Raw genomic sequence first — 56884 nt, forward strand, 5'->3', positions numbered from 1 at the left:
GGAGGCCACCTAGCAAAAGACAGCCCAGCCCTACCCAATTCAAAGATCCGCGCTGCCGGCTTCAAGGCAGGATGCAGACTACAACTCCCAGCAGACACCCCGCGCGGACTGCTGACCCTCCGCTGCCACTGTGTCCTGCCGGCTGTGGCCACCACTGCCCGCCAAGGGCTAAGTCCAGGTTTTTTTCAGGTCCCGAGGTCCATCTTGTTATCACGTTTCCGAAGAGGGACTGCTAGGGGCTCTGGAGGAGAAACGGACTTTTTCGAGCAAAAATGCGGATGCAGACTATCGAATAGACGTCACTCCGAAACTGCCGATTTTCGCGCGCTTTGGCGCGGGGGGTTGTGGGTAGTGCACTCAGGCGGGACAGAAAAGCCGGGGGTCTGTGATCGCGCCACCCGCAGGGCCTGCGGGGATGTTCGAGGACGAACCCCACGCCGACGGAGCGGCGGTGGTCGCGGCGGCAGGGGAGGTGCTGCAGGCCCTGTGCCAGGAGCTGAACCTGGACGAGGGGAGTGCGGCGGAAGCCTTGGACGACTTCACCGCCATCAGGGGTACCTACAGTCTAGAGGTGAGCGGCCGCAGGTGGGGCGACCGGACCCGACCCTCCCCAGGCCCCACCCCCGCCCCGCCCCCACCCTACCTATGGGTAGGTGGGAGTTTTCCCAGCGAGAAGGGTCGCCGCCCAGCTGGGCGCCGCAGAGTGCGAAACTGAGCGGGCGAAAGTTGATCATTCTTTTTTTTCTTTTTTTTTTTTTGGCGGGAAACTGAAGTATGGAAAAGGAGTGGCTTGTGCGAGGTCACGCGCCACTCAGGGGTCCCCTAGACTCTAGATCAGACTTTTCCCCGCCAAGCGCCACAGATGTCATGACACTGTCCTGAAATCTATTAAAAAACCCAAATACTATAGTGACAAAAGCTATAATGAATTGCGTGCGTGCCGAGATATCACCGCCCAGCCCTTTAAATATGTCATCTCAGTTCTAGTTACAAGTTCTTGAATACGTTCTGTGATCCCCATTTCACAGATGAGAAGCTGAGCCCCAGAGAGGTTGTTACTGGCCCAAGGTCACAGGGTTATTGGTGGAGCCAGACTAAAGCCGTTTATTAACCTCTCCACCCGTGCGCCTCCGTAGGGCGGAGGTGTGCGTAGCTCTTTACGGCACAGCACTGCACAGCAGTTCAATCAAAGCCAATATTCGTTCAGTGCTCTCTGCTCCAAGTTCCTCCTGTCTCAGTGGGGGATACTTATATTATCCTGATGCTTTAGCACGGGGTCAGGCTATCATTATATGAAACGAAATAAAATGTAGGCTGTCATTAAATTTTTTCCAGCCATTCTTGCATTTAGTCCTTGCAACAACTCTGAACATGGCAGAGCAGTGGGTATTATACTTGCTTTCCAGGGAATAATATGAAGGCGCAGAGGATTTTCTTACTCTGGGTCATTTTTCTAATTATTATAGAAACCCAGACAAGCAAAGAATTGTGATAAAATGTATTTCCGCAATTACTCCAGTAGCCTTATACTCAGAGGCTTTCCTGATCCAAGGGGGCTGGACTAATAGAATGTTCCACTGACCTTACCCAGTGAAATAATTGCAGGATTTAAAGGTATAGAGTTGGGAATTTGGAGGTGAGTATATGTGTGTCTATATATAAGAGAAAAGGATCCAAGAGAGACTCTTCTATGTCTCCAGAGTGGGACTGGATAGACTGGGTAAAGGACAGTTGATTTGTATCCATGGGTGGCATGACAGGAGAGCTGAGGAAAGACTAAGAAATAAATAAGGGAGATTATGAATTATGGCCTCTCAGAGAAAACAAACGGATTTTTTAAAGTCTGCCACCCCAGGTCCTCATTAGTCTCTTAGTGAATAAACATTTACTGAGTGCCAACTGTAGTCAAGGTGTTAAACTAGGCACCTCTTTCAGATTCTTGAATATGCCAAGCTTGTTCCCACTTGTGTACTTTCTCCATGCCATTCCCTCTACTTGGAAACTTTTCCTTCACTGACAACTCCAGGGAAAATTGAAGAGCTAGATCTCCAGTTAGGAAGAGATGATCAGGACCTCTTAAATGTTAGATTTAGAAAGCACAGATGTATGAATTAAGATTTTGTGATTTATTCTCTCCAGTTTTTTCTTTGTTTTTGGCGAAAGGCTCTTGAAGTAGGCATTTTCATAAATCTACTGCTTCCTAAGAAACGCTCTCTCCTGTCCCTACCCCTCTCTACCTGACAAGCTCCTGCTTCATTTTCCCCTTGCCCTTTCCTGCTCCCCTTGCATTTTGATGATTTACTACTTACCAATTTTAAGTCTCTCTCTGTGAATCCTCCCCAGACCGCTAGTTCAAAATCATATTACACTATATTCTCCCACAACATGTTATTTTCATTCCTTATAGCATATATCTTGCTAATTATAGATAATATCTGTTCTTAGCTCTAGACTTGGAGTTCATGAAGTCAAAAACCATCTTTGTATTACTAAGACCTAGCATTAAGGAATTAGAATGAATAATACAGGGGGGAAAAATCAAAGCAGTAATTTTGGTACTTAAATTTGTTTTTTTTTAATGTCATTTTCATCTAGTAGCCTGTATCTACTAGCCTCTATTATTCTTGGATACTATTTCCAAATAATTCATTACTCAAGCCTTCTAAAAATACTCAATCATAAGCTTACCTGCCTCATTTAATACCGTAAGAAAATAAGACTTCCACTACTTTAAGATAGGAACACAGGGCTTTAGTTTTATTGACCACGCATATCTGCCCATCCCTTTAGGATTATCGTGAGAAATCTATCATTCTTTTTCTTCTTCTAGAGTCTGTTCTTAAAGAGGATTGGCAGAACAGTGAATAGGAACAGTAATATGTTGTGCTGTGAGATTTGCGTCTGACTCTTAAATTTCACATATAGTTCAGCAATGAAGTCACAAAGTGCTTCTAGCTTGAAGATTTCTCCAGTCTATCTCAGGAGACTTGAGTGCTGAATTCTCAGATGTCAGCTTTTTTTGTAGCATTGTAAATTAAGTTGTCTGCTAAGATAGAGAGCTATACTTACTATTTTAATGACTGGGGTAATTCCCCAAATTTTTACCTCATAAAAATGACAGTCTCCTCTATATTGTGCAAGATAGGTATTAATTTTTTATGGGTAATTCCTTTGTCATCTTTCTACTCAGTTCTTATCCTTTCTCTGCCAAACTAGTTAAAAAGGAAACAAAACTAAAATGGTAGAAAGGAACTTCAGCATCATCAAGGCCATGACTGGTGTTTTAAAATTGAAAAAGCTGAGCATTTTAAGAGAACTCTTTCAATAATATTAGATTTAGGGTATAGGTGAGAGATCTATTATTGAACTAATACTGATTTAGCATGTTACACAGGACTGAGACTAGGAAGTTTTATGCCCATTACTGCAACTAACTAAGCTTTGTAACTTTGAGCAGATATCTTCAACTCTCTGACCTGTTATATACAGAATGAAAATTAGACCCGATAATTCTAAGATCTCTTCTAGTTCTAGAATTCAAGCATTTTAACATAAAATATTTATTTTGCTGTTTCTTTTGCCTGCCAGGGAGAAGTTATACACTGGTTGGCATGTTCATTATATGTTGCGTGCCGCAAAAGTATTATTCCTACAGTTGGAAAGGGTATCATGGAAGGAAATTGTGTTTCACTTACCAGAATACTACGTTCAGCTAAATTAAGGTAAAGCACTTTAATTTTTCAAACATTTTATGTCATAAATTTAATTTTAGAATTTAATTTTTCTTTATTTTAAATCATTTAACTTCATTCTAAGTTTTTTATGTAGATATTCTTTCCCAATTCTCAACTGCCTTTCTTCTTCAAATTCTGACTTCAGCCTGAGGCCTCTATAATAAATCTTTTGTATCTATAATTTTTTTATTAATTTTTTAAAATTTGAAAAATTTGAAAATTCAACTTCATGAAAGCTTGAAAAAAATAAAAGCACAAAGAATAGCCATTTATCCTTAACCCAGATTCAGCTTTTATTAAAATTTACCCCATTTGCTTTATCATTTGATCTTTCTTTCTTAAATAATATTTTTTCTGAAACCATTTCAAAGTGGCGTACATTATAGCCCTTTACCTCTAAATACTTAAGTGTTTATTTCCTTAAATAACTACAGTACAGTTATCAACTCCAGCAATGTTAACATTGATATAATAATTTTATCTAATCTACAATAATTTCACCTATCATCTCATTCTAGTTTTGCTAGTTGATCCAGTAATGTATTTAATATCATTTTTTTTCTTTAGGAAAATGTACAATCCCCAATCTAAAATCAAATATTACATTCATTTATCACGTCTCTTTAGTTTTCTTTAATCAGGAGTATTTCCACAACCTTTGTCTTTTATGACATTGACATTTCGAAAACTATAGTCCACATAGTTTGTTAATAGATTGTTCCTCATTTTGGATTTGTCTTTTGTTTCCTTATGATTAGATGTAGGTTATACATTGCTAAATCCAAAACTACAGAAGTGATTTTGTATCCTCAGCACATCACTATCTGGAGGCACATGATATCCATCTGCCTCTCATTAGTGATATTAATTTTGATCACCTGTTCAAGGTGTTTTCCTGTTTCTCTACAGTATGGTTAATATTTTTTTCCTGGCAACTGCTAAGCAATTAGTGGGGCTTGGCTATAGCTTTTACTTGCTCTAGTATCAACCATATGGAACTAATTGCCTGGATACAAACAAAAGAAATGGAGTGATTCATATTTGGATAGGTGCTAATGTGCTTTGTTTCTTGGTTTTTTACCTGTGACAGAACTATTTGAGGTTGTTGCCTGTTTGCTATCCTGGGTTTACAGGGGAGAAGGAAATACACTTTAAAGCCCTTTCCAGAGAGGGCAATTAGGTTTCAGTTCATAGTAAATTAAAAAAATTCTCAGAATACTTTTGGTTTCTGTAAGTGGAAAAATGACAAAGTCAAGACAATTTTTAAAACTTCTATATCAATTTTTGTCATTGATGATAAAAAAGAGTGTAATTAAGATTGATAGAGTTCAGTTAATTTTTTACTTGAATAAAACTTTATCCATTGTAGTATATTAAAAAATCTGATTTATAGCTATCAATGTTTCTCATCACTGACCATATAAAATTTTTTAAATCTTTGTAATAAATGTTAGGGAAACTGAACAGAAAATAACTTAAAATTTAGAGCAGTACAAGCTCATGATAAAAATTTTAAAAAATGAGAAGAGTCCTGGAGATGATGGTGATGGTTCCACAGTGCAAATGTACTTAATGCCACCAAACTATATACTCTTAAAAATGGTTAAAATTGTAAATTTTGTTACATAGTATACTTTACCACAATGAAAAGGAGGTTTAAAATTTTTCATATAGTACAGAAAGGCTGAAGGTGGATGTGTTTCTTCTTTTTTTCACTCTCCAGAATTAACCACTATTAACAATTTACTGTTAAAAAATTGCTACTCAGAAAAAAATTTGTTTTCCATTTTCTTGGTTATTTAAAAAACATAAATGAGATCATACTACATGTATTGGTCTGCAATTGCTTTTCTTTATATTCTAGAAATCCATATCACTATATGTGGCTCTACCTCATTAATTTTTTTAATGACCGTAGAATATTTTCAGATATAAGGATTTTCATATATTTAACCATCTCCTTATTGATGGACATTTTGGTTGTATCCAGTCCTTTATGATTACAGATAAGAAAACATCATTGAAAATAAGCATTTTATATAAATTCCTGAAAGTTTAGTTGTGGATCAAAAGATACATGTTTTTTAAATGTAGATTAATAAAAAAAGAAAATTACGTGTCAACATTTTTAATTGCTAAAGGAACAGTAGGCCAGTATCATCATGTTCATTCAGACAAATAAAGAATTGCAAGTAATGTTGTTATTTGTAATTTAGGCAGTTTTCAAATTTTCAGCTTTAAATGTAATTTTAAATGATTATGTAGACCTTTGTAGACATAGTAAAATACCTATCAAATATTATTAATAAACCATACTGCAAAATACTATATAAGTATAGATTATAGGTACACATGTAAAGGAAGCAGATTTTTATTAAGTACTTACTTACCTGTGTGCCAGGCACTTTCTGTGTGCTAAGGGTTTGCATGTCTATTCATTTAATCGTAGCAGTTAATCCCATGAAATAAATCTAATTTATAGATAAGGAAACCAAGTGACCAAGAGGTTAAATTACTTCCAAGAAGCTATATTCCTAGTAAGTGGAAGAGCCTCCCAACCAAGTCTGTGCTATATTACACATTTTGACACACAAATATGTATGAGTATGTCTCCGTTTTGAATTTTACTTATATTCAACTTCAGTTTGTAAAAATAACCAAAGCAACTTCCAACTTAAAAGTTTCATGTAAAAATTTATTTTGCTATTAAGCATAGTATTAAAAAGTAGTATCTGTTTAATTTGAATTAATTCATTTTAATAAAGACATCTGCATTTCTTTACTGAGAAGTAATTTTTCCAAATTTTTTAACAAGTTTTCAGTAACTTGTGATTTAAATCGTGATGACTTTTATTTATTTTTTTCCTATTGTAATAGAACCCAAATGAAAAATTTAGTTCATTAAAAATTATTTTTTGTGCATTTTAATTGGAATATTGATGATGGTAAATTTTTACAAAGTAATTTTCTTTTTTATCTTTTGAGTGCCATTAAAATTCAGTAGTGTGTTGCTTTTGGGACATATGCCCCACATTTATGATCCCTGCTCTATATATTTGTATTTGTTGTGTGAGTGCGATAAAATATACATAACACACAATTTACAAGTTTAACCACTTTTAAGTGTACAGGTCATTTGGTAATAAGTGTATTTAAATTGTTGTGCAACCATCACCATCATCCAGCTCCAGAAATTTTTCATCTGAAAAGTTTTGAACCGAAACTGCATAACAGTAACTTCTTTCTTCTCTTTCTAACCCTGGGTAACCTCCATTCTACTTTTTTTGTCTCTAAATTTGACTTCTCTAGGTACCTCATATAAATGGAATCATACAGTATTTGTCCTTTTGTGACTGGCTTATTTCACAGCTTATGAACACTTAGCATAATGTCTTTAAGGAAATGGCTGATTCAAAAGCTAGGGCAGACCTACTTTTATTTTCTCTCTCTTTTTTAAATATTAAATTTATTGGGGTAACATTGGTTAATAACATATATAAACTTCAGATGTACAACTTTATAATACAACATCTGTATACTCTATTGCATGCTTCCCACCTGAAGTTGTCTTTCTGTCACCATATATTTGACCACCTTTACCCTTTTCAACTTCCTCCTACCTCTGATAACCACCATTCTATTGTCTGTATCTGTGAGTTTGGTTTTTTGTTTGTTAAATTTTTGCTTTTTATTTTATATCCCACATCTGAATGAAATCATATAGATTTTGTTCTTCTCTGACTTATTTCATGTAGCATTAATACACTCAAACCTTTTTTTTCCTAATGAACCCAGATTATTACATCAGAAAGTAAAGAAGTGCTCAAAAGAATGTTGGTGACATATCCAAGGGACATAGGTGCTAACTTGTAAAGGTTCCTATTAGTAGCCAAATCTGGGATAATTTGAGTATCAAAATGAATAGAGTCTACAGACATGTTACCCTGAACACTCCCGATTCTGTCTGATCTCAGAAGCTAAGCAGGGTCGAGCCTGATTAGTACTTGGATGGGAGACCACCTAGGAAGACCAGGTGCTGTAGGCTTTAAAAAAAAAAATGAATAGAGATAGTAATGGATTATAATTATGTAATGACCACTAATTCAAAATCTGCATTTCCATGGTGATTCTGGAACCAAGTTATTTCATAGCACATGGAGTGAGGTTTTTGGGGGTATTTTTGCTTATTTATTTATTTTTTAATAAATTCAGGCTTTTAATAAAGATTTTTAGGCATAAATAAAATGTTTCCTTTTCATCCATTATATGGATTCATTTTAAAGTTGTTTTTTTTTTCTATTTGTTTAATACAGTTTAATACAGTTTTTTAGTAAAATGAAGAAGTGGATGGACATGTCAAACCTTCCGCAAGAATTTCGAGAACGTATAGAAAGGCTAGAAAGAAATTTTGAGGTGTCTACCGTAATTTTCAAAAAATTTGAGCCGATTTTTTTAGATATATTTCAAAATCCATATGAAGAGCCATCAAAATTGTTTCCACGAAGCAGGAAGCAGAGGTGAGATCCTTAATCCTTATATAATTGACATAAAAATTATGTTATCATCTTAGTAAGGGAATTTGCATTTTTAAAAGTCTGCTTTTTATCAGAGGTATCCATTTGCAATAAAACTTAAATTTCTATTAAAATCCATTTCTAATCACCCATGTCTAGAAATTCAAAGTGATACCTTCACTTATTTTTGCATGTTCTCATTATTTTATGCAAATTAGAAAGCCTTATTTAAGTTTATTTAAATGAACCATAGCTCGTACTATGTGAATAGAATTTTATATGTAATTTGACTTTATGGTTTGCTATTCATATTTGCTGTTTCAATTTAAATGACAAGTGTGGAGTGATATTTAGCAAATTAGTCATATAAAAGTACATTTTTTTCCCCCTTTTCAGGAGGAGTCCTTGCAGTGTTAAGGAGCTCTTTAATTTCTGTTGGACGCTCTTTGTTTATACTAAGGGTAAGGTGATACTTTCCATAGTTTTACATTTCTAATGTGGGAACTTGGTACTACTTGATATGAGAGGTTTCTGGGTTTTGTCTCTCTCTCTCTTTTTTTTTAACAAAGGTAATTTTCGTATGATTGGAGATGATTTAGTAAACTCTTATCATTTACTTCTGTGCTGCTTGGATCTGATTTTTGCCAATGCCATTATATGCCCAAATAGACGAGACTTACTAAATCCATCATTTAAAGGTAAGACCTTAATTATTTTTGAAAACCAATTATCAGGTTTTAGAAAACAAGTTTAAAAGTTGACCATATTCTTTTGTCCCCCCTGTTGCTCTTTATACCCTGTCAAACTAGGTTTACCATCTGATTTCCCTAATGCTGACTTCAGGGCTCCTGAAGAACCTCCTTGTATCATTGCTATACTGTGTGAACTGCATGACGGACTTCTAGTGGAAGCCAAAGGAATAAAGGAACACTACTTTAAGCCATATATTTCAAAACTTTTTGACAGAAAGGTACAGTATTTATAATTGTAATTAAATGACTGGGATTTTTAGAGGTCAGGAGCAGCAAGCTTGAAAGTAAAGACAATGTTGTAAGCAAGTTCTCAGCATTATAGGACCCAGGGTCAAGATTTCCAGGTTTCAGTCTCTGTCATGATGCAGAATTGGTTTGTGATCTTCTGTGATTTAAGAAACTGAGCTGTTGAAGAATATAACTATGTACTGTCAAGTAATTACATCAGAGATAATTGTAGTAGGTTATGATAAAGAATTATGAAAAGCAGGAGGTCAGAATAAGTTAATTTACTGCCACAATTTGAATAATTGCTGACTGTTTACTAAAAGTAGGACAATGTATAACAACTGTCTATTTAATTCCATGTAAATAGAGCAGAAAATCCCTAATAGTTTTGTAGCCACTTGCAGGCTACCTGCATGCATTTGTTTTTTTCTCAAGAATTTACTTAGCTATTTCTATATTTATAAAATGACTTGTTTATTTGGGTCTCAATTTCTTACTTACCTAATATTGAGCTATTTAATCCAGCTAGGCCTTGAGTTTTCTCTTTGGTAAAAAAAAGGGGGGTTGGATTAGGTCATCACTGTGGTCCCCCTCTTTGCCAATATCATAAGATATTTCTCTAAGCACAAAGTCTTCCCTAACTGGGTTCTTTACCTCTTAAGCAAATTTTTGTATTTAGTCTTATCTTTTCTAAAATATACCTACATGTATACTCTTGTGTGTGTGTGTGTGTGTGTGTGTGTGTGTATTTGTATCATGGCTCCTTATCTGTATGTTAAATATCTCCAGTAAACTTCTAAAGGAACTTAAGGATTATGTCTGTCATGCTTTGCAAAAGTAGCACACTAGTGGTCTCTGGGTATGATGACCACACACCTTGGTTTGCCTGGATTATCTGGTGTTTGGCTATTGTCAGCCTACTTATGATCGCAGCTCCTTTCACTCCAAAAGCATCCTAGTTTGGACAATGGTCCTCCTGCCCATGGGGCACACATGTTTTGTTTGGCCTGTGTAGGGTGTAGTTCTGTTTTATGTGTATTTGTTTTATAACAACTACCAGTATAAAAATTTAGATGAATGTCATGTTTTTATGTGTATATTCATATGTTTAATTATATGATGTTACAACATTCTTCCCAGATTTTAAAAGGAGAATGCCTCTTGGACCTTTCCAGTTTTACTGATAATAGGTAAGTATCTAGCACTAATGATGTCTAGTACTATAGGCTATCAATAATGATCTGTTGCAATTTAAGTGAAGCATTTTATCAAGGTAACTCCTCCAAATCAAGTTCCTGTTGTTTTAGTGGCATTGAGTGGGTGTTGTCACCAAACCTTGATGTCTTTAAGCACATTTTAAAAAACCATTGTCACTTAAAACAGCTCCTCTCCAAAGAAAGACATAAACAGACCCAGTGACTTCTGTGTTTGAGTTTATATTCTTTTATTAATCAAATGTTGGCAAATTCAGAATGTGCTTATATTTCAAAGCTACTATTGTTCAATGATCAGATCTTAATTAGGTTCATTTAGTTTTCAGATTAAGTATATATTCTCTTTTGCTCACCTTCCTAAGTAATTTATTGCTGTGTATGTGAATGTGAAGAATGTCAATCAGATAGGAATTTCTGATATCGTCTTATGTGCAGATTTAATGAAAATTAGAAAGTCATCAGCTTTTCCATGCTATAGAATCTAAATTTATCTTCACATCAAGATAGATCCATTGTATTTTATTGTATTATTTAGTTTTATTGTAGCAGCTTAAAGTAATTCTCTTTTCAGCAAAGCAGTGAACAAGGAGTATGAAGAATATGTTTTAACTGTTGGTGATTTTGACGAGAGGATATTTTTGGGAGCAGATGCAGAAGAGGAAATTGGAACTCCTCGAAAGTTCACTGGTGACACCCCATTAGGGAAACTGACAGCACAGGTTAATTTGGAGTGTAACCTTCAACAACACTTTGCAAAAGTAATATAACCTAGCCTGGCCTCAGTCTTGAATGATCTTTTTCTCTCTGTGTGTGACTCTGCTAAAAGCAGAAGCATCTTTCAAGTTAAATCTTGAGTTTCTTCTACTAATTCATATTTCCCATGAAGGTTTAAAAGGTAATTTCTAAAACTATGGCATTTAGTATTTTTACTATTCTTGCTATTTTTCATGTTTTAGATATATTTTCCCAGAACACCTGGGTTTTTCAGTAGAGTATGTACTTTGGACATAAAGAAGGATTTATGTTTTCTTACCATTCTTTCTTTGCCTTACTTTAGCTACAGTTCTGTTGCTTTAAAATTTAGTTTGTTTTCTTACCTATGGCGAACTATGTACTCTTCCCAAATTTCAGCCATATAACACTGGACTTGATATTAACAACCAAGACTTAATTCTGTATTTATGTATAAAATGGGTTTGGAGGATGAGCTCTAATGAAAAAATCACTAGTCTAGAAGATAGAAAACCTAAGTCTGATTCCAAGCTCTGCCATTAACTTTGTCACCTTAAGTTTTTTACCTTCTCTGTGCCTGCTCCTTGTATGTAAAATGCAAATGTGTATGTTATATTTCAAATGAATGTTAGGAAGAGAAAATGAGATCATAGATAGTAAGTACTTTGAAAAAGTGTTACTCAAATGTAAGGATGTTATTAGCATAATAATGTTACCAAAAATTTGGTGGTTAACCAGGAGAGGGAGGAGAAAGTAACTTCTTAAATATAAATAGAGAAGATGGTATATGTACTGAATTAAACACATCATGAGGGGTAAGGTAACTTTTTAACCTCACAGATTTTTCTTTTTTGACAGAAAACATCATTTGCACCTTCTACCCCACTGACAGGACGGCGATATTTACGAGAAAAAGAAGCAGTCATTACTCCTGTTGCTTCGGCCACCCAAAGTGTGAGCCGGTTACAAAGTATTGTAGCTGGACTGAAAAATGCACCAAGTGAACAACTTATAAATATTTTTGAGTGAGTATAATATTATTATTTTTCTAAATGTCCTTTTTAAATTAGATTCTGTATTCCATTCCTTTTTCAATATATTCAGAATTCTTAAGATAGGAGATATACATTTGGCAAGTTTTACTATACCATTTCAATCATAAAGTATATTGGCCTAAAATTAGATAGAAATACCTACTAAAAATTAGATTTGATATTATTTCATATTATTACAGACTTTTAAGTATAAACACATCTTAAAGGTTATTGAACTCTGACATTCCACTCTTATAACAACCCCAAGGTTATGCATTATTGTCTTTCTTTTTCAGTGTCTTTAAATGGGTTCAATTTAAATGCCCATCAGATGGAGAACTTATTACATGTAGATGGTGCAGCCATAAAATGGAATTTTATGCAGTCGTTTAAGAAGAAAGGGGCAAATTTCCTAGTGAAGATGATAAAATGGAGTCAGATCAGGGAACCTTCTTTCTTAATACCTAATGAAATAAGAGAATAGTAAAAACCAGCAAAATCTTTACCAGTAGCAACCAAAGAAGGTGAGGGATACGATTTCATGCTATAAATTTTCAAAGTGGTTGTCAACAAAGGAAATGGATAATTCTGGTATTCCCATCTCCAAGAATGCTCATTAATACCCAGGTGTGGAGAGAAACAAATGGAGTGAGTAGACAGGTGGGTAAAATGTCAGAAACCTCCCCAAGTAAAAGTCCCTGTATACCACCACTAAGATCATGGCAGAAATGTGAAAAACTCCCAAGGCCTGCCATTTTCTAAGGTGCCATACTAATTTGGAAACAGATCCTCATAGAACTAGAAGATATCCCTGACTATGTATAGTAAAGCCTGGAATGAAGACATTTCACTAAATCTCAAAAGAGAAATCAAAGCCTTGGTCCTCTAGCAAAAGCTGAACATAGCAACTGAGCTCTACCCCTAATCCCTAAACCTTCAGTCTACAGAAAAGTGGACAGAACAGTCCCCAGCCTCAAACACAGTTTAGAAGTTAAGCAGATTACAGGTAAAGTAGGAAGGCTGTTATGAAGATCTCACATAACATTTGACTAAATAGATCTGGACTGAACTCCCCATTTAAGCATGAACAAGGTGAAAAGAAGTGGCAAGTCAAATATAGCAAAAGAGAAGGAAGGAAGGAAACAATGCAAAAGACAAAGAACCTAGAAACAAATAAATGGAAGACATTCCATGTTCATGGATTGGAAGATTTAATGTTAAAATGTCCATATTTCCCAAAGCAATCTACAGATTCAATGTAGTCAATATCATATCCCAAATACATTTTTTCAAAGTAGAAAAAAATCGAAATTCATATGGAATTTCAAAGGACCTTTAATAGCCAAAATAATCTTGAGAAAGAACAAAGCTAGAGGCCTCACACTTCCTCATTTCAAAACATACTACAAAGCTACAGTAGTCAAAACAGTATGGTATTGACATAAGGACAGACATATAGACCAATGCACAGACTAGAGAGCCCCAATATAAATTTTCCTGTATATGGTCAAATGATCTTTGACAAGGGTGCCAAGACCACACTGTGGGGAAAGGATAGTCTTTTCCGCAAATGGTGTTGGGAAAATAGGATGTCTATATGCAAAAGAATGAAAGTGGACTCTTATCTTACACCATATATAAAAGTTAACTCAAAATAGATTAAAGACCTTAACATGAGACCTGAAACTATACATCTAGACGAAAACAGGAAGAAATCTTTGTGGCATTGGATTGTGCAATGATTTATTGGATATGACACCAAAAGTACAAGTAACCAAAGCAAAAATAGACAAATGGGACTACATTAAACTCAAATACTTCTGTATAGCAAAGGAAATAACAGGGTAAAAGACAGTCTATTGGAATAGGTGAAAGTAATGTGAACCATATATCAGATAAGGGGTCGATGGCCAGAGTATATAAAGAACTTCTACAATTCAATAACAAAACAATGCCCCCCCCCAAATCACCTAATTAAAAAGTGGCCAAATGACTTAGATAGACATTTTCCTAAAGAAGATATACAAGTTGCCAGCAAGCATATGAAAAAAATTCTGAACATAACTAATTATCAGGGAAATACAAATTAAAACCACAATGAAATATCCCTTCACACCCATTAGAATGGCCATTATCTAAAACAGGAAATTAGAAGTGTTGAGTATGTAAAGAATTTGGAACCCTGGCACACTGTTGGTGAGATAGTAAAATGGTATAGCTGATGTGGAAAACAGTATGGAGGTTCCTTAAATAATTAAAAATAGAATTTATATGACCTAGTTATACCACTCCTAAGTATATATCCAAAAGAATTGAAAACAGCATCTCAAAGATACTAGCATACCCAAATTCATTGCAGCATTACTTAAAATAACCAGGATATGGAAACAACTTACATATCCTATCAGTGGGCGAATGAGTAAAGAAAATGTAAATACAATGGAACATTCAGTCTTCAAAAGAAGGAAATCCTGTCATGCTACAACATAAATGAACCTTAAGGATACTATGCTAAATGAAATTAGATACTGCTGTGCAGCATCTAAAGTGATTGGATTGATAGAAACAGAAAGTAGAGTGGTGGTTGCCAGGGGTTGAGGGAGGGGGAAATGAGTAGTCGTTCAGTGGGAACAGAGTTTCAGTCATGCAACATGAAAATGTTCAAGAGATCTATTTCACAACAGTATGCACATAGTTAGCAATACTATAATGTACACTTAAAAATTAAGAGAGTAAATTCGTTATGTTTTTTACAACATAAAACAAGATAAAGAACCTAGTTAGAAGAAAAAAAATTCAAGGAGCAGAGTTTTGCGTTAGAAGAACTTGATAAGAACATATTTTCACCACGTATAATACCTACCTCTCCAAATATGATACTGGTCTGTTTGAACATGCTGAGTAGGAGTGCCGAGCCCTGCACTAACTATTTGGCTTTGGACAAATCACTTTCTTTTTCATAGTCTTGGATTTCTTTGTCATTTCTGAATTTGGTAGAAAGGTAACAATATAAAAGAAACAGGGTTAATTGCTTCTTGCCAAGTATCTTCCTTTTTAATGCTGTATTTGTCTATTTGTTATTCTTTTGGTTTAGATAAGAACTACATGCAGTTTATTGTTCCTATCATAAGTGGGTGTGTGTGTAAACAGTGTCACATCATCTTTCTATTTTGAATCTTAAGATTTATTGAAGTGTAGTTTATATACAGTAGTTCTTTTCACTGTATAGTTGTATGAAATACAGTTGTAGAGTTGACAAATATATAACAGTTGTGTAACAATCACCACCATAATCAAGACATAGAATAGTATCATTATCCCCCCAAATTTGTAGTCAACCCCTGTGCCATCCCCAGCCTCTCACAAACATTGATATGTTTTCTGTCCCTATAATTTTGTCTTTTCTAGAATGTCACATAAATATAAGCATAATATAGAAGACATCGACTCTTCTAATGTTGAAATTCCAAAACACTATGCCAGCTGATTTTATTTAGAGGCTGTAGAGTTGTTTGAAATATTCTATGTTTACATGTTTAGGTTTACAACTGAGAATAGAACTCTGGTCACTAAAATCCAAACTAAACCAAACAAAAATTCTTGAAAGAAGGAATGTGGGTAGTCTGGGATTTTTTTTTCCTGGTAATTGGGTTCCTGTTTTATTTCATAGATCTTGTATGCGTAATCCTATGGAAAACATTATGAAAATAGTGAAAGGAATAGGAGAGACTTTCTGCCAACACTATACTCAATCAACAGATGAACAGCCAGGATCTCACATAGGTAAGAAGACAAAACTAAATTTGACACAGCATTGAAAGTAGACAGATGGTCCCCCCAAAATTAGAAATTCAAGTTTTTTCCTTTGCTATTCTTAATTTATCAGATTTAAGTTTTGTTCTTTGGTCCTTAACAGCTGCATTCATTAGCACATTTCTTTTCTTTTTCTCCTTATAGACTTTGCTGTAAACAGACTAAAGCTTGCAGAAATTTTGTATTATAAAATATTAGAGACTGTAATGGTTCAGGAAACACGAAGACTTCATGGAATGGACATGTCAGTAAGTAAATCTGCTTTCTCAGCCACTGGCAAGGTCCAGAAATCCTAAGCCTGGAAACAGTGTATTGAGAGGCTCTATAATACATTGTGGGGGTCAGCGGTTAATGGCAAAGTTAGCAAAGATGACATATTACTTGGCCGTAGTTGTCTCTGGCACATCCAGAGCTAGCCACCTCTAGGCAAAAACGTGAAATATGTAAAATTTGTCTTTGGTACACCATCAGTACACATTCAGGTCCTTTATTTTATTCTCCATTCCCAGCCAACTAATAATGATTAGGCCAACTAATAATTAAGATATTTGCCCATACTTCCCAGGGATTTTAGAGGAATTAAATCTTGGTGGATTTTTTTGAAAAATTGCTTCATTTTCTTTGAAAATTTGATCAAATCTGACCACTCTCTTCAGTAGCTACTTAAAGGAATTTTTCTAAGAAGTCCAACCTGTCCTATGATCGATTAGTTTCCTCACCCTCCCTCTTAAGAGTCTTCTGACCTTCAATTCTAATGGGAACAAGTTGATATCTAGGGGTGCTGCATAACTATTATAATAAAATTTATCTTTGTTTTCACCCTGGAAATTTTCATCTCTCTTCTTTGTTGTTCTCCTTTTTCCTAGATTACATGTCTTTCTCTTTCATAATCTATGCTAATATTTGATAAAACATATCCTTCTTCTAGAGATTCCTGAGAAAGAAGTAAATTTTCAAATTTTTATTTTGGAATAATTATAGATTTACAGAAAGTTGTAAAGTATTGCAGAGAGGTCCCATGCACCTAGTTTTCACCAGCGGTTACATTTTACATAATACAATATCAAATTAAGAAACTGACATTGGGATAATGTATGCCTCTTCCTCTTAAGCATTGTATCACATGTGTAGATTATATAACTGCCACCAAAATCAAGGTACAGAACTGTTCTGTCACAGTAAAGATCTCCCTCCTACTGCTCCTTTATAGTCACACTCACTCCTTTCAGCCACCAGTCTGTTTTCCATTTCTACATTTTTGTAACACTGACTACATGAGTTCAATTCTTTTTAATTTGTTGAGGTTTATTTTATGACATAGGACATAGTGTAGCTTTGTAAATTGAAAAGAATGTATATTAGGCTGCTGTTGGGTAGAATGTTCTGTAAATGTCAATTCCGTTCTGTTGGCTTATGGTGTTACTGAGTTCTTCCGTATCCTTGCTATTTTTCTGTCTAGTTCTACCAGTTATTGAGAGAATGGTGTTGAAGTCTCCAGATATAATTATGAATTTATCTATTTCTCCTTTCAGTTCTATCAGGTTTTTTTTAATTCACATAGTTTGAAGCTCTTCTGTTTGATGCATACAAATCAAGGATTGCTGTGCAAGAATTCTTGGTAAATTAATCATTTTATCATGATAAAATGTCTAAAATGTCTCTCTTTAAACCTGGTAATTTTCCTTCTTCCAAAGTTTATCTGATATTTATAGCCACTCCTGTTCTCTTGATTAATGTTTGTATGATAGATCTTTTTATATCCTTTTGTTTTCAAGCCAGCTGTATTATTGTCTTTGAAGTGAGTTTCTTGAAGGCAGCATAGAATTGAGTCATGTGTTTTTATCTACTCTGTCAGTCTCTTTTAGTTAGTAAATTTAGACCACTTAACATTTAATTAATTGGTATGTTACGACATAAGCCTGCCATTTTATTTGTTGTTTTCAATTTGTTCTGCTTTTTATTTCTCTTTTTTTTTTAACTTACTTTCCTGTGGATTACTTGAACATTTTTTGACTAGAATCTCTTTGTATTGATTTTTTTAGTGGTTGCTCTAGGCATTACATCATATATACATAACTTCACAGTCCACTGTTACAGACATTTTACCAGTTCAAGTAAGGTGTGAAAACTTTACCTTGCCTTAAGTCCCCTTTTTAAAACTCTTCATAAATGTATTTTAGACTCACATTTGATTGTTGTCTGTGTATGGAATTCTATATTGACAATCATTTTCCTTCATGATTTTCAAGACATCGCTCCATTATCTTCTAGATTCCAGTCGCTAATTTGAAGTCCAATGGCATTCTAATTCTCAGTTTTGATATGTGATCGTGTTTACTTTCTAGAATTTTAGTATCTTGATAAAATGTCTCTCTTCTGATGTTCTGAAATCTATAATGAAATGCCTTATTGTTGGTCTTTTTATTCATGTGTTAGATATTCCTACAGAATTGCTCTTTCATTCCTGAAATTTTTGTCTTGTGGTTTTGGGTAATTTTATTGCATTATTTCTTAGATAATATATTGCCTACCGATGTATCTCTCTGGAACTTTTATTTTTTAGATGAGGGAACTTGGATTGATCTTATTTTCTTCTCTGTTTTTTCATTTCTTTGTCTTTTTGTTCTAAGTCTAAGGATATTCAACTTTTCATCATCCAATCCTGATGAAATTTTTATTTTAGCTATATTTTCATTTCTAAGATCTCTTTTTTGCTTTCTGAGATTATTAATTGAGATTTCTTTGAGGTTTTCTCTTGTTGCCTACATTATCTGTTTCCTCTGAGTTTCTTTCCTGTATGTTTTGTATCTTTATCTTTCAATTGGAGGCTTTCCTCAAATGTTGGATTATTCTTAGATGTTCACTTATATTTGAATGAGGCACCAAAAATGAAACATTAATAAACCATTACATTGACAAAACAGTTTGGTTCAAAGTTATGTGTGCAAGAGTGGGCCTAAAAGTACAACAGCCTCGGGTGATCATGTAGTATCGGACCCTCAACTATTGGTGTTCTTAAACGGTTTTCGGTAATATTTCAGTTTCTTTAGAGAAGTATCTGCTAATCTCTTGCCTTGCTGTTGGTGTTGTGGAACAGAACAAGGAAGGGAATTGTGGTCTCACAATTCAGTCTGCATACTGTCACCTAAATCCTTAGTCTCTTCTATGGCTCATATTCTTTAGTTCAGAGTCTCTTTAGTTCAGTTCTATAAAGAATAATTCTTCAGATCCCTGTTGGGATAGACTAAAGGCCTGACATCTGACTCTTTACAGTGGGGGGTTGGGTAGGTAGTTCTAACTACTACAGATTTTCAGATCTTCTGTCCTTATTGACCTCTGGCCCAACCCCTACTTTCTATTCTGCCTGTGCCTTCAGTTGCTTTGTTTCTTCCCAGGTTGCCTAGAGTGGACTCATCTGTTTTAAGTATCTCTCTTCAGGCCCTCACGTTTGACTGTCCGACTTTCTACTGAATGATTTGTCATCTTCCCATCCCCTTCCAGGTTTCATACGTTATGGTTTGCAGTTACGGATGACTCCTAGTTTTTTCCAAAATAGTTTCTGTTTCTTATTCTCTTTGTTGACTTGGAATGATTTTTTTTCCTTTTTTTTTTTTTTTTTTTTAATGTGTACAGCACCTGGTCTTCCTAGGTGGTCTCCCCCATCCAAGTACTAACCAGCCCCAACCCTGCTCATCTTCAGAGATCAGATGAGATCAGGCATGTTCAGGGTGACATGGCCATAGACTGAAGTGATATTTTAAAGAAGGATGGCAACAAACAGCATGTTTAAAACTGAAAACTGGTGTTAAATCTTAAACTCAATGATGGACCAGGACGTTCTCTTCTTAGTAAACTATTTCTTTCTCTGAGCTTTTTAAAGTCTTAGCTATCATGTTATAATACCTTCGATTTTAGTGTTTCGATTAATAAACCCTTATGTTGACAAAACACTTGTCATAAAACTGTCATTTTAAAAAGGGAGCCAATCCTAATGCTTTTCTCTTGATGATGGGAATATTGACAATTTTATTATTTACTCAATTTTCAAAGCAGACTGTAGCGTATGCCTCATTTAAATATATCTACCACTGAGCAGGATTATGTATTATAAGAAAACTTACCAATTTGTGAACTCAAAATTTTTATCTTTGATAATCTAGTATAATATAATGTGCACAAGTTATTTTACCTTGTTTCTATAGTCTTCTTTATAGAATTGTAAAGGCAGAAATTGCTAGAAATATTAAACTGTGGTCTTTCTCTTCTTTAAGGTTCTTCTAGAGCAAGATATATTTCATCGTTCCTTGATGGCCTGTTGTTTGGAAATTGTGCTCTTTGCCTATAGCTCACCTCGTACTTTTCCCTGGATTATTGAAGTTCTCAATTTACAACCATTTTATTTTTATAAGGTGCGACAAAAACAAAGTTCTTTTGTGGTATACCTCACATGAGCATCCTATTTATTTTAGTGCTGAAGAAACAAGCTGTAGTGATGTTTGAAAACTCTTTCCAGAGGTATTCTGAAAACATATATTCCTTTAAGTGGAATCAAGGACAAAGGAGATGGATGAGGATATATGAAAAATAAGCCAATCTCAGCTTCAGTTCGTTTTCCCATTACTGACTTGCATGATCAGGAGCTAAGTAGTTAACTTCGAATTGTCGTATTTATGAATGAAAATCGTAATCCTGTTAAATAGGTGCATGGTAAAGAACAAAAAGTCTTCTGGCCAGGGGAAAGAAAAGGTCTGTAATTAATTATGGTTATCTGTAGATAATGAAGCTGTAATAACAGATTGTGGTTCTTCCCCAAGTTTGAGCTAATTCAGTGTGGATGAATCTTATTATTTACTTACCCTATTTTTCTGCTAGAACTATTTTTATTAACCTTTTTTCTTAAGTCACAACATAGAGGTCACAGCTATGACAACATTTAATGTTACCCAGTGTCCAAATTTAAGACTGAAGCTACTGTGACACTAAATGGCATGACGTAGTTAATCTTTTATTATCTGGGCTACTTTCAAGCTATTGATGATAGAAAGTTAGTTTGAAGAGTTACATTTTTATACCTAAAATACGACTAAAGTTGTAGGAAATGCAGATCATCGGAAAGCTTATTTATTTGAATTGTTAACCAAGTAGGATTTAAATATTTTTTTGATTTCTTAGGGACAGTTGTTTCTGCATATTTACTTTAATGTCGATGTGTGTATTCAGCTTTTCTATTAGGAAATATATATAATTTTATTTAAGGAAAAGTTGTTTTTCCCCTCACCTAATAGCAGTTTATTTTTATTTATAACATCCTTTTTTCATTTAAGATGTTAGATGCTTTTGTTTTTAACCACATAAATAATTTATACTTCTTTAATAAAAACAGAAGATACACAAATGTAAAAATTAAAACTACATATAATCTTAGTTATAAATAATAGTATTAATTTTCTTTGTGTAACTGTTTTAGATATTTACTCTTACTGAAATAGAATTATAGTATATGTAAACAAAATTTCTTTTAAATATCTTCTTTTGAGCTATTGGGAAGAATAGTCTGAGAAGTGGCAGTAAATTCAAAATAGCTCTGGACTTGGAAACCAGTGCCTGACTTTTACCACTATTGGGCTTTGACCAGTTTTCACCTATAATGCCTCAGTTTTCCATGTATAAAAGAAAACAGAAACAAATGTATGTGAAAATGTTTTGAAGATCTAAAAACTCCTTTATAATTAAAATATATTAATAAGCCATGAAATTATGGTTCAAAGATATCATTGCTTCTATGTAATTGAGACCAGAGCTAGCCCTACATGTAGGCCTAGTTTAGAATTGACTACTTGAGATTACGCTACCTTCTAAATATTCTTGTCTCCAGGTTATTGAAGTGGTGATTCGCTCAGAGGAGGGACTTTCAAGGGACATGGTGAAACACCTGAACAGCATTGAAGAACAGATTTTGGAGAGTTTAGCGTGGAGTCATGATTCAGCACTGTGGGAGGCTCTCCAGACTTCTGCAAACAAAGTTCCTACTTGTGAAGAAGTGAGTCAGGGCAAGGCTGATAATCCTGTCATTTTATAAAATAATAGCTTTATTGAGATATAATTCACATACCATAAAGTTCATCCATTTAAAGTGTACAAATCGGTGGCTTTTAGTATATTCATAGATGCAGTTGTTACCACTGTCAATTTATGAATATATTAATCATCTCAGGAGGAAACCACACCCTTTAACTATTACTTCCCTATCTCCCATCTTCTCCCTAGCCCTAAGCAATCAGTAATCTGCTTTCTGTTTTTATTGGTTTGCCTTTTCCGAACATTTATTATAAATGGAATTATACAATATATGATATTACTTTGTAACTGACTTCTTTCACTTACCATAATGTTTTCATAGTTCATGTTGTGGTATGTATCAGCACTTCATTCCTTTTTATTGCTTAATAATATTCCATTGCATAGATAAACCATTTTGTTTATCCATTTATCAACTGATGGACGTTTGGGTTGTTTCACCTTTTGGCTGTTATTAATAATGCTGCTATGAACAGTCATGTACAAGTTTTTCTGTGGACATATATTTTCATTTTTCTTGGGTACATGTCTAGGAGTGGAATTGTTGGGTTGTATAGTAACTGTTTAAGCTTTGAGGAAACTGTCAGACTGTTTTCTAAAGTGGCTGTACCATTTAACATTACTACTATCAGTGTATGATAATTTCAGTTTTTCCATATCCTCTCCGAAACACCTATCGGTCTTTTTGATTCTCACCATTCTAGTAGGCATGAAGTGATATCTCATGGTTTTTATTTGCATTTCCATGATCGCTAATGATGTTCAACATCTTTTCATGTGCTTATTGACCATTTGTATATCTTCTTTAGAGAAATATCTAAGAAACCACTAATTCCATCATTATTTTAACTTTTTCAAATCTCCATGTGAAGAATTAAATGTTTTTGTAGTATTTAGAATTAAAAAGTCAAAAATTTGCACCTACTGTATACAAATAACACATTTAACATTTTAATACTGCATGAGAAATATTTTTCCTTCCACTCTTGTGTTATTTTTTTTGGTAACTCCTATTTTTTCATCTTTTCTTGCTTTTCTGTGTCTCCTTATGCTTTCATTTCCTTGAACTTTTCCCTAATCCCAGACTTCTGGAGGAACTGTCCAAGATCAGGAAGAACTTAAAAGAAAATGGTTTCTTGAAATCTACCTTTCCTTCATCTTTTGCAGCACTGTGACTAATGGGGCAATCTTCAGTAGTCATCAATATTTCCATTGTAGAATCTATTGGGAAAATGAAAAACAGCTATGAGGTTGATGGAAAAGGATTTGAGTTGAAGCTCTTGCTCTATTACTTAGTAGTAGTGTGATGTTGGGAAAATTTCACATTTTGAGCCTCTAGTTTCTCATTTCTAAGTGGAAAACAATAGTGCCTACCTCACAGGTTTACTTCTCATGATCAATAAACTTAAATAGATGAATTATAAGATTAAATAAGATGAACTCTTTACATATATTTAGCATTAACTATTGAGCACTTTATGCAATTCGTTACATTTTATGGAGAAGAAAGAAAGAAAGGGAAATAAAATAGTAAAAGAAGTTAAGACTTTTTTCTCATTTTTTCTGTTATAAGTTTTCATCAGTGGATTTGTTTCATACAGGTTATATTCCCAAATAACTTCGAAACAGGAAATGGAGGAAATGTACAGGGACATCTTCCCATGATGCCGATGTCTCCTCTAATGCATCCAAGGGTCAAAGAAGTTCGGACTGATAGTGGGAATCTTCGAAGGGGTAGGTTCAACATTGGCAAAACAGTGAAAAATAACAAAGATAAATTTTTTAGAGAAAATTTTAATCGATAATATATTATTAAGAAATCTAATTTCTTCATCAGGATTTGAAATGGGGTTTAATGCTTATGTCAGCATCTTAGTGTGGCTCATTTTATGCTTTTTTAAATTAAAGTAATAAGATTTCCAATCTGATTTTGAATATAATCTATTTTTTCATTGTAATACCAATTATTACGAAAATAGTATTTTGTCCTTTCCTAAATGCTAACAACCTTTCCTAAATACTGATATAAAACTATTTAAATAAGCTAAATACCTACTTTCCAAATGTGACAAGTTATATTCTTTCTCTCTGTCCATGTCTCTATAGAAAGGTAAATATTGAAAGCAGAGCATGTAATTCTTTGGGATGCTAAGTCACTCTAATAAGTGACTTAGCCATATTCTCTTGAAAATAGTTCATTTGAGCTTTCCTAATAGGAAGATTTTAGTGCATTCTTCTGTATTTTCTCTTGTCATATTACGTGGGTCTTGAACTTTTTTTAAATCAGAATCTTTTGACCTCAAAATATCCCTGAACAAACTTCAGATGAATAAGTATTCAGCTTACATAGTAAAGCAGCTATAGATCCATTTGTGAACTATATGTGTGTGTGTGCACACATGTTTACACATGCTTTGCTTTACATGTAGTGTAAGATATAAAAATGTGTAAGCTGTTTTGTAAAACAATCTTTATAAGCAATGGAAATAATTAATTTTATGACCTTTAAAAATCTTTTCAAAACTTTAAAAATTAAAAATTCTCTATCAGTTGTTTATGTTTAGAGAAGTGAGAAAATAGTTAATATTTACTTAGTACAGTATAATTTAAAACACTGGAAACATCGAGAGTACAAATGTTTTACTTGTTATTTTAAAAACTTACAAAGAATAGTTTAAACAGTGCTTGCCACCTTCTCATATAACTTGTAATACTGAGTGAGCATTTTTTCATTGGTGAACTGGCATGTTCCTTTGTAAATTTGGATCAACTTTCAACATTTTATTCTTTGCGCTTTCAACGCTGTGAAATATCCTAGTTCCTCTGATGTTAAGTATTTGCCATCATTGCTCCGTGTTGGACATCTTTATTCTTTTTTATTCCTGCAGCTTTCCTTGTATATCAGTAAGCTTCATCCTCACACACTGCTTCTGGCTGCATATGTAACCTCTAGAACAGTGGCAGTGTCACATTGCCAGAGTCAGCTTTTCTTCTATAATTTCATTGACACTGTTTCAATTTCACTTTCATCATTATCACTATTTTGTACTTTCATCTTTTCTTTTTTTTTTTTTTTTTTTGACTATTTCTCTCTTATCTATTTTGTAAAATGTCGGGTGGTCTTATCACTGGGAGACAGGGAAGCAACACAACTCTGTGCTTTTCTGTCTGCCTAAGTTGAATAACAGATGTTCCCTGACCAGTCACCAACAGACTTTGAAAGAAGTAACATGATTGGTCACTGAACATGAGGCCTATCTGTTATTTACATAATGATTTGTGGACTGAAGGTTGTAATTTATACATTTACTCAGGCAATATACCATGGCAACTGAAATTTGAAATTTGAACTGTTTTGGTAGGGCTGTTATTAATTTAAACTGTGGTAGCGGAAATTTCTGCGTATTGGAACTGCACAAAGCATGAACTCTGTGTGTGTGTGTGTGTGTGTGTGTGTGTGTGTGTGTGTGTGTGTGAGAGAGAGAGAGAGAGACAGACAGACTGTTGAGAGAGGGTATATATCTCTCTCTCTAGCCTAGCTAGACATCTGAGAACTAAGATCATGAAGAATGGTCACCAAAATGTGATTTCCTCTAGGTGGTGGGATTTCGAGTGAGTGTTACTTTCTTCATTTTAGTTTTTGGTGTTGTTTGAATTTTTTTCAGTGTTTTTTTTTTTAATTGAGATATAAATCACATACCATAAAATTAAACCCTTTAAAGCATACAATTCAGTAGTTTTTAGAATATTCACAAGACTATACAATTATCACCATTATCTAATTCCAGAACATCTTCATTGCCCCCCAAAAGAACCCCATATCCAGTGCGAATCACTCTCCAGTTCTTCCTCTCCCAAGCCCCTGCACTGCTAATCTCCTTTTTGTCTCTATGGATTTGCCTGTTCTGGACATTTCATATAAATAGAATCATGCAATATGAGGCCTTTATAGTTGGCTTCTTTCATTTGTCATGTTTTTGAGATATATTGATGTTGCAGCATGTACCACCATTTCATTTATCTTTATGATTGAGTAATATTTTATTGTATGGATATTGTTTGTTTAATCTTTAGTTTATGGACATTTTGATTATTTTCTTTTGTTGGCTGTTATGAATAATCCTGTAATGAACATTCAGGGCAAATATTATTTTCATAATTAGAGGAAAAAGTTATTTTCTTATAAGGACTCAGACAAGGAAATTAAATAACAAAATCCTTAGAAAACGATAATATTGAGCCTTAACTCTGGGGAGAAAAAGACAATTTATTACTTTTACATTATTAAATTTTTATTGAGTGTCCACTGTAGCTTTTCCAGTATTGTGCTAGAAAAAGATATTTCAAGGGATTTATAACTAACTTCATGACTATAAGTGAGTCCTTCCTCGAAATGTCAGCTTTGAACATTCCTTGTTAGATTCAAGGACTGCCTTAGATTTCTTAGATAGATATCTAGGTAAGGCCCTGTTAAGGGCAGTGGAAGCTACAGTAGAGCTTTCCACTTGTTTACTGAGGATAAGAAGTCAGACTGCTTTCATAATTATGAAGAGATACTTATTAAATTATGACTGTTTCACCACTCACCTCAGTAGTACAAAGAACTGTCATATCATTGCCAGAGGTAATTTTTGTACCTTTTAAGTATATTTTGAAGACAGACTATATGGCTAATTACCTATCTAGTGAATGTAAAAATAAATAATGAAATGCTTTTACTTTAAAAGTATATTATATACCTGTAAAAAATAATGATTTGGGAAAGTGGGGAAGAATTGTGGAAAAAGACATAGGGCTGTAAGAGGCTAGGAAAACCTTTGCACCTAGTGGAGAGAGAAAAGAGAGAAGTTCCTATAGGATTGCACAAGAAGAGAAACGTAATTCATACCCTTACTATCTTTTTAATCAACATGCTACTGCCAACCCTCAGATTAAGGCAAGTTAAGCAGAGTCCTATCACCTTTACCCATCTTCCTCTTCTTGTAGGCTTATAAAAGATGATCTCTGTCTACTAAATTAGAAAGCTAGAGCACTGCCTTAAACTTCTCAAAGTATTTGAGTAGAAGGCAAAACTGTGAACCAAATAACTGATTTTTTTCATCTTCTAAGATGTCATTTACTAGACAAGACTGAGACACAGATGCTAATTCGACTACTACTTAAATTTAGTGGTTACCTCACCCTACCTTTGAGCTTCTACTTTACCCTTAACATTTCGCTCCTTTAATGTAGGTAGAGGTTAAAGAAACCAGAAAGATGAGCTATCATAATTTTCATATTTTATTGTAATGACTTACTTCAAACCTCTCTCTCCCACTAGACTCAATGTGAGGATAGAGGCTAAGTTTTTTACTGCCAAATCCCTACTACCTAGCATAGTAACTCAATATCTGTTTGTCGAATGAATGAGTGAACCTGATTTATTATTTTGGAATACATATCAACCTTTTATATTTGTTTTTCTCTTTATCAGATATGCAACCGTTGTCTCCAATATCTGTCCATGAACGCTACAGTTCTCCTACCGCAGGGAGTGCTAAGAGAAGACTTTTTGGGGAGGACCCCCCAAAGGAAATGGTTATGGACAGGATCATAACAGATGGAACAAAATTGAAAATTGCCCCTTCTTTAAGCATTACCACTGAAAACATATCAATTTCACCTGGGCAAAGTCTTCTAACAATGGCCACAACCATAGTAACAGAGACAACAGGACATAAAGTTACAATCCCATTGCACGGTAACATTTTAATGCATTTATTTTATGTTTTTTCTGAGGTGGATAAAGAGCTAAGAAATGCCTTACTGGATTAAATCACGTGGCCCTTCTAATCCAGAATTTTTTAATTTTAATTTTTTAGAGTGGAAGACACAGAGATTTCCCATATACCCTCTCCCCCTCATATACACACAGCCTCCCTCATCATCAGCATTCCTGCACCAGAATGGTACATTTGTTACAATTGATGAGCTGATGTTGATACATTATCATCACCCCATATCCATAGTTTATATTAGGGTTCACTCTAGATATTGTACACTCTCTGGGTTTTGACAAATGGCTAATAACACATATCAACCATTATAGTATTATACAGAATAGTTTTACTGCCCTAAAAGTCCTGTGTCCCACATTTTCTTTTAACCCTATATGTTTTTTAAAAAATTTTTGCATTTTATAATTTACTACTCTTTTTATTAGGACTTATTTTCTTATCTGAGCTTTACGAATGAATATATTGAGCAAGAATTATTTTTTTTAATTTTTTTTTTTAGTCGAGGCAACACTTGGTTGACCTCACTGATTGCAAGGACCTTGTCAGCTTACAATCCCTTTTTTTATTATTTTTTACACCTACAGCACCCCGGTCTTCCTAGATGGTCTCCCATCCAAGTACTAACCAGGCCCGACCCTGCTTAGTTTCTGAGATCAGATGGAATCAGTCTTGTTCAGGGTGGTATGGCCGTAGACAAGAATTTTTTTTTTTTAATTAAAAACATCTCAACAGCTCAAAACAAAGCAGAATATTGTTTCAGAGCAAAAATAGAAAATATGAAGGTTATAACCTAGAATTACTATTTTTGTAGCTTTCCTTTCCTTTTCTAACATATTTCTATATGAAAGAAGGAAGGAAGGAAGGAAGGAAGGAAGGAAGGAAGGAAGGAAGGAAGGAAGGAAGGAAGGAAGGAAGGAAGGAAAAAGAAAGGAAAGGGAAGGGGAAGGGGGAAAGGGAAAGGAAAGGAAAGAATAAAAAAGAGAAAAAGGAAAAGAAGGAAGAAAGAAAAGAAAAAAGAGAAAGAAAATAAATTGACAACTTTTTTGGAACATATGCAGCTTTTTGCTAAAACTGAGAACTCTTGCTTCTACATTTAGGTATTGCAAATGATGCGGGAGAGATCACACTGATACCAATTTCCATGAACACAAATCAGGACTCCAAAGTCAAAAGTCCTGTATCACTTACTGCTCAGTCATTAATTGGTGCTTCTCCAAAACAAACCTATCCAACTAAAGCACAAGAGGTACATCCAACTGGAATAAGCAGACCGAAGAGAACTGGATCCTTAGCACTCTTTTACAGAAAGGTACGTGTTTTTATAACCCCTAAAAAGATTTCATTTAGTCAGTGTGAGAAAGATTGAATAACGGAGCACCTTTAACCTTCTTTCTTGAGTGTGTGCGGTAAAACACACATAACAACCATTTTTAAGTTTACAAATAAGTGTCATTGAGAGTACATTCACATCATTGTGCAGTTTTCACTACCACCTGTCTTCAGAACATTTTTACTTTCCTAAGGTAAAATTCTGTACCCATAAAACAGTAATTCCCCATTCCTATTACTCTCCCCCACCCCCAGCCCCTGGTAATAAACATTCTATTTCTCTATGAATTTGACTACTCTAGATATCTCATATAAATAGAATCATTCAATATTTGTCCTTTTGTGAGAAGCTTATTTCATTTAACATAATATTTTCAAAGTTCATATATGTCGTAGCCTGTGTCAGAATTCCCTTAAGGCTGAATATATTCGTGTGTGTGTGTGTGTGTGTGTGTGTGTGTGTGTGTGTATCATGTTTTGTTTATCCTTTAATATGTTGATTGACATTGGGTTGTTTCTACTTTTGGGGTATTAGGAATAATGCTGCTATGAACATTGGTATATAAATATCTATTCAAGTCTCTGCTTTCAGTTCTTTTGGGTATATACCCAGAAGTAGTATAGTAATTCTAAATATGGTTTTTTGAGAAACTACCATGTTATTTTCTACAGTGACTACACCATTTTATATTCCTGCCACAATGCACAAGGGTTCCAGTTTCTCCCTATCCTTGTCAACATTTATTTTCTGTTTTTTTATTTGTTTGTTTGTTTGTTTGTTTTTAATAATAGCCACCCTAATTAGTATGAACCACAGTAGTTTTTTATTTGTGGTTTCCTAGTGATTACTGGTGTTGAGCTTCTTTTCATGGGCTTATCTTTGGAAAAATGTCTATTCAAGTCCTTTGCCTATTTCTCTTTGGAGTTTTTGGTGGTTATTGAGTTGTAGAAGTTCTTTATATATTCTGATTAATAATCCCTCATCAGATATATGATTTGGAAATACATTCTCTCATTCTATGGGTTGTCTTTTCCCTATGTTGATAGAGTATTTTGACGCACAATAGTTTTTAATTTTGATGAAGTCTGATTTATCTTTTGTTGTCATATCCAATATGACAACAGTTTTTAATTTTGATGAAGTCTGATTTATCTTTTGGTGTCATATCCAAGAAATCATTGTCCATTTCAAAGTCATGAAGCTTTTCCCCTGTGTTTTCTTCTAGCAGTTTTATAGTTTCAAAATTATATTTAGATATTTGATCCATTTAGAGTTAATTCGTATATGGTATAAGGTAGGGATCCATTTTCATTCTTTTACAGTGGAAATCCAGTTTTCTCAACACCATTATTAAAAAGACTGTTCTTTCCCCTACTGAATGGTCTTGGCAGCCTTATCAATACTCATTCAGCCATGTACATGAGGGTTTATTTTGGGACTGTCTATTCATTGGCCTCTTTATTTCTTATATACGCTAGTACCTTACAGTTTGATTACTGTAACTGTAATAAGTTTTGAAATCAAGAAATGCGAGACCTCCAACTTTGTTCTTCTTTTCCAAGATTATTTGGCTATTCATTCCCTTGAGATTTCATATAAATTTTAGGGTGGATTTTTCCATTGTTACAGAAAACATCCTTGGGGTTTTGATAGGGATTACATTGAATATGTAGATTGCTTTGAGTAGTGTTGACATCTTAACAATATAAAGTCTTCTATCTATGAATATGGAATGTTTTCTTGTTTGTTTGTATACTTTTTCATTTCTTTTAGCAATGTTTTTCAGTTTTCAGTGTATAAGTTTTGCCTCCTTCGTTAGGTTTACTCCTAGGTATTTTATTCTTTTCATGCTATTTTAATTGGAATCACTTTTTTGGGTTGTTCATTGTTAGTATTGTAGGAATGAAAGTGATTTATGTGTGTTAATTTTGTATCCTGCATCTTTGCTGGATTTGTTTATTAGTTCTAACATTTTTTTATGGATTCAAGGTTTTCTAGTTTTCTAAACATAAAATTATGTAATCTGCAAATGGAGGTAATTTTACTTATTTTCCAATTTGGATGCCTTTTATTTCTTTTTCTTACCTAATTGCTCTGGCTAGAACTTCAGGTACTACATTGAATATAAATGCTGAAATTGGGCCTCCTTGTCTTGTTCCTTAGAGGAAAAGCTTTTTGTTGTTCCACTTTGCGTACGATGTTAGCTTTGAATTTTTCAAATATGACATTTATTATGTTGAGGTAGAATCCTTCTATTCCTAGTTTGTTGACTATTTTCTATAACAAAAGGGTGTCGAATTTTGTTAAATTCTTTTTCTACTTTAATTGAGCTGATTATATTTTTTCTTCATTCTATTAATGTAGTATATTATACTAATTTTTCATATATTATTACATTCATATATTCTTACATTCCAGGAATAAATCTTGCTTGGTCATAGTGTCAGATCCTTTTAGTGTATGCTGTTGCATTCAGTTTGCCAGTATTTTGTTAAGGATTTTCGTATTACTTTTCATAAAAAATAGGGGTCTGTAGTTTTCTTTTTTTTAATAGTATCATTGTCTAACTTTGATATCAGGTAATGTACCTTTAGCCTTTTTTAAAAAACATATTTGACTTCTTAAGAGAACATTATGATCTTGGTGAGCTATGGTTTGACTCCATTTCCTTGTGTTCTTATGTAACTTTAAATAGTTGACCATCCTCTGGAATTTACTGAAACTCCATTGTGTTATGTTGCTGTAGATGGGAGTTCATTGTGGGACAAGTATATCCTAGATCTTACGGATGAGCTTAAATCACTGAAGAATCATTATAAAGATTGGCAGAATACTGTAGAGAGGCTGCATAGTTTTATCATAAATCCAGTGTGTTACCTTTTAAATTAAAATTTGAATAGTTTTCATTATAATGCCTAAATTATTTTAGTATTAGTGAAAAGGGGCTGAAAGATTTAACATAGAAATAATTTTAACTTGTCCTACCTATCTTTTACAAGCATCATCAGCTTCTGATAAGATAGACTTGTTAATCAGATATTTGTAAGCAAATATGACTCTTTAAAAAATCCCAGAACTGAAAGATAATCTCCAGTCTGCCCCACAACTAGATGGCTAGCTAGCCCATCCTTAAAAATTGTAAAGGAAAAAGAAGGCACTGGTTATACATACACACACACACACTACGGTGATTAGAGTTTAAGACTTAAAATTTTTAAGAAATTCATGATTTTTTTTCCAAATTATCTCAATGCAAATCTAAATTTATTTCCTCTAGACTTTCTTATATCTCTCATGAAACTTGCCCTTTTCTACACCTCCTGCATTCTCTACTCTGCTCCCTACCCAATCCTACCCACCTCTTGTGCCTGTCTAAGGCCCATTTCAAAAACAGTTTCAAATGCAGCATTTTCCTTATTCATTCTCTGTTTTTAATTTTCAAAATGGCAAATTACTCTCTTTGACAATGAATTTAAAATGAGCAAAAGAAAGGCTTTATTTCTCAATTTTTAATTCAAAGTTTATTTCAGAATCTAGTCTTTCTTTTCATTTAATTAGAGCCTACTTGGTATAGATTATAAGCTAGAAAAATTTTAAATGTTATATCTATAATGAATTCAGAATAACCATTCCTTGAGTTAATTGCAGCTACTACCCATTCTGAACTCAGTGTGATGCTGTTGTTTTATGCGTGAATAGAATTTACTGTGAAATTTTGTTAGAATTCCAGAATTTGTACATCTTTAAGGCAGTGGATCAGCTCTGTGAAAGACACCTAACAAGTATTACTTAATCAGATATTATTTTTACTCCTTCTAGCTAGTACTATATCTGTTATCACCTCCCATCTCAAACATAAAAGTCCTAGCATCTTTCTCACTGCTCTGACCCCAGTGGTTCCTGTTTATCTTTTGGCCAGCTGGACCAGAAACAAAACAACGGGATGCAGAAAATGATTTTACTATAAAATGAGTCATGGTTGGCTTTGAAGGCAACCACTTGTCTCTCTATCAGATTAGTGTATTGGATAACTAATATTTGTTTTTAAGCTCTAATTCATGGATTTTTTTTCTGTCAGAGATACTTTTTTGTTAGGGATGGCTTTCCTTTCTCTTTTTCATTTTTTTTCCTTCAACATTTAAATTTAAAGACAGTTTGAACAGAATAGTCTGGTTTAGAAATACTACAGCAGGGATACCAGTTCTTTGTTTTTTCTTTTTTAGTTATTCATCCCTACAGCGCCTGGTCTTCCTAGGTGGTCTCCCATCCAAGTACTGACCAGACCCGACCTTGCTTAGCTTTTGAGATCAGATATCAGGCTTGTTCAGGGTGGCATGGCCATAGGCCGTAGACCATGGCTCCACTGGGGCATGAACCCAGGACCTTCTGTGTGTAAAGCAGACATGCTAAGCACTACACTATGGAACCACGTCCAGGTTACCAGTTCTGAAAACTAAAACATAATGCTTCTGGTGTTAGAAACTATTTTAGAATCTTGCGGGACCTTTGGGGTCCTTCACATTGGTATCAATTTATATAATGACTATATATTTTAAAGGTTCAGGACATTGAACTGAATTTATTCCAGCATACTTCGAAACAACAAAAATAAAATCCTGGTATCTCATTTAACATTCCTTTCATGTGTTCATAAATATATAGGATATACGGGGAATTTTTTTTTTGATGATGATTTTTGCTTTCTGACTCATTTTTGGAGTCAGACATTTTAGTTCTCTATTTTCTGACATTTTACATTTTCTAGCAATTTTACATGAACAAAAAAAAGGTAAAGACTTGAACGCTTGAAAAATTATGTATTCATAGTGGTCAGGATGCAGATGAATTCTGCATTTTACTGTTTCTTACTTTACAAAGATGGCAGCATAGAGTAACAGATGACATCTTTTCAAAAACATTTTAAGGTAGTTTTCCAAAGAGAATTTTGCTTTAACCTACATTCTTCTGCCATAGCGGTGAACTAGTACTATATAGAATAGAAATTTTGTTAATCTTGGCCTCAAAGTCTATTAATGTTCATCATAAAACATAAATTTGAGAAATGATTTTTACTTGCTTTTTTGCATCAATGTGTTATCTTCCATCTTAGGTGTATCATTTGGCAAGTGTACGCTTACGTGATTTATGTTTAAAGCTGGATGTTTCAAATGAGTTACGAAGGAAGATATGGACGTGTTTTGAATTCACTTTAGTTCACTGCCCTGATCTAATGAAAGACAGACATTTGGATCAGCTCCTCCTTTGTGCTTTTTACATCATGGCAAAGGTAATATATAAATTGGGGTAGCTCTTTACCCCTAGTTGCCTATATTTAAAGCATCAAGTGAAAATATGTTGCACTTAATCTTCAGTTTGCCTTAAGTGTTATAAGCTAACAGTACACACCATTAGTAAATTCCAGCTACCACATCTATTCTTTGGATTCTCCATTTAATTTTATAATAATCAGCTTTCTCACTTCGTAAGAACACATTGGTCTTACAGAAGTTGGGATAGGTCTTAGAGACTATTCGTAGTAAGTAGCTCTCCACACTATTAATGTGACACTATTTCCACCCCCACCTCTGTGATACCTCTATTCTGGTATCACTTTAAAATAACACGATCATTACGTTGTAGCATTGTAGGTGAGTAAGGAGGCCCAGAACTGAAAATAACTTGGCCAGAGTTACACAATAAGTGGCAACCTAGAACTTCCTGAATCATAATCTGGTGTAAAATAGTTTCTGTAACATATTGCTTTCCAGCGATTTATTGCCACTTCAGAAGAGCATTTTACTTTCTAGTTGCTACAATGTTTTAAGTCATAAAATAACATATCTTACTTACTTGTTTTTGAAATCCTGATATACCTGAAATAATCATCTGTAACCTTGGTCTTGACCATGTTGGCCAAACTGGCAGTCTTAGAAGATGTACATAGTTAAAACTGAATTAAGATTTTTGAGACAGAGGACATTTTCACATTCTTTTGTGACACCCCTCTCACAAAATCTAAAATCTCTGTGCAAAATAGGTGTTAATAAATGTTATTAACTAATCATTTGTGCTTTCCAGAGGACTATCAGAGTTCAGACTTTGCCATTTCTAGCTCAGCGTTATAGGAAACAGGTTTAGTGCTAATGGACAGTGAAGCAAAGGAAAGGAGTAATTTAAGTGAATTTTATAACAGATAGGCCAGAAGGCATTCCTTATGGACCGCTAATCCATTTTCTTCCTTTGGCCATCACTGTGACTTTTCTATTTAAACATTAGAAACCATACAGTCTGTCCTGAAATGTTAAAAGTCTAATTCTATAATAACTGCTCATTTTAATTGTGAATCACATTTTCTATCTTTTAGGACATGGCTAATTTACTTTCAAATAAGTGCTTAAAAACTAATAAAACTATTCACTCTAGGAGATTCAGCAGATCTGAGTTTTCTTATATAATTCTCTTTATAAAGAAATGAATTTTCAACAGAGTTATACCATAGCAATCTCAGTGCTTTTGATTAATGAAACTGCTGAGTCCCCACAGGCCACAAAGCCTGAACTTTAAAGGTAGTAAAAATCATAAATAGTAATGGTTTTTAGTCACAGGCTGGCCTGGGGTCAATGGCTTTCTGCAGGACCGCTCTCAGTGCCAGCCTATAATTGAAGTTTTTGTCCAGAGCCATTTTTCTTTTAGGAGCAATTGATAAATGCAGTTTTCTTTTCGTTAGGTAACAAAAGAAGAAAGAACTTTTCAAGAAATAATGAAAAGTTACAGGAATCAACCCCAAGCTAATAGTCATGTGAGTTACATTATATTTCTTCTTGTCCAAAAATAGATTTGTACTATTTCTCTAATAACAAGTCATATAAAAGGTAAACTTTTTTTATAGTTTTACTATATTTTAGATATTTTAGTTTAACGGATATCATTAAATTTAAGAGACAATTTTAGTAGAAGCCAGGAAATTGGTTGTTCTGACTTATCTGTATATCTGCATATACTTCTTACATTTCTCCTAGTTCGTTTGTTCATTTGTGGAGTGAGATCATTTTTCACTAGAAAATTTAATGAAAAATATATGTAATAATAATATTTTTTAAATTGTATATGAGATTTGATTCTCTGAGGATATTGAAATCCAGTGAAATTTGAGGACTTATTAACTTAAATCAGTTTCTTTTGCCATCTGCTAAGGATCTTAGTGTTTGTATCTGAATAGATGTCAAGCATTTCTGATTAAGTTACCATAGTCATTAAGAATCCTGTACAACTTTTCAGTCAAGGAAATATAAAGTATTCATGTAGTGGCCTGGCATTATAGTAAACATTAATGACTGTCAGTTCCATATTATTATTGTAGCTGAAGAACACAGAGTTAGGTTACCTTAAGACTTTGGCCATTCAAGAGCTTGGTTGCTCTGCCCTAAGGGAGCATAATGGCCCCTTCTCTGGCCCCAGTGATCTGCCCGTCTTAGACAGGGAGAGAGGTATAGTGGCTCAGATCTCCCAGGCTAGAGTACTGGTAGTGACACTACCTTCTAAGAGAGCCCCACAAATAGTTTCACTTCTTTACTTAAGCTCCCAAATACATTGTGAGTGATACAGAGATATTAGAAGAGCCAAGTACAAGTATTTGTTATATCCTGTGACAGGCTTGGAATTTCTGATACTCTTCAGAAAAATCCCTCAGGAACAGAACCTAGAGAGGTCCAGATTGTCCCTAAAGGTCATTAAGGTAAAGCTAGTGTGTGAAAAAAATGGGCCAAGCAAGTGTTTCCTAAATATCTTCTCATTACTAATACCCATAGGAAGAGGGGAAATGGATCATGCCTATCAGCCCTCTTGGGGGTAGGAAAGAGTTTAGGGGCAGAGAGAGGACAGATTTTCATGTGGCCATCCAAAAGCAGATGGGAATGGGATGGGAGCAGGAAAACAAGCCCTAGTGAAACCAAATGATTCTCTGGTAAGGACTTTAAAGAAGGAACAAGGTCAGATCTTCGAAGTTACTTTTATTTGGCAAAAGCTGCTCATCAGTGTTTAGTTGCTACTTACTCAATTCTTCTATTTTGTAAACTACTATGATGGCATATTTTAGGTGTAGGCTCTATGTCAGTATTTCCTCTTCTTAGATATTTACCAAGCTAATAACATCTTGCCTTTGATTATCACCCTTACAGACAAGTACTTTTTAATTGGCTTTATATTTTGTTCTTCTCATTTTGGTTTTGCTTAATCTGTGCTTCTTCATGACTCAGCAGTCCTTTTTTCCCCTCTGACCTATAGGTCTACAGAAGTGTACTGTTGAAAAAAGAAATTGTGGCTTACAGTAAAAAAATAAATGGTGATTTTGAAATGACAGATTCGGGTAAGTGGCCCAATTTAACAATCTATATGTAATCCATCTTCGATTAAATTCTACATAATACAGTGGATGTCAGACGACATCGAGTCAGTGATGTAGGTGGGATGGATAATGCACATGTGTTTTGGGAAGAAACAAATAAGTTTGAGATAAGTGTGGGGCAGGTGCCTCCTCCAAAGAGGTTATGTATCGAAACCATTAATTTGTCCTCTGTTAATTGTGTTTTAGAAGTTTTCTAGTCTACTTATACATATTATTAAAACACATAAAAAGTGGTTAAATTTTTAAAATCCAAGAGTCTCTGCTTTATCCACAGTTTTGCTTTCTTTGATTTCAGTTACTCATAGTCAACTGCAGTCTGAAAATATTCAGTAGAAAATTCCAGATATTTTGAGAGAGACCGCATTCATAACTTGTATTATAGTATATAGTTAGAGTTATTCTATTTTATTATTAATTATTCTTGTTAATGTCTTACTGTGCCTAATTTATAAATTAAACTTTATCATAGGTATGTATGTATAGGAGAAACAGTATATATAGGGTTTAGTGCTATCTGTGGTTTCAGACATCCACTGGGGGTCTTAGAACATATCCCCCATGGATTGTTGAGACTACTAGAAATCTGAATAACAGGGAAAGTAAGATAGCTGTCATTGATCTGCCTGGGGAAACAATTGAGGAAATGTCCTTTTTATTAGAAAGTATGTATGTATTCTGCCACCACTGACAAGGCTCCTGTCGTGTTGCTACTATCATGCTAAGACTTGAGGCACTAGTAATTTTTTTTCTAACTCTGGTTTCAGAAATTGCATTAAAGATTTCTTATTTTTATTATCCATCCCTTACAAAGAAGATAAGAAATTTCTCAAGTCCACTTTGGGATACTTTTGGGATTTACTCTAAGCAACATTTTTAGTTGAGAGAAGTGTTTCTTTCTTTGTTAGCATTCTTTGAGTGAGCGTTGACTGTCCAGAGGTTAGTGTTCTGAAAATCAATACTGGGCTCTTCTTGCTTTTGGAACGAGACATGTCATGATTTAGGTTGCAGAACTTAGAGTCCCTCTGGTGCCTACGGGCTGAGTTTACTTATAGAAGTGGTAGGATTGCTTTTCAGTGCTGATAGAAAGCGTCTGCTTTTACCACGATGTTTAACTGTTCTGTTGCATGCGTTACCAGTAATAAACAATACACTTTTGGAGTCTTTGTATTTTTCCACAATTGCTTCTTTAAAACTGTATAATTTCTTGCTTCTCAGTTAAGAAGTTTCTGTATTTGGGGTGTCAGTTTGAGCTTGGGTTTGAGGTACACTCGAGAGTTATCCAGAACCAACGACTAGAAACGGTGTGGACATGTTCCTTCAAAAGTGCTTTTAGTGTAAGAGATAGTGGGCCTGGCCCAGGCGGCTGTCTTGCAGTTTCTCTACCACAGCTTCAATGTAGTACTTCTGCCTTATCACCACTGGCATCCCCATACCAGTAAGGCCCGGTAAAAAAATAAAATAAAAGAGGCACTGATAATTTTTTTTTTAAGAAAGAAAATCAGATTTTCAGTATTCACATATTGCTAAGTTATGAAATTGCTTCTCCTGCCCCTCCTTTCCTAATCTCATCTTATTATTATTTAATGTATATGTATATGTATGTATGTATATTATTAAATGTGGTACATTTAGATTGTTTCCAGTTGTATACAGCTTTGTGAGGAAATCATTGTAGCTTAATCTTTGATCCCTAGGATAAATTCTGAGAGAAAATTGTCTAAGTCAAAGACATTTTTTTTAATTACACAAATATCCATGATCGTTATGGTGTCTAATAGGATCTGAACTTTTAAGATCTTATCAAAATTTTTTAAAATAATAATGGCCTAGAATCTGATTCTATTTAAGGATACATAGGCCAAGCACAGTTCTTTTTGTATAAATATACTACTCCTGAGTCTTTTCAAGACAATGAGAAGTATATAAGACAGTAAACCTTACTCCCCTTTAACCCCCCCCATCCTCCCCCCCCCCAAAAAAAGAAAACTTTCTATTTTTGTTACACATCTGTCCTGGGTGGTTTTTCTCTCCCTATAAAAGGAGGCATTAGAGGTTAGATGGGAAACAATGTACTCTATGAGAAACAAAGTAACTGCTAGCAACTATCTGGGCTATAAGGACCAGTGAAGTTTGAGTATAAGTAAGCAAAAGGAAATATATCAGGGTTTCTTTCTGATACAATGTCTACCAATGTAGTTTGAGGTGACTGAGTTAGCTACTCTCTACAACTTAAAGGTTTCAGATCAAATTGTTATTTATACATTTATTAGATACTTATTAGCAGGCAAACAAAAAACCATTCTTAAGATCCTTTCCACTAGTGATGGCACAGAGCAGGGAGAGTATCTAGTGATAATGTTCTCAGGAGTAGCATGTGGTTAACACAAAACCTGCTCATAGTAAGGCCTCAGTAAGTAGTAGCTGTTATATGTTGGTTTGTTTATAAGCAATATAAACTTTATTATATTTTGTTAATGAGTATGGATCTTTAAGTTTGTGTGGGGTTTTTTTACTTTTTAAAGCTAATTTGTTTAAGACCGTGTTCTTTGCTTAAAAGTCTTTAAATGTTGAAAACTAGGTCACACACATACCAAAAAAAAATTAAAGCATATTGTCTCAGACAAAAATTCTATTTTCATACAAGATGTATAAAATTGATAACTGCATATTGATAATTATAGGTGATTTTATTTCACATTATATATACTTTACAGTCACTAGATAGACAACCATATTATCAGAGCACATTTTTACTTGTTTTTAAATTGTAGTGATGCCTTCTAGAGTTTACAGGAAACTGCCAAAATATTATTGAAATGGTCTAAAACCACTGAAGTTTTAAATTGGTCTGTGGTCAGCTTTTGCATAACTGGAGCTGAATAACATTGCCCTCTCAATCAGAATGCCAGTTGGAAATATTTCCTGCACAGTTATTGTGAGGAGCAAAAAGAATGAGTGAGGGTGTGGAAAGAGAAATATAAAATAAATACAAAATGCCCTCTCCAGGGAACTGCTGCTCTGCTGGTCAAGCCCATCATATCTCAACCTGATCCTTTGATTTTATAAATTCTGGTCTTCCTTTCATCTTAAAGTAATTTTGCTTCTTTACTTTCTCCAGTTTTAAGTGCCGAGAATCACAATATTTGCCTTTTCTTAATCTGAAGACTAATGATAGTATGTGCAATGAAAGCAGCATCAGTCATTTGAGCAGCTCCTCTGCAGGTGATGGGTGGGCCTCATCAATATGTGCATCCCAATTTGAGTGTGTCCAAACTCTGAAACCTGGTCCCCTGAGAAATGACTGTTCCCTTGGATGCAAATGTATTGTCCTGGGATATAAAATTAACCACGTATTATGGTTGCAGTTGTTGGAGAGACCTGCAACCTTAGGATAATTTGCCTTCTTCCTTCCCACTTTCAATTTATATCTTTGAAATTTTTGAAGTTAAAGATCCAAACTAAAAATATTCAGCATGTCTCTCTAGAGTTCTGTAGATAATATCTCCATTCTCCTAAGGGCTTATCTCATTCACTGGTGGTTTACATAAAACTACATTTTAATTGCTTAACAGTGTTATATGATAATCTGAAAAAGACATTCCTGGGAGCCATAGGGAAAATTATGAAACCATAATAGTTCATCACACAAAGAAAATCACATGTCTTGACATTGGGTTGCTTTAAAATTATAATTTCTATGATGAGATATGGAAATTAACTTATAGTGGCTGAAGTAGGAAACATGTCCTTTTCATTTCTCAACTGTTGGCTCTAGGTAGGGAAATTTAGCCTAATCAGATACCTTCATACCCTGAGGTACTATAAATCTAGGAAGAAAAAAATTCAGTGTGACTAAAATCTGAAAGTGTAACCAAGCAATATTCTAATTTAGAGTCCTTTGGCAGTTGGAACAGTTAAGAAATATCTAGGAAGTTATCACTCTCAGGAGACAGAAGAAGGCATGGAGCCTGGAGATCTGCAGCCTCACATCCCTTATAGTTAGTGTTATAAAGGTACTAGAGAGGAACTTCTCGACTGGAAGGAATGAGGCAGGAATTGGAGCCCTTGGAAATCTGAGGAATCTGAGACAAGGCATGAAGAATAGCAGGAGCAGAGCCTGGAGACGGGCAGGAAAAAAATGGCGTAGATGATAGAGATTCTGTTCATCCCTCTGGTGACCAAATCAAAGTTGTGAGGGAAATAAGCAGCGGCAAGGAAAAATTGCCTGGGATCCATACAACTAGGGAGAAATCTAAGAAATCACCCTGAAATGGCAGAAGGTAGGATGAGATGAAGACGCAAGGCCTCCTGGTCCCAAAAGGCTGAGTGGGGCAGCGGCAGCGGCAGGACACCTCTTAAAGGGGCCGCGTCAGCGAGTGGACTTTTGCAGTGATAGACCTGCTCATTATGAGCACCAGTGCTGGTTTGGCCGCGCAGGGGGCACCAGGGACTTGCTGGGGAACACTAAATTGTCGGAGTGAGGGCCAAGGCAAGACTCATGCTCTGTATAGAACTGCCGGAGGTAGCCATTGTTCCTCTGTTGAGCCCGCCCCCGTCCCAGTGCGCGGATGCAGCGCCGCCGTAGCGGAGACGTCATCAAACTGCTCCTTATTTGATAATCCGCTCAGAGGATTCCCTGAAACTCTTCCTCTCCCAACTTCCGGCCCCACTGAAGCTACATCCAGGTGTGTCCTCGGCAAGTCAGGTGCTCCTTGCTGAGCAGTATCTAGACTCACACTGGTGGCAGCTGGCCTCATTCTCTGGTGTGGCCTTTTGAGGCAGCTGTAAGCACAGCATCTGTGGATTGCTTGCTGAATCTTAACAGGTGGCTCTGGAGGGGCACAGACTTGGGCTAAATTTAGCCTGCAGCTTAACCCCCCTTAGGACTGTGCCACTGGACACGTGCTATACAAATCCACACTAATAAGACCAGGAGACTTAAGAGCTTTGGTTAGTATATAGAAACGCACAGAAAAGCAGCCAAAATTGGAAGACAAAAAGGCAGAAACCATATGAGAGAACAAAGCAGAGATCCAGATATAATGGAGTCAAGTAATCTCACAGATGCAGAGTTCAAGACAATGGTTATAAAGATGCTCAATGAACTTTTGGGAAGTGTAGCTGAATTCAGTGAGAACTTCAACAAAGAAAAAAAAATAGAAATGGAAATTATAAAAGGGAACCAGTCAGAAATGAAGTACACATTGTCTGAGATGAGTATATTAAATGGAATAAACAAAGTGAATAAAGAAGAGGATCAGATGACCTATATGGAGGATGGGAAAACCAAGGACAATCAGAATGGCAAGAAAAAAAGAAGCCAAGACTATAAAAATAGTTTAAGGAGTCTATGGGACACTATTAAAGGTAAAAATATGTGTCATAGGGGTACCTGAAGGAACATAAGATGTTGAAGAGCTATTTGAAGAAATAATGATGGAAAATTCCCTAACCTGGTGAAGGAAATAGACATAAAACTCCAAGAAGCTCAGAGAGTCCCCGAAGCCAGGGACCCAACAAGGCCAACACCAAGACACATCATAATTAAAATGTGAAAGGTTAAATACAAAGAATCTTAAAAGCAGCAAAAGAAAAGCAGTTAGTTATCTATAAGAGAGCACCCATAAGACTGGCAACTGATTTCTCAAAAGAAACTATGCGGGACAGAAGGGCTTGGCATAAAGTATTCAACATGATGAAAACCCAGGATCTACAACTAAGAATACTTGATCCAGCAAAGCTGTTATTTAGAGTTGGAGGACAAATAAAGAGCTTCCCAGACAAAAATAAGCTAAAGGAACTTATCACCACCATGCCAGTATTACAGAAATGTTGGAGAGACTTCTTTAAGAAGAAAAAAACATGTATCTAAAACAGGAATAAAGAATGATAATAACTATGTTCCCATCAACAAGTACTTCAAATAGAAAAGAATTAAGGGCTCCAACCAAAAGATAGAGTGGCTGAATGGTTAAGAAAACAAGACCCCTATATACACTGCCTACAAGAGACTCATTTCAGATTAAAAGACACATACAGACTAAAAGGAAGGGGATGGAACATATATTGCCTTGATGGACCTAGAGGGTATTGCACTGAATGTAATTGGTCAGATAGAGAAAGACAAATATCACATCATTTCACATACATGTGGAATCTAAAGAACAAAATCAACAACTATTTAGAGGGATCCAAGGAAGACATTAAATTTTAATTGACCTGTATAATGAGAATAACCTGCACTAGCTATTACTAAGTCAGTATACCTTGAAACGGTATTTCCCAGGATTTTAATGTGTTACAGGGAAGAGGGATTGTGTATAAAAAATTTGAGAAATATGAAATTCAAGTGAACATGTGTTTTTTTTTCCAGCTGAAAAACTTATCAAACTTTAATATACTAACATGTATTTTGAATTTCCAAGAGGAAGATATAATATGTACCATTTCTTCAATTTATTCAACCATATAGCTTTTTACCCCTTATTAAGATGCTTTTAAAATAGCAAGAGTGAAAAAGACATCTAATTTGGGAATGAGATCCCTATGGAGATGCCCTGTGTCTGCTTGGCCTGTGGACCACGTTTGAGTTTTCTGGTTTTCTTAAGGTAGAAACATGCTTCTACCCATGTTCTCAGTGTTTGCAAGCCAGTGTATTATGAATGACAACTTTTTTTCATATGTTGACTTTTTTATAATAAGTTTATTTAAGTTAGTTTCAAGTATACAGTACATTGGTTAGACATCTATAATGTTCATAAAACGATCCCCCCCAATTGCTCCTTCCCTTCCCTGGCCCTCCACTTAGCCATCATATTAATGCTAACTGCATTCCCTCTGCCATGCTCCCCATCCCCGTGCCCAACTATCAACTACTAATTTGTGATTTTTCAACCCTTCACCCCATTCTCTCAGCCTCCTAACCCTCCCTCTGTCCATCACTAAATCGTCCACTATATTCGTGAGCCTGTTTTTTATTAGTTTGTTCTTTTTGTTCCACATTTAAGTGAAATCATATGGTATTTGTCTTTCTCTGTCTGACTTATTTCACTCAGCATAATAACTTCTAGGTCCCTCCATGTTGTTGCAAATGGTAGGATTTCATTTTTTTTAATGGCTGAGTGATATTCCATTGTATATACGAACCATAATTTCTTTATCCAGTCATCTATTGATGGGCATTTAGGTCACTTCCATAACTTGATTATTGCACATTGTGTTGCTGTGTGAATATTGGAGTACATAGATCTTTATGAATCATTGCTTTGGTTTTCTTCAGATAAATACCTAGAAGTGCAATTGCTGGGTCAAAAGGTATATCCGTTTGTAATTTTTTTGAGAAACCTCTATACTGTTTTCCATAGTGACTGTACTAATTTGCAGTCCCACCAAAATTGTATGAGGGTTCCCTTTTCTCCGCATCCTTACCAACAACTTGCTGTTTTTGATTTATCGCTGATAGCCATTCTGACAGGTGTGAGGTGACTTTGTGGTTTTAATTTGCATTTCTCTGATGATGAGCGACCTTGAGCATCTTTACACGTGTCTGTTAGCTGTCTGTATTTCCTCTTTGGAGAAGTATCTGTTCAGGTCTTCTGCCCATTTTTTAATTGGATTGTTTTTTGTTGTTGTTTTGAGTTGTGTAAGTTCTTTATAAATTTTGGGTATTAATCCTTTATGAGATGTATCATTAGTGAATATCTTCTCCCAGTCAGTTGTCTTTTTGTTTTGTTGATGGTTTCCTTTGCTGTACAAAAACTCTTAGTATATGCTGATTTTTTTAATTGCCAGTGATTTTCTTAGCTCCTATACGTAAATCATTCTTGCGTGTACAAGTACCCAGTGGTTTGTGATGTTCCCAAAAAGAGGAGAATAAAGTTTTGCCTAGTGTCTGTCACAAGCTATCCCAGAGTTACACCAATAAACGAAAGCACCTTGGAGCAAGCTGTCATTTTACAACTAAGGATGTTAGCTATAAACTGAGCACTAAGGTTCCTGCTGTGCATGGGAACCCTGTCATCTGCCATCCCCTGCCATGTATTTGCAGAAGAATAAACACAGGCAATTCATCTTGCTTCTTCCTTATCTTTTAGAGTCTTTTCACCTTTCTCAAGGAGCCAGTATGAATATTTGCAAACCCTTTTGTTATGTGAATCTCAGTGTTTGCCACTGCCACCCATACTCTGGAGCTTAATTTAGCTAAACCCCAACCCAGGGCTGGTGCCCCTCTAGGGGCCACCAGTGACAGTGAGCTCAAAAGGTATGGTTGTGAAATATTCTTGCTGAAGTGGTATCTAGAAGAAAAAGTACTATGTAAGTACTATATATAATTGTTTTACATAAAGATTTATTTGATTTTTCTTATATTGTAGAGAGTTGTAGTTCATATCACCAACTTATATATTAAAATACATCTATCACAACACTGAATTCTTTTAACAGACTTAGAAGAAGCTATAAAAACACCTGACTGTTCCAGTGGACCAGTGAGAGAGGAAAGAGGTGATCTTATCAAATTTTACAATACAGTCTATGTAGGAAGAGTGAAGTCATTTGCATTGAAATATGACTTGTCAAATCAGGACCATATGGTATGTTTTATATTTTGCTTCTTTATTAATTTCTATAGTCATAGTTGGGTTGCTATGAGTTTATTTTACTAGATAAGTATTTCAGAGTTAAAGCCTCTCTGATGCATTATATGGGAGAAAATATACAATTCTTCAGAGAGTGATTAAGGCTATGATACAACAGAGACCAGAGGAAATCATGGAAATTTTATCCATACTGTGATTATGTTGTTAGAAATTATGTATCCATATGGGCAAGGACTAGATGGGAACACAGAAAAAGGAAAAAAAAAATTTATTCTGTGAATTTTTTTCTCTTGTTTTTGATTTCGGTTGTTACATTTATAAGATGAACATTTTTCTCAAGATAAAGAGAAAAGAAAATAAATAGACCTGAATTATAAATAGAGGCAGCACTAAGAAATTTTTATGCAGACCCTAGATTTGGCAGTACCAGCAGGCCTGTAAAAGTAGTATTACCAGTATATAAACTGAGCTGGTTCCCAATAGAGCAGACTTTAGTTATAAGAAACCAGGACCTAGTGGAAGCTGCATCCATCCAGTAGCCATGTATGTTTATCCGTGTGTCTCTCTACATTTCTCTTGTTCCTTTCAAGGGATATGATGTGTGTGACTATCCATCCTCAGAGGCCATGCCTGCTCATCCTTTTCCATCAGTTCTACCTCTCATCATGTGCCATACTGTGAATATCTCTATCATCAGGCAGTTAGTTTTATTAGCTTTAAGTAAAGAAATAACAAGGAGCCATCTTCATTTATTCTTAGATTGGAAACATTGTATAGAATTTTAAAGAAAAGTATAGTCCTTGCTGACCTAACTCTATTTCTAAATCTTTTGCATTTCAGTATAAAATCTTAACCATTTCATTAACAGATTAGCTCCATGTTGGATTCATCCCACTGACTCATAGAATTTTCTGCCTCTTTTTTAATTCTCTGCTACTTTTTTGGTTCTGGGTATGTGTATGTGGAGAGAGATTCTTATTGCAAGTGTTGGGACATTGATTACTCTTTGCCCCTACTTTCTGAGCATGGGTGTAAGGTTCCTATGCTCCTGGCTTACTGCTTCTAGTATCTTACCCATGAGAGGCAATGGACCATTGCTTTGCTATTTTCCAGCTATAAATAACTGACTTTTAACTAGGAGATGCCAGTAAAAATAAAAATATGGTGCAATTTAAAAAGAGAACAGAAACTTTTATCTTAGAACTTACTTTTGGGTTGTTTCAGATGGAAGCTCCGCCTCTTTCTCCTTTTCCACATATTAAGCAACAGCCAGGCTCACCACGCCGCATTTCCCAGCAGCACTCTGTTTATGTTTCCCCACACAAGAATGCGTCAGGCCTCACACCCCGGAGTGCTCTGCTGTATAAATTCAATGGCAGCCCTTCTAAGGTAAGGTGCACACAAACTGTACTCCAGATCAGCTTATGTGCATGTGTTAAAAATTGGGTTTCATATTATCAATTATTTATCTGTAATCTTTTCTTTCTTTCTTTCTTTCTTCTTCTTTTTTGCAGTTACTACTAATAAATATGAACTGTTAACTATGACAAGTTTCCTGTTATCAAGAGCAGTGTATTCATTTGGTAGTTTAATCCATCACTATTGATACGGTATTGGGAGTGTTCACTGCAAGAGGCCAGTGTCTCCCATCTCAAGCATGATTTTGAGAAGGGATAGTAACTAGGCAACAGCTGCCAGTGGTCAGACATGGGGAACATTAAGTTTAAAGAAAGGCCTTGAAAGAGAGAGTTTATTTGGTGGATGGCAACAAGGATAGTAAAAAGTCTGAAAAGAGAAGCCTCCTCTTATTTACAGAGACAACTCTGTGGTTATCTCTAGCTTTTTTCCTGTACAGTGGTGAAGAAGTGACAGACATGATTGCTATTTTCAGATATTTCATGGGCTGTCAAGCAGATATGTTCAGTACATCTCCAGAAGCCAGAATCGCTTACCAACCGGAAGAAATTATAACTGGACAAATTCTAACTCAGTCCAAATACAGTGGCAGCTCCTTAACTCATTTATTTCTCCTTCAGTTCCACAAACATCTGTTGAGTTCCTACGCTGCTTAGCAAACAAAACTGACTGAGATGTAGCACTTCACTGCTTGCATTTCTTCTTCATAGAAGTTGATTTCCTATAAGGATGTTTAGAAGAGATTTTTGCCTGAAATCAAAAATGGGAGCAATCGGCCTCTACGGAAGTAATTGCAAAACCATAGTTTAGAAACAGTTGGGGACCTTGTTGAACACAGATATCTATCCCATAGACCTACTGAATCTCAAAGCTCTGGCAGGCAGTTTCTCTAAACCAGAGTTGCCCAACCTCCAGGCCATGGACCGGTACCAATCTTTGGCCTGTTAGGAACTGGGCCACACAGGAGGAGGTGAGCAGCTAGTGAGTGAGCAAAGCTTCCTCTGTTTTTGCAGCCGCTCCCCAGCGCTAGCACCACCGCCACAGCTCCACCTCAGATCATCAGGCATTAGATTCTCATAGGAGCACTGATCCGTGGTACCAGAAAGGTTGACGTTTATGATACACAGCCTTCAGGAAACACTTCTTTAAGGCCTTGCTATCAAGAGTGTGGTTTACAGACCAGCAACATCAGCATCACCTGGGAGTATTTAAGAAATGCAGACTCTTTGCTATCAAGAGTGTGGTTTACAGACCAGCAACATCAGCATCACCTGGGAGTATTTAAGAAATGCAGACTCTTGGGCCTCACACCAGCCCTACTGAATCTAAATCTGCATTTTAACAAGATCTCCAGATGCATAGTAGGAACATTAAAGTTTGCTCCAGGAAGAGGTTCTCAAACTTTAAGGAGCATTAGAATCACCTGGAGGGCTGGATAAAACATAGATTGCTGGGCCAACCCCCAGAGTGTTTGATTCAGTAGGTGTAAGGTGAGGCCTGAGAGTTTGTATTCCTAATAAGTTCTCCAGTGCTTCTGCTGCATCTGGTCGGTGTCCACATTTTGAGAACTACTGCCCTAAGGTAAACCCAGTATTTAAAACCACCTGAAAAGATTAGTTCTAATTACCCTTATTAGGTTGGCCTTGATTCAAAAAATAATCTCTACCCCAGTATTTAGCTTTGGAAAGAGGATAGAAAGCAGGAAAAAGCAGTTAGCTTAGTTCTTTGCTGCCATTTCCCCCTTTTCCCCTTTTATTCACACATGTCTTCTATTTTTGCAGAGTTTGAAAGATATCAACAACATGATAAGGCAAGGTGAACAGAGAACCAAGAAGCGAGCAATAGCCATTGATGGTGATGCAGAATCCCCTGCCAAACGCCTCTGTCAAGAAAATGATGATGTTTTACTTAAAAGACTACAAGATGTTGTCAGTGAAAGAGCAAATCATTAGTGCTCTTCCTGTCTCTGTAATAAAAGCACTTTGAGGTTGTTTTGCAGAAAGCACTTTCAGATTGTTTTGCTCTATCCTTCAGAACTTTCAGCCCTATAGATGATAGCTGTCACTGAATCATAAGAAAACTTATACCAAAATGATGTGCTTTTTTTACATTTATCCAAAACGTAGTTAATAGAGATGTATTTTCAGTTAGATTGAAAAGGAATGTTTTAAGTGCCTTTTAAACATATTAACAGTACTAGAATTTTTTAAACGTTTGTTCCTTGGGTTTTTAAAATGAAGTAAGGAGAAACCTTATAATTCTTTAGCTTACTTTTTAAAATAATCAAATGTCTTTCTATGTTTTGTAATTTGAGGATAAAAAACCTTTTATTGTAAGTGCACTTTGAGATTCTTGTGTTCTCAATTTAATGTTGAATAGAATTTGGTTCCCACAGCACATGGGTCAGAGGATGATACACCAGCCTGCCTCTGACCCACTGTGGTGACTCCACATCCAAGTGCCACTACCATTCTGGGTTGTCTAGATCCCTTCTCCTGCCCTTCCTCTCCTTGAGTATATGCAGATTTGTACCTCAGCCCATGCACTACCCCCCGCTCTTTGCTTTCCAATCGTAAGCCTTCTTAGCCTGGTGTCACAACCTAATAAAAAGAGTATTTGCTCCTTTTTAAAACCATGAACTTAATTATACATGACTATATTATATTTGAAAATTCTATATAATTCTCAAAACAGGAAACTGCTTCTCAAGCCAATAGAAAAAAATACAGATAAGAGAGGTTAGAAACCAAATTTCCTGTTAGTGGGGTAGCAGGATAATAATGTGCGATATACTGTTTTGAGGTCATCATAAGATTAGCTGTTCTTAGTGTCTAACTGAGTCCCTGAGAATACTTAAACCTTTTTCAAAACCACATTAACATCCCCTCATACCTTATAGTATATATCAGTATATATTACTTCCCCCTTTTGTTCTCAGTATTATTGCTGCGTTGTTAGTTTCCTATTAGGATCTGATCTCTGGGGCCCCTTACGGGTATTTTCCAGTACTATGTAGGGGGTGCAGCTTTCCAAAGAATCAGCTGTTCAATATTCACTTTTTCTAGTGTGTTTTCAGAATCTGGAAGGACATAGAGAAGCCATTCTTAATTATTTTTGAGAAAATGTTATCAAATGTATATATTTTGACTGGAAATCTTATTTTTAAAAATGCAAAGTGTTTAACTTATGTCTAACCCTGGCTAATTTGAATTAATCTAATATTTGGCTGTAAGTTAGTAATTACTATTGTCATGGATTTTATTTTTAAATCGTAAGGAAAAATGTGATTTTGATCTGTAAATTACATCCGCTTTTTGTGTGTGTAGTATCTACACATATTATAAGCCAAATAACATCAAATGTGTCTTGAATCCTTGTATATATTTTTATGTACCTCTAAGTATTGTGTCATTTTCATCTTTATTATTGATGTGCAGATATAAGCGAGCATTTGTTCATTGACTATATAAGAAACTCTGGCCTTTTTTAAAATCAGTTTTCAAGATGATATTAATGTACGTAAAATTGTTAATAAACCATTGGAATTTTCAAGATTATTGAAAAGACTATATTTGTGCTCTTTTCTATGTGGCTAGGAGCAGTTCTGCAGCCATCTAGAATCTACATCTCTTTAAATATCTACTTTATATTTTTTAAATGTTTAATGTAACCTAAAAGTTAATGCTCCTGGTGTTTTCCGTGGGCTGAGGAGAATGGGGAAGTGAATGCCTGCTTTATGAGTACAGGGGTTTCCTTTTGGGGTGACGGAAATATTTTGGAACTTAATATAGGTAGTGGTTGCATAACATTGTGAATTTACTAAATGACTCTGAATTTTACACTTTAAAATGGTTAGTTTTATGTTAGGTGAACTTCACCTCAATTTAAAAAATGCCTTAGACACATACAAAGAAACAGAATTGTTTCAAGGTCTTAGAATGAATACGTGGACCAAATTATATTGAATTAAGGAAAAGGTTTTTTACTACTCTCTTAGAAGTGCTTTAAAGTATATTTCTCAAGGTGAAACAGCTTAAAATATTTTTCTAATGAAAATTTTAATGTGGTTAGATTATATTAAATCAGGTTTTTCAAAAAAAGAAAAAATTTCTTTTTCTTTTTCTTTTTTTTTTTTTTTTTTTTTTGGTCCTTTGCAGTATTTTCACTAACACAACAAACAATATTAGCTGCCTACTCCGTTCTTCCGTTCTTGGCCCTTTTCTAGGTGCTAGGTAAATAAACCTGGACCAGGCATAATTCCTGTCCTCAACATGTAATAATTGTAGCCCATTAATACAATGTGATAAATATAGTACCAGAGCTGCATGTTCTTTTTCTATATTTAATAGAGCAGTGGTGTGAGCACAGAAGAGGGAATGATTCACTCTGCCTGGGTAAGTGTTTCTGGGAATCGAAACTCACCTAAAAGGGAAACTAAATGTTAATTTAGTCCTTAGGGGTGAATAACTATTCCAGGGCAGTAAAAGTATTCAGAGAATAGGACGTGCAAAGACCTGGAAGCATGAAGGTGCAGTGGGTTTGGGAATTGCAGGTCGATTAGTAAGGCTGAAGTGTAGCGGACATAAGCAAAAGTGTGATGATGCAAAGTAGGGCTGGAAAGGTAGTTGGGGCCTTCCACAGGTGGGCTTTCTGAGCCATGTTAAGGAGCTCAGGCTTGATCATTTCCACTGGTTCTCAATTAACATTGGCTACAACTGGGAAGCTTTGAAAAACACATCCGTGGATGGATCCCTCCCCTAGAGATTTCTAATTTAATTGGTTTGGGGAACTGTTTAGCATCAGGATTTTCTTTCTTTTTTTTTTTTATTTTTTAATGCCTACCTCACCTGGTATTCCTAGGTGGTCTCCCATGCAAGTACTAACCACTCCTGACCCTGCTTAGCTTCCGAGATCAGACAAGATCGGGCACGTTCAGGGTGGGATGATTGTAGTTGCAGCAGGATTTTTAAATACTCCCTAGGTGAGCACCTAAGGATGAGAACCACTGCCATAGGCCATGGAGATTCACTAAAGAGGTTTTAATTTTAAGTGGCTAATGACAAAATTTGATATTTATATTAAAGCAGCAATTCCCTAACTTGTCCAAGGATAAGGATTACTTGAGATACATATTAACAATACAGATTCCTAGACCCAAACCTTGACTAATGGAATGGTAATCGCCAGAGAAAGTACCTAGGAATTTTGTTTTTAACCTCAGTTCCAAGTGATCTTTACCCTCAGATCAAGTTAGAGACCTGGCAGTGCTTCTCAAACTTCAGTGGGTCTAGGGCCATGCCACCCTGAACAAGCCTGATCCCTTTTGATCTCAGAAGCTGAGCAGGGTCAGGCCTGGTTAGTACTTGGATGGGAGACCACCTAGGAAGACTTAGGTCCTGTAGGCATAAAAAATAAATTAATTAATTAAAAATAAGGGATTGTAAGTTAACAAGGTCCTTGCAATCTGTGAGGTCAACCAAGGATTGTCTAGCCTAAAAAAAAATCACCTGGGTTTGTTAATCGTGTTAAAAACAGAGTCTAATTCAGTAGATCTGGGGTTGGGCCTAACATTCTGCTTTTCTAACAAACTCCCACATGATGCCATTGCTGCTAGTCAAAGGACTACGCTTTGAATAGCAAGGTTTAGAAATCTGGAAGATGTGTAGAGGATGAAATAGAGGACGGTTAGACTGATAGATGAGAAACAAATTAGGTTAGTGATTCTTAATGGGGTAATTTTGCCCCCGTATGGGACATTTGGCAATGACTAGAGACATTTTTGCAGTTTTCATTGTCACAACTGGGTAGGGGTGGGAGCGAGAGCTGCTACTGGCATCCAGTGAGTAGAAGCCAGGGATAGGGCTAAACATTCCACAATACACAGGACAGCTGGGCCCCCATGACAAAGAATTATGCAGTGTTGTATCCAGCTATACACTTTAGGATACTGGTAGTGGGGCCAGAAGAGGAAGTACAAAGGGTCATTTTAACTCGGGCCATATGGACTCACAGTCAGGGTTGGCTTCTTAAAGAAGATGACTTTCCAGGAAGGATTAATGGTAATAGATTCCAGACAGGGTGACTAATACACAAGTAAGATTATTTGGCATCAGTGACAGACTCTTAATATGTTAAGAGAAGAAAATAACTCCTGAGGTTTTAGATCCTGTATCTAGGCAGTGGTTCCATCAAATTTCCCAATGGTAAGAGTCACCTTTGAGGACTTATTAACACATGAGATTCAACAGCGTGGTGCACAAAGAGTTTTGTTAAGTATCCCAGGCTGTTCTTATCAGGGAAGTTCAGGAAGTATTTGCCTAGAGTCCAGCAGAGGAATATAATGGCCAAGAGTGTGAATAGCCAGATTCAAATATCCTCCCTGACTCTGTACCACCAAACCAAGGAGGACTTCACAATTTACTCACCTCAGTTAAGTCATCAACACTTCGAGAAATAATTGATTTATTATAGAAAATAACATCATTGTAGAAAAAATAGAATAGATAGAATCAAAAAATAAAAACTATATTCCCACCACTCAGGTCCCCTTTAAATTTTTAAAAAATTCTTTATTATAATTATTTTTCACATGAAGGAAATTGTGCACCTCTTAAATTGCATACTATGATGACTTTTTCCAGCTTTATTGAGGTATAATCTACATAGAATAAAGTACACCTTAATGTAAAGTTTGATGAATTTTAGTAATTGTATAGAGTGATATAACTACCACCATAATCCATATAGAGAACATTTCCATCACTTTAAAAAGTTTACTTGTGCCCTTGGATCTCCTTCTTTTCCTTCCCCACATCCTCCCCACCACACCCCTAGGCAACTATTGGTCTGCTTTTTGTCAGTTTAGTTTTGACTTTTCTAGAATTTTGTATAAATGTATGTATGCACAGTATGTAGTCTTTTGTATTTGAGTTCTGCCACTTAGTATAATGTTTTTGAGATTCGTGTTTATGTGTAGATATTTCTTTTTATTGATGAGTAATTTTCCATAGAATGGGTATACCACAATTTTCATTCACCAGTTGATGGGCATTTGGGTTTTTTTCAATTTTGGTCTATTAATAACCATGAACATTTGTGTGCAAATCTTTGAACATATATTTTTATTTCTCTTTTATTTCCTCTTTAGTTGGATTGCTGGGCCAAATGGTAAGTATATGTTGAATTTCATAAGATAATTGCCATGTCCTTTTTTGAAGTGGACCATTTTCTGTTCCCATCAGTAGTGTGGAAGAGTTCCATTTGCTCCACATCACAGCCACCTCTTGATGTGAATCTTCCTAGACTTTTTTCAATGCATATATTATGTATTTTTTAGGTAAAAATGAATCATATATATCACTTAATATATCAGAGTCATCTTTGTAATATCTAAATTATACCTCTCTGACAATTCTAATGCTTGTGTTCCAGTGTCTGAATGTACCATTATTTATGTTATTTTATCATCAAAGAGAGAAAGTTTAAAAGGGTTTGGGGTGATTTTTTTTTTTTTGGAGGAAAGTTGAATTTGTTTCAGATATTGGCATTTGAAATAAATGTTGTTTAGTGAATCTAATGTTTGCAAAGTTAAGAATCAGGCATCACTTACAACATTATGATGCAGAGTTGTTAAAATACTAAGGATATTCATCACATAATGGAGTACCACACAGGCTCTCTTCATTCATTTGGGTCTCTGCTCAAGTTTCACATCATGGCATGTCTTAGACCAGCCCAATCTTTCCTATTCTCTTAGCTTGTTTTATTTTTCTCCCCAACACTTAAGATCTGCTCATGTATTATCTACATTCAATTACTAATAACTTAGTAATTGCATATATCGAAATATGCTCCATATAGGTGGTACTTTTTTTCTCTGTGATTTTCTCAGAGTGTAGAATGATGTGCTGAAGGAAATATAAGCTTGATATTTGTTGAATTAATGAGTTGAATGAGGCTTAGAGATGCTTTTTATAATAATTATATCTCACTTGTGTTGAGCATTTTCTTTTTGTTTTTTAAATAATTTTTTTATTTTTCAATTACAGTTGACAGATAATATTCTATTAGTTTTAGGTGTACAATATAGTGATTAGACACCTATAAAACTTATGAAGTAATCGCCCCAATAAATCTAGTCCCCATCTTACCCCATACATAGTTATTACAATATTATTGACTGTATTCCCTATGCTATACTTTACATCCCTGTGACTATTTTGTAACTACTAATTTGTACCTCTTAATTCCTTCCCCCACCTTCACCCATCTTGTATTGAGCATTTCCTATGTGTCAGACTCAATTCTCATAAAATCCTACAATAAAACTATTTTATAGAAGAGGAAATTAAAGTTTAGAGATTTTAAGTAACTTAGCAAGGTCACACGATTTAAACCCAAGCATTCTAGTTCCATAGCCAATTTTTTTAAGTTGGTAAAGTTGAGGGTTTTGTGTAATAAACTACATGTAACATAAAATTCACCATTTAACCATTTTTTCCTTGTTCACCAAATTTATCGTTGAACATTCAGAACACCAGATTATGACAGATTAAAAGGAAAGCAGCAAAAAATGCTACACATTAATATCTGAGCAGAGACTGAAGACAAATATTCATCTATTAAATCCTACACCATACTGCTAAAACACAGGTAAAAATTGACCATTTTTAAGCATACAGTTCAGTGATTAACTATATTCACATTGTTGTGCAGCCAATCTCCAGAACATTTTCTTCTTGCAAAACTGAAACTCTATACCTGTCAAACTGCTTCTTTTCCTCTTCCCTCAGCCCCTGGCAACCACCAGTCTATTATCTGTTTATGAGACTGATTACTCTAGATACCTCAGGTAAGCGGAAGCATACAGTATTTGTCCGTCTACAACTGGCTTATGTTACTTAGCGTAATGGCCTTAGGGTTCATTCATGTTGTAGCATGTTAGGATTTCCTTTTAAGTCTGAATAATATTCCATTGTATGTGCATGTGTGTGTCACATTTTGTTTATTCATTGTTAATGGACAGCAGCCCGATTTTTAATCTGTAAATTCTGTAACATTTTTAGATAATAATCTTAGGGTTACTCAGATTTACAAAACTTTCCCAGGCTATTTTGTGAAATCCAGGCTGTCTTATTCCTCAAGCTACTCTCTTCCTTTGCCTTGGTAAGTATTCACATTTGTTGTTTTTGGAGATCTTCCCAATTCTGTCACACACAGAAGGAACTCAGCTTGTTGAAAGATTTCCATGTTCCAATGACA

At 35.1% G+C, this 56884-nt stretch overlaps 1 protein-coding gene and 5 pseudogenes across 3 annotated transcripts; 3 read left to right on the plus strand and 3 right to left on the minus strand.

The window, feature by feature from the left end:
- Positions 1–248: 248 nt before the first annotated feature.
- RBL1 (RB transcriptional corepressor like 1) lies at positions 249–51180 on the plus strand. Of its 3 annotated transcripts, none has more exons than XM_036229432.1 (22): positions 249–571; positions 3589–3722; positions 8048–8251; positions 8645–8709; positions 8818–8946; positions 9058–9218; positions 10369–10418; positions 11014–11200; positions 12033–12199; positions 15879–15991; positions 16166–16269; positions 20293–20430; positions 21897–22061; positions 23701–23833; positions 27573–27839; positions 28974–29185; positions 34317–34493; positions 35934–36005; positions 37490–37571; positions 46053–46201; positions 47432–47596; positions 49405–51180. In XM_036229432.1, exons 1-22 carry the CDS (start codon positions 416–418, stop codon positions 49573–49575), a joined length of 3201 nt encoding a protein of 1066 aa, XP_036085325.1. In that variant the 5' UTR covers positions 249–415; the 3' UTR covers positions 49576–51180. The 3 variants fall into 3 exon arrangements, with proteins under 3 accessions (XP_036085325.1, XP_036085326.1, XP_036085327.1); XM_036229433.1 differs by having other exon boundaries at positions 11014–11161; XM_036229434.1 differs by having other exon boundaries at positions 347–571; positions 11014–11337.
- Positions 7661–7779, plus strand: LOC118610147 (annotated as a pseudogene).
- On the minus strand, positions 19646–19766 carry LOC118610560 (annotated as a pseudogene).
- Positions 28452–28571, minus strand: LOC118610091 (annotated as a pseudogene).
- Positions 33437–33552, minus strand: LOC118610088 (annotated as a pseudogene).
- A 1728-nt stretch (positions 51181–52908) lies between the features above and the next one.
- Positions 52909–53028, plus strand: LOC118610549 (annotated as a pseudogene).
- Positions 53029–56884: the final 3856 nt, after the last annotated feature.

This window comes from Rousettus aegyptiacus, unplaced genomic scaffold, assembly GCF_014176215.1.
Source record: "Rousettus aegyptiacus isolate mRouAeg1 unplaced genomic scaffold, mRouAeg1.p scaffold_m13_p_12, whole genome shotgun sequence".
In the NCBI taxonomy this organism is placed as follows: Eukaryota; Metazoa; Chordata; class Mammalia; order Chiroptera; family Pteropodidae; genus Rousettus; species Rousettus aegyptiacus.

Bases quoted from the DNA above. Each gene is read 5' to 3' on its own strand.
- RBL1 (XM_036229432.1), top strand. From the start codon at position 416: ATGTTCGAGGACGAACCCCACGCCGACGGAGCGGCGGTGGTCGCGGCG. The intron at 8,252-8,644 runs GTGAGATCCTTA...CCCCCTTTTCAG, and splicing joins CCACGAAGCAGGAAGCAGAG to GAGGAGTCCTTGCAGTGTTA. The intron at 37,572-46,052 runs GTAAGTGGCCCA...TTCTTTTAACAG, and splicing joins TTTTGAAATGACAGATTCGG to ACTTAGAAGAAGCTATAAAA.